The 72,089-nt window shown below is 34.0% G+C and overlaps 5 protein-coding genes across 8 annotated transcripts; 1 reads left to right on the forward strand and 4 right to left on the reverse strand.

Annotated features, from left to right (window-relative positions):
• Positions 1–5,409: 5,409 nt before the first annotated feature.
• LOC114321959 (auxin-responsive protein IAA14) lies at positions 5,410–9,214 on the reverse strand. The gene is made up of 5 exons (XM_028269217.2): positions 8,741–9,214; positions 8,124–8,350; positions 7,114–7,249; positions 6,114–6,175; positions 5,410–5,791 (listed from the first exon to the last, which is right to left on the reverse strand). The coding sequence occupies exons 1-5, from the start codon at positions 9,166–9,168 to the stop codon at positions 5,754–5,756; spliced, it is 891 nt and encodes a 296-aa protein (XP_028125018.2). The 5' UTR covers positions 9,169–9,214; the 3' UTR covers positions 5,410–5,753.
• A 19,181-nt stretch (positions 9,215–28,395) lies between these two features.
• LOC114287902 (auxin-induced protein 22B) lies at positions 28,396–30,310 on the forward strand. The gene is made up of 4 exons (XM_028231355.2): positions 28,396–29,256; positions 29,369–29,568; positions 29,676–29,775; positions 29,867–30,310. Exons 1-4 carry the CDS (start codon positions 29,045–29,047, stop codon positions 29,940–29,942), a joined length of 588 nt encoding a protein of 195 aa, XP_028087156.2. The 5' UTR covers positions 28,396–29,044; the 3' UTR covers positions 29,943–30,310.
• A 2,059-nt stretch (positions 30,311–32,369) lies between these two features.
• On the reverse strand, positions 32,370–36,746 carry LOC114287903 (pentatricopeptide repeat-containing protein At2g20540). 2 transcript variants are annotated; one of them, XM_028231357.2, is made up of 3 exons: positions 34,584–36,746; positions 34,354–34,413; positions 32,370–32,645 (listed from the first exon to the last, which is right to left on the reverse strand). In XM_028231357.2, exon 1 carries the CDS (start codon positions 36,597–36,599, stop codon positions 34,587–34,589), a length of 2,013 nt encoding a protein of 670 aa, XP_028087158.2. In that variant the 5' UTR covers positions 36,600–36,746; the 3' UTR covers positions 32,370–32,645; positions 34,354–34,413; positions 34,584–34,586. The 2 variants fall into 2 exon arrangements, with proteins under 2 accessions (XP_028087158.2, XP_028087157.2); XM_028231356.2 differs by having other exon boundaries at positions 34,354–36,746.
• A 1,035-nt stretch (positions 36,747–37,781) lies between these two features.
• LOC114287904 (Glycosyl hydrolase family 47 protein) lies at positions 37,782–59,919 on the reverse strand. The gene is made up of 17 exons (XM_028231359.2): positions 59,680–59,919; positions 58,852–58,971; positions 58,668–58,760; positions 57,003–57,089; positions 56,545–56,635; positions 54,619–54,674; positions 53,792–53,864; positions 53,117–53,226; positions 52,147–52,197; positions 46,976–47,064; positions 46,744–46,825; positions 46,533–46,646; positions 45,446–45,525; positions 44,652–44,787; positions 39,950–40,020; positions 39,557–39,800; positions 37,782–38,657 (listed from the first exon to the last, which is right to left on the reverse strand). Exons 1-17 carry the CDS (start codon positions 59,791–59,793, stop codon positions 38,427–38,429), a joined length of 1,842 nt encoding a protein of 613 aa, XP_028087160.2. The 5' UTR covers positions 59,794–59,919; the 3' UTR covers positions 37,782–38,426.
• A 5,128-nt stretch (positions 59,920–65,047) lies between these two features.
• LOC114287905 (rRNA-processing EFG1-like protein (DUF2361)) lies at positions 65,048–70,195 on the reverse strand. Of its 3 annotated transcripts, none has more exons than XM_028231361.2 (8): positions 69,778–70,195; positions 69,253–69,382; positions 69,026–69,153; positions 68,642–68,780; positions 68,269–68,383; positions 67,490–67,553; positions 67,104–67,391; positions 65,048–65,478 (listed from the first exon to the last, which is right to left on the reverse strand). In XM_028231361.2, the coding sequence occupies exons 1-8, from the start codon at positions 69,949–69,951 to the stop codon at positions 65,458–65,460; spliced, it is 1,059 nt and encodes a 352-aa protein (XP_028087162.2). In that variant the 5' UTR covers positions 69,952–70,195; the 3' UTR covers positions 65,048–65,457. The 3 variants fall into 3 exon arrangements, with proteins under 3 accessions (XP_028087162.2, XP_082731761.1, XP_028087163.2); XM_082875635.1 differs by having other exon boundaries at positions 65,048–65,418; positions 69,778–70,156; XM_028231362.2 differs by lacking the exon at positions 65,048–65,478 and adding an exon at positions 65,537–65,834 and having other exon boundaries at positions 69,778–70,180.
• Positions 70,196–72,089: the final 1,894 nt, after the last annotated feature.

A 72,089-nucleotide genomic window follows, 5' to 3' on the forward strand; every position in this document is an offset into this window, starting at 1 on the left:
CACCATGAAACAAATTGCCGAGTTGACTTTGCTCACCAACTTTGATGTTCCTTGCCGACCTGAAGTTGAGTAATCTCAATCATGTTATAATAGAAAGGATTTAAAGCGAACCACCAAGCAAAGAGTCTAGCACGGCCTAGTAATGTAATTTCGGTCATGCGAATACAGACAAAATTAAGGGGTAATTGAAAGGGGAGTTTAAGCCAAGCAAACGAGCCGAGCTAGTTGTGGCTGGAGCCTTGTCGTTGGGTTACACGACCAAGTTGGCATAACTGAGGTGAGTTTGGCTGAGGTTCTGAATCACATGGTTAAGTTAGACCAAGGTCCGGAACTTGGATTGGGCTAGTTGTTTGATATGGATCCTTTGCTGAGCTAGGTGAAGTGATGGTGCTTCTGACCAGACTAGACGCACCTGTTGCACACCGAGGCCAAGCAAGGTCAGCGGGGATGAATGGGTACAGCTAAAGAAGTCGGCTATACGCCTCATATTTTGGCCGGTCAAGAGTAACGCAGTTCCAAAGGGCAGACTGTAGCGCCCTGCAGGAAGTAACTCGGTAGGATTTGCTACATAGCCCAATCGAAAATGCAAGGAGAGGAATCCACTAAAGTTGCGTGTCCATACCATTTGGTGGTTTGGCCAAATATTGTTTGGCAATATTAACGCGTACACGTATAAGAAGTAGAGAAGGCAGTACAGTCACCTGTCCAGAAAAGAACGAGCAAAGTGGTGCGCACAGAAGCTATTTAAACTGTGCGGCACCTTCATACACAGGTCTGGAACCCTTACACACTGAGACTTCCTGGTTATCAGAGCTCTCTCTTTTGTTTTCTCTCTTTAAAACTGTGCTAACTTGACCGTCGGAGGAGTATTCTAGCCAACACCCACATGGTAGCTCACCGTCATTATGTTCTTAAGTTATCTGGAGTGAAACGAAGCTTGGACAGAAGGGTACGGAGAGCGACAAATATTTCCTCCCCGTACAGCACAGATTTACACATACACACACGCACACACACACATATATATATGTGAGAGAGAGAGAGAGAGAGTCACCAACCGGCGCCGCTATTACCGCCATCATCGTCTCCCTCTTCTCTCTCCCCATTCTTTCCTTCTTCTCTCTCTCTCTCTCTTTCTCGGCTCTTCTCTTTTTCTTCTCTGTTTTAGAAAGGGAAGGGAGAGCAAAGAAAAGAAGGAAAAAAAAAAGAAAAAAAAAAAGAGGAATATCCAAAACGACGTCATTTTCAGTATTTGAGCCACTTCGGGCCAATGATTTTCGAATTACCAAGTATTATTCTATATTTTTTGGTATGTAATTAGGTTGGTGCTTGTGTTTTTAAACTTATTAAAGAGTAAAATAAGATCTATCATTGTTAAACTTATTAAAGAGTAAAATAAGATCTATCATTGTTAACCTAATTTATGTCACTTTATATAATTTTGTATTAAAGTTTTGGAAATATAGCAAAATTTTTTTGGTCTTTTGTAAAATATTGTTTGTTGATGTGTTTCTTATACTAACTTATGTTGATTTATGTATTTCTAATCTTTTAAAGATTAAAATAAGAAACAAGAATAATAATTTGGTTAGGTTAGAATAATCCCTTCTGTTAAATTAAAACTTAACTTGTATTAGATCCTACACTCAAAACAAAAACAAAAAATGAAAATTTTAATTTATTTTTTGTTTTTTCGAGAGAATAAAAGAGGAGAAGGAGACACCAACTCGAATTTGAAATTCAGGTGTTGAGCTTTGATTGATTAATCTTGAGTCTCTTGTTATTCGTACACAAATTATCCTTGCTCAATTCTTTTATGAGCTCATAACGGTCCATTTTCTATCCAAAACTTCCAGCCCAACCCAACCCTATTATTATTTATTGGGGTATTCTATTTTTTTTGGGCCTGGGTATTGTTCAAGTAAAGTTTTGGGTTTGTAGTTCATTACATTTCAGATCCAATTTGGTGGAAAAAAAGCTTGGGCATTTTAACTCATTAGTTTAGGAGCTTCTAAATACACTCTAAATCCTTTTAAACAGCTTATTCTGATGGGTAAATTAGCCCATTAAGTGGGCTTTTACACAGGAATTATGAGCTGTTTTATTAATCCTTTTGTGATCAGATAGTTTCATATCAAGGCCTCTTTATAAGGAGGCTCTTTGGGATGTTTTACTACACCTTTTACAAAAACATCTTCTTCTAATTCTCTCTATACTGCTTTCAAGGATGAACGAGGCACATGAGTTCTTTTTCTTGATCTGTCAAGAAAAATTCTTATTAACTCAAGAAATAAAAAATACATTGAGATAGTAAGAATTCGGGAAAACATCGTCGTAGAATTAACAAAATGAGGACTTAGTGGTTACTAAGGATTGTCCTGACCAATTGAGAAATTTGCTTATTATAAATATGTTTGGAATTGTTTATGAGAGGGAATCGCCTTATATGCTTTTTTTCTTTATTTTTTTTTTAATTTTGATTTTTTATTTGCTTCTTTCTTTCGGTGAAACCCACTAGTATTGTTATAATTATGTCAATTAACATGTCTATAAAATCCTAAATAAAATTATTCCTCCTCATCCAAAATCAATAGGTTGAGCCCAATGCTCATGTCGTAACGAAGCAATCTTACAGCTTTGCCAAGGCATTCTTCTTAAATTCTATCCATTACCATTTTTGGATAATTTGTTATATTTGTGGAAATTCATGTTGATGTCATTTTTAATATTGGGTTTACAAAGTGACAGCACAAGAATAATAGTGTAAATTATGGAGGTCTATCTGCAATGATACACATATGTGTGGTTCCAATTTGAAGTTTCAACTGGGTGTTTATGCGACTATTGGATTGCTAGTATAGTAGTAGTAGAATTTCTTATCATGAGTGTTTATTGATAAAACTATAATTCAAAAAATAAAAAAACTTTGTATATGGAAATGAATGGCTGTGCTTGAATAAGTGGTTCCATGAACCATCTTGTCAAAAGGTGGAAATGAATGTCCCTTAGTAATAATGTCAAGCTTTTTGTACTACATTAAATATATGTCGGGTTGGGGGAACAAGGAAGCATCGACCATTGACTAATTACATCCACACTATAAACATTGTGGGAGCAAGATTAATTGGTGAAAAAAGATAATCCATTGATTGAGAGCTCACTCCTCCTCCTATGAGAAGATTCCCCCTATTTATTTTTTTTACAGTAAGTAGGGTGATTTGAGAAGAAAAATTATATACAAATTAACAAATTTTATAGAAAAAATTCCTAATTGATGTCGCACCTATGGGTATCATTGAACCAAGTTATATTTTAATTTTTAGAATTTCACTTTTCAAAATTTTTATTGCATCACACATTACATTAAGAAAATTTTGTGAAATCTATTAATTTATATAGCATTATTCATATAACAAAAGAAATTATAATACATAATAGTGATAAAGTTGAGCCTATAATGACATCATGCCTATTAAAAAAGTGATTCATGCACCAAGCGAGAGGGACTCTTTGTGGTATATTTAGCCTTTTTGGCCTTAAAAAATTGATCATTGTTGATATTGACTTTATTTTTTCTTCTTCACATCAAAAGGTAAACTTAATTGAAGACAACTTTCCATGTTAAATGTGTTTCTCTCTCTTCATCTTCAATAAGTTATATTTAATCTTCTAGATGGAACAGTTTAATTTTTTATTTTTTTATAAGTAGACGGATGACTAATTTTCTTATGCAATTATTACTCTATTTGCGCATCAAGTAGACACTTGAAAATTACTCATCTTAGACCATCTTTAATGTTTATGTTTTTATTATTATTATTATTATTGGATTTGAGTAAAGATTTAGGTTAAAAATTATATTTGATATCAAACATTTCAACGCTAAATTCTTAATTTTCATCAAATATCGATTGACTGAGAGGACAACCGGGAGGATGTCCGGATTTTCGTCTAGGTTAGTGTAAATTTTCTTCAAATTTTTTCCAATTCGGTCGTCCACCCGATTGTTCGGCCTACCTGGTTGATTGGCCGATCATCCATCTAGTCGTCCATCAACCGTCACCTGCGAGATTTGATGAATAGTTAAACACTCCCTTAATTTGATGAAAAAAAAAACTCCCTTCATTTGATACCAATTTAATGAAACGGTAATTTTTATCAAATTTAAATTTGATAATAAAAGATTTAAATTTGGATTGGAGATCATTTTATTGACCGATCATATAATAATTTTATGATAATAATCTATTAAATCTATAACAACATATGTACCTCATGTAGACACTATAATGATTAAAAATAAATTTGTTCTTATGCCTTTCTATTGTTGTTGTTAAGAGTTAATTTTTGATATTACGAATTTGAGTCATAAAAATATCTTCATAGAAAATGGGAGTAAGACTATGTACATGTATTTTCAAATTCCATTATACCAGAAACTTTACTAAGGATCTTTTTTTTCTCTTTTTTTTTTTTTTTTTTGTTCACAAAAGAGACCTTTTATTGCCTTCCCCAGATCTCTGATTATTTATGCATTAACATACCCAACTTGTCAAAAAAAATAAAAATAAAAATTAATAAACGTGATAATTTCCAATAAAGAAAGAACATGAGCCTCCCACCATGTCTGATCCAAGAACACTTGCTTGGGAAAATCTAGAGAAGGGAGGAGGGTAAATTATGAATGAGTTGATTTGTCATTTCTTGATGTGGAAATTTCATAACATTCACCCCAATTAACCAAATGTAAATGAGAGAGCAGTAAAATGTCTATGGAATTGATTTGTCATTCTTAAAATGGAAAGTTTCAAAAAATTAAAATGTGAGTGATCCCATAAAAACTATTTAGAAAGATAAAATTTATATACAATAATGCGGTTGAGTCATGGGCTTTAAAAAAAAAAAAAAAAAAAAAGTGACATTATGTAGTTGTTATAATGAATGATTCTATTAAATTTTTTTTGAAGAATAAACTTTCTTTTAGAAATAAGTACGAATATACAAATATAATTTATATACAGAATGATATTTCATTTTCAATCAAAACACTAACTGTTATATTTATAATTTATAAAAAATGTCATTAATCATTATTCTGAATGAGAGTTTTGTATTATCAATAATTTTCCTTTAAAAATTAATAGAAAGGCAACATGCATGTGCTCCTATGCCACATTGTAGAACTCCAACCTCATTTATGGCCATTCAATAATGAATCCTATGTTCACTAGCCAGATAGATAATTATAACATATATACATAAACTAATGGCCATGAATGAATGCCCCATCAACATGCACATGGCCTTGTTCCCTCCCTCACTAGGGTTCATGGATTTTACTAAAAACAATGATAAATATACAATGATTTAACGAATAAACAAAAAGAATACATGATATCAAGAATCTGATAGAGGAAAAAAATTAAATAAGTAGCATTAAAATTGAAGGAATAAAAAAACACACACACAACAACTTTGACAGCAATGACAACAACAAACAACATCAACAAAAAGAAGATTATTAAGCAAGACATTAACAATAAACTAAGCAGACAATACGTCTACAAGTTTATTGCTAGCTTCTTGTCCATTACAAATGTTCCAGATCTTTGATATATATATCTATATACTATCTAATTAAAATACAGACACATCCAAACAAGACCTTGCTCAATCGATCTGTCTCGTGCAAGTGTTTTGTTTCATTCTTCACACGAATGACAGACTGAAAGAGCAGGCAATTGTGGTACTGCTCAGATCCTGCTCTTGCATTTCTCCATGGCTCTTGGTGCTGAAAATTGGAAGGAAAAAAAAATTATTTACATAATTATAATTAAAATTTTTGTACTTGACCCTAGACAATATTTTGACATGGTTCATGACCTTTATGGCTAGAATAATACAAAAAAATGCTATATACTCAGTAAAATGTCAAGTGGCAAAATTTGAATGTGTGATGTAGATTAGGATAAATTTGATTCATACTTTTCAAATTATGAAAAACATTCTGAATTATTTTTTTGCTTGATATGTAGTATTACTGAGAATAATAATTAAAGATTGCAAAAAATATATAAATTATAACGGACAATTGCACAATTGAAGGCACTAACCAAGTCCAATTGCTTCTGATCCTTTCATTATGCGCAGGCGCTTGCATGAATCGACAAACATCCTGTATGAAGTTAATAATACACGAATCAACAATTTTTATAATTTTTCTAGATAAATTTACCGATATAAATTCTAGATCCGTAACTTTATTACTTTTCTTTGGCTGAAATAATTCTATTTTGAATTTTTTTTTTTTGGGGGGGGGGGGGCGGCAGGGGCGGGGAACATGAAAAGGACTAATGTAGACCATTGCCATTAGGATTATGCAAAATCGTCCAATCCGCTAAAATCGCACCAATCTGTATTAATCTATCCGCTAACTACAGATTAAACTTTAAAATTTATAATCAGCTTTTTAAACCACTCTATTCCGTTATAGTTAATACATATATATTTTTTTAACCCTTAATGAAATATCAAAGTAAAAATGAGTGTGAGAAAGATATAAGATGTGAAATTTGTTATAAATTAGTAGCTATTTATATAAAAAATATTATGTAAAATTAGTTTGTGTTATATATATGAAAAATATTATGTAAATTAATGTTATATATTATACAAATACTTGATAATTGTTTAAGAATATTTTTCAATCAATTAACAAATTGAAACCGCCTTAAATCATCTAAACTACAATTTGATTATTTGCCAATCTATCAAACCGTGTGTTTGATTTATAATTTTATTCTTAAATTATCACAACCACACTGTGCACACATGTAGCCATTGTATCTTATGGCAACCATAAAACTTTGCCTTTCTGCTACAAGTACGAAAGTTAGTATTAATGCAAACACTGTACACAAAGATGTTTTTTTTTCTGATTTATCAGGGAAAAAATCTGACATTCATGGCTCGTGTTTGGTTTTGTACTTGGTACTTTCAATTTCCTATTTTCCCGATCATGGTTACTTTCTATATTAATATGGTTTTTTTGTTTTGTTTTTGTTTCTTGGGTTGACATTTTAGAACTTTAAAGGAACGAAAAGAAATACTTACTCCCATGGGACATCTCCCACGAGCATCCAGTCTCCATCCTTATCTTCATAGGTTGGAACATACTCAGAACTGTTCAACAAATCCATCAACTTACTCTCATTCATAAAGTCTATCATTCCTTGGGTCCCATAGTTACCTTCATTATTAAAAAAACTATAATTATAATTGGAATTAGTACTTCTGAATATTGCAATAAACACAAGCTAGCCACAGCATCACACTATATAATCATTTTCAAGATCTACTTTTTGTAAATTCAACAATTTTTTTTTTTTTTTTTTTGAAACAGGGAAGAACATTTTATTGAAGATAACCAGGTAATACAATTACAAGAGTTACCTCCATCTTTGTTCTGTTTTTTTTTTTTTTTTTTTTTTCTGCTGGTTGGTGTCTCTCCAACTGTGAGTGGTGTTATTAAGACCTACTTTTTGTAATTCAACAATGTTATGCACTTAGAAAAATATTTAAAATATATTAAAATTTTAAAATGTATAGATTAAATTCATTTTATGTGTGATTTATTTAAATCTACCCCGCAGTTACAAGATGTGAATATTTTTTTGGGATTTTTTTTTTTTTTTCCTGCTGGTTGGTGTCTCTCCAACTGTGAGTGGTGTTAAGATCTACTTTTTGTAATTCAACAATGTTATGCACTTAGAAAAATATTTAAAATATATTAAAAATTTTAAATGTATAGATTAAATTCATTTTATGTGTGATTTATTTAAATCTACCCCGCAGTTACAAGATGTGAATATTTTTTTGGGTTTTTTTTTTTTTTTTTTTTTGTATATAGAAATTTGTGTAGTAATTGTTCTTCTAATATCATATTGAAGAAAACAGAAGGCTGTTCTAGTTTCATGTTGACTCAAAATGATATTATTTTCATGGTACATAATGAAAAAGTATCATAGAAATGGCTTTAGATCTGTAAATGGAAAACAAAAACACATGGTCGTTTGTACTTTTGTAGTTATTGTTGTTGACAATTTGAGAAAGATATACTATACCCATGGTGAAGGAACTGAACATCTTGGCCAAGGCATCAGAGAGTTGTTGGTAGCTCTTGTACATCTTCAGGTCCACCTTACGAAGGTAAGGAGCCCCATCCATACACACCTTCACAAACGCCACACCGCCGCTGCTGCTAGCCTTCTCAGCCTCCTCGGTGGTAGTCTTCTGAGTCATTATGTTCTTTCGGTATGACCTAACTGGTGGCCAACCCACAACCTGTGCCCTAAAACCCACCAAAAAGGAAAAGGAAAAGGAAAAAAAAGTTAGTAGTCACTTCCATTCTTTGCATCTATCCATAGTAGTACCCCTAAAACATTTTGGGAATGAAGAAGAGAGAAATTGTATCACATAATAATAAGACTTGAACTCAAATATTGTGTTACAGGTATGCACACAGGCACACGAATCGATCTTGCATTTGTCAAATTTTCTTTAAGCCAATTAACCATAGTGATAATATGAAAGTTATTGTGAAACAGACATCAAGATTCATCGGATATAAGAAGAAGCAAAAGGGTATTAATACATGTGATTTATATTTTATGTATAGGGGATATATTTACATAAATCTGATATGTGGGATCATAAAATAAAGCAAAAAAGAAAGGCTTACTTGGCAGGTGGCTTTGCAGGGTCTTTCTTCTCATTGGATGGGGTGTTCATCTTCTCCTTCAGATCCACAGCTGATTCATTGCGTTGGAGGTTGAGTTTCAGATCAACAGTCTCAGAAAACCCTCTCTTTCCGGTGATCTTCACCGTCTCACCACCACCACCACCACCACCTGGCAAACCAAGGCAGAGCTCAGTCTCTTTCAGATTCAGGCTATAACAGCAATTTCGCTCTTCACCAAGCAAGTTGGACATTTTCCGGCCAACTTCCATTGAAACCCCAACCTTGGATTGGAATGGTTGTTGATAGCTTGCCTTCCTTCTTCTTCTTCTGTCCTCTAATTCTGAGTTAACAACTATAGAGAGCGAGAGAGAGAGAGAGAGAGAACAATAAAGTAACAGAGGGAGCAATGTGTATGGCATCATGTGCATATATACCACCAATGGCAGCAATTGTGTCCTATCTGGTTCCAAGGAATAGCATGCTGACACGTGGAAGAACGTTGTATCTTGATCTTCTTGGATCAAGGGATTTGCCAATAATTGTAATTTAGTGATTGATCATCACTTACTAAAGGGACAACATACCCAAAAAAGTGTAAACAGTATGAAAAATATGAAAATTGTTAATTAACTAACAACAATTTACTAATTTTCTTATAAAACTGATATGATAAGATTTTGATCTTCTCTATCTTATAAATAGAATGGAAATTTTTATTTTATTTCATAAGACTGTAAACTGTCATTAAAAGAAAAAAAAAAAAAACATATATGATTGTTGAGGCGGTCTCATTTTAATTTCATTACCACTCCAAATCATAACCAACATTATTTTGATTCAGACTAATGCCATATAAATTAACAAAGTTTGCAAATTTTTGTTTAACTGATGTGTTATGGAATCAAGAAACTTTAGAATTTGAAAACAATCCATTTCAATAATGTGACAGTAAAAATATTTTTAAAATTTATGAATTTGTATAATATTTTTATTTACATTAAGACATATGATACAACTTTAAGAGTAGTGTGTTTATGTATCACACAAATTGTTTTGAATCAGGAGGGTAATTAATTAAGAACAAAAATGGAGATGAAATGATTAAAGGAACCAAATGGCATTGTGGTCCAAAAAGAATAACAATCAATCGGCCCGCCATGGTGGTTAAGCTTTCCTTTGATCCCTCTATTGAACAATAAATATAGAATTGCCCCACCATTTTGCTTCTTCTTCTTCTTCTTCTTCTTTTTTTTGTTTTCTTTTTTGTTTTTTTTTTCCCTTTTTTGTACTGCATTTTCGTGTAATCTATTCAATTGTTTTCACAACTAATTAGCAATGGCTAGCCACGGTTGTGAGACGGTGAAAGGGTCTGAATGGACCTATCATCTAGATGTAAAATAAATATTAAATATAACGGTGATATTGTCTACCAATGAGAAGTCACAAATGAGAACAGATGAAAATCAGTTAGTCCTTAAATGAGAAACAAGATTGGTTTAATCCCATCTCATTTGGACAAATTTTCACTAGTTTTAGAGACCATTGCTTACATGGTATTCCGAACCAATTGATGAGACATTCCAACTAATCTTAATGTATGTTGGGGTTTCTCATTGGATAAGAGTTCTTAATAGTTTTCCTTTATTTGGAATTGTTGAACAATCTTTACTGTAATTAAATTAATTAATTTTATTTGGGTACTAAGCGACAAACAGAATATAAAAGAAAAATAGGAAAGGAGAGAAAAAGTTTGATTACAAAAATAAAACTAGAAATAGAATTAAATAAATAAAAACAGATTTTATTTTGTTACAAAAATAAAATTAAAATCTGATTTAAATAAATAATAAAACATAAAATAAATAAATAACTTACTTGATTAATATCTTGAATATTATTCTGATTAAGTCCAGTGTTCGACACTGTCTCCTTAAGACAGATTTGTCCTCTCCACGGTGCTTTCAGAATATGGACGTCTATCTCCCAGGATGAAATGATCAACTACAAATAAATGCAGCACTACAATTTATTTGTTCAACGAACACACTAAGTGTTTATACTCTTTCTCACAAAATTAAATGCAGCAAAATGAAGAATAAATTTGTAGAGGAGAAGTACGAAATTTCTGAATGTAAAACATCAAATGAGGATTGCTTATTTATAGATGTAGTGGTGGCTATTAATTTTGAATTAAACAGGTGCTAACCTATTTTGAACAGGTATGAAACCTGTTTGGTTTTGAATTAAACAGATTTAAATCTGTTGGGTTTAAAATTGAAACGGATAAAAACGGAAGGGACCTATTTGGGTGTAGAGAAAAACCGGAACAGATTAATTCCGGAATTAATTTTAATTTTGGATTTTATTTTACTAAAAAATAAAATTATATTCAAATGTTTTTAACCCAAAAAGATAGGTATTGAGCCAACAAGCCCAACCCAACCACACCCCACGCACTCGCGTCCAAGCCCAGCCTACCCGACTAGACGCGAGTGCGTGGGGTGTGGTGATTTTTGGGTCCAATAGGTCAAGCCCATTTTGCCCATAACCTCATTCTCTACAAAACTTGGGTATCCCTTGAGGCACACCCTAAGTTCTAATCCCATACCTTATAAACCCATTCAAAACTTCCCACCAAATCAATGTGGGACAAGCCATTTTCCAACCTTATGGAATTTCCACCAAAACTCAATTTCCATGGAGTTCACTTTGGCTTCAATTTCCCATTCACTCGATAATGGTTTTGAGCAACCAAATATACCACGTGAATCACAACGCGATATAGAACGCGTTACCACTTTGACCTGCCAAATTTGACGCTCTGGCCCCACTTAAATAATAGACCAAAGTTAGGAAAAAATTCTGATTTTACCTAGAATTTTCCAACCATTTCCAACAGGGATTTCCTATTGGTCGGGATGTAAATTTGGCCCGGTCCATGTCAGGTCTCGCGGGCTCTTGCCAAATTCAGGCCAGGCCACGAGGCATAGGCCTAGGCCCAGTGGATATTTGGGCCTTGGGCAAGCCGGTGGGCCTGGGCTTGGGATCGGGTTTGGGCAGGCTTGAACAAATTTTTTTGATTTTTTGATTTTTTTTTTACCAAAATTTTATTATTTTCCACTAAAAGACACTAAGTCTCGGCGCGAGCTGGGCCTTGAGTAAGCCTTAAGTAGGCCGATAGACCACGCTTTAAAATGATGGCCCAAGCCTTGGCCCAGGGTCTCGGCCTGGGTTTGGGCCTAGGCCACGGGCAGGCTTCGAGCCGTCTACGGGTCGCGGGCTATTTTTACACTCCTAGGTAATACAACTTATGATGATTTTTGGGTAAATTATGCAAATGGTCTTTGTAATTTACATGATGTGTAAATTTGGTTCTTATTGTTTTAATTTACTCGATTTTGCCCATTTATTTAACGACTTATGTCGTATTGGTCCAATAAATAACAGCTGTTAAGTTTGGTGGACGAAAACTCAAACAATGTGTCAATTTGGTCCCTGTTATTTACACAATGTGTCAATTTGCTCCTTATCAAAATCAAGCAAATTAAAACAATAGGAACCAAATTAACACACCGTGTAAAATATAATGGCCAAATTGACACATCGTTTGAGCACATGATGACTTTTCATCTACCAAACCTAACAGCCGTTATTTATTAGTCTAATATGACACAATTCGTTAAATTAGGAGGACAAAATTGAGTAAATTAAAACAATAAGGTCAAATTAATACATCGTGTAAACTATATACATCATTTGCATAATTTACTCATGATTTTTCTATTGCATTCAATATTTGTTCTTATACATGCAGGTCTTCCTTTCGGGTGACTCTATTTACACACCTCAATTACTCTTAGTTCACACCATTATTCATAACTTTTTTATTACAATTTTATCTTTCAATTAAATATCCAAATTGCCCTCGTCTCTATTCCATCTCCTTCATCCATAACACCCTAACCTAACTTATTGACAACCACTGCAGGCTGCCGCCACTGCAGCCCCTTGTCTCTGGTCGCCATCGCCATCAACCCTCGCCATCATAACTACCACCAACCTTTTTCCCTAGGCCTATTGCTCCTTTCCCAGCTCCATCGTCCACCCCTCTGCCGTTGTACGCCCTTATCTTACCATCGTAAACAACCCCGCTCCCCCTTTTTCCATCGTGAACAACTCTATCACCTACCTCTGCCATCGCGATCCATCTCTCTTACCTTTTCGTCGCGACTCAGCCCTCTTGCATCCTGGTTCCTCCACCACAGGGAGAGAGAGAGCGCCCTAGGGTTTCTAGATCTAGACAATGAATTGAAGATAGAAGATAGGCCAAATAGGGGTGACAGAGGGGGAAGGGTGGAGGTCAACGGCTGATGGCTGGCGATGGGTAAAGGTTTGGATTTGGGTTAGGGTTAGAGTTAATTGGATAAGAAGAGGGTAATTTGGTATTATTTAAAAATTAGTGGTGTGTATTGAGATAAAATTAAAAGTTTTAATTTATGTATAGTATGAACTGAGCAAGTGGTGTGTAAAAGAATTTGTGTTGTGTAAATAGAGGTACCCCTTCCTTCCCACTTTGGAATTTGTATTTTTATTCTAATGGATCAAAAAAATACTAAGAATATATTTATGTGATGATTAAAAAAAAACTGGAAGGTGGGTGGGTTTGGTGTTGTTTTCGATTTTTGTTGTATTGTCATAAAATGAGCTAAAAACCCAGGAACTTGTTTAGCGAATTGTTTTTAAATATTCTTTTTAGAAAAAAAATCATGAAAACACTTTTTTTTAGTAAATAGTGGTAAATTATTTTCATACAAAAATAAAAATGATATGTATGAAGAGCAATCGTTTTTTTTTTATTATTTATTACTTTACAATTATGAAGTGCAAGCTAGACTTGGTTAGTATTAATAATTTAAGTGTACCAACAAAATATTAATCATTAAAAATTTTAGAAAAGTAACATTGAAATCTTACTCCAAAGAAGTGGACTAATGTGCCATTGACATGGAACACATGGGGAAAAAAAAATACAGTTCTTTAACTTTTTCGACACTGAAAATCAAAATCTTGAAAGAAATCATGATCATTCTTTTATGAACACTTTCTTTTGGTCAAAAAATATTATAAAAACAAGTTTAAAATTAATAAAAAAAATCAGAGTAATCAGTAAATCAATCAATTTCGGTTTAAATTGTTTGTTTGACATCAATTTTATTAGCTTCGGTTTTTAATGAAAATGGTTGAACTATTCAAATTGATCAATTTTAAGGCCTCAATTACAGTTTCCACCATAACTAAATTGTAATATATTTATTTATTATTTTTTAATAATTTTAAAAGTGTGAAAGCAACATTTGCTCTAAAATCAGATTAATCTGATAGTTGAACACTCGTAATAAAAATTACATCAAATTCAACATTTAACTATTAAAAAAATTAACCCAATCATAAAAATAGAAAAAAAATCTAACAAATACAAGAACGTCTTCAAATAATTACAACTATAAAATCGGAAATTTTTTAATCAATTTAGTTTTCAAAATAATATAAGAGAGGGAAAACAAATCCAACTCACAATTTTATAAGATAAATTGTTAATTGTATTTATCCCCGTTTCTTTTCTTCTTTATTTCAAAATTTTCACTTATTTATGTCTAAAATTTATCAATTAAAAAAACTTATTTTAGAACTCATTACATAAATTAAAAAACAAATGCTGTGAATGCATGGTTTCACATGCAGCTCCCCTTTCTATCCTTTCTCTCTATTCACCCTCAATTAATGGCTGGGTCGGTTAGGTGTTGGAGGGGACATATCACTACAGGTGTGACCTTCCCATTTTTACTATTTAATTTTTGTATGTTTCAATTAAAATTGTATAATGTAGTTTATTAATTATTTAAGATAAGATTCTTCTACGAAGCTCCCAATTATGATCATGTACACATGAACCAATCATTCCTCCATTTGTACCTATTGTTTTACATGTATCTTTGTCATCCCATGCCATTGTTGCAAAAAATATTAATGAATGAAAAGTTAAAAAAAAGAAAGATATTCAGCGATAAAAATTTAAAAATATCAGTAATAAATGTATTTTTAGGAACAAAATATTTTTTATGTCAAAATGTATACTTTTTTAGGTAAAAATTTTGATTCTAAAATTTTAAAATTTATTATTGAATGTCTAATTTTGTTAAAAATATGACGATAAGACTTTTGGATTTGCCAATTTCTTAGATTTTCTAGTCAATTTGCTTTCTGCATTGAAGACAGGGCAACATGGGCATCTTGACCTAAACTACAACAAAACATTGTGTGCCATGCAATGCAATCCCATACTAAAAAGAAGAAAATTTATTTTTAAAAAATTTGCCAACAAAGGAATTAATTGATTTGAATTAGAGCATTAATGCAAAACTAAGAAAATTGCATCATCATTAAATAAATAAATAAATAGATAACGGGGCGAACATCACTATTGTTTTAGCAATAAAAAAAGGTGCTCTATTTGCACTTTCTTTTTTACCAAAGACATTGTATTTTGTCCTTATTATATAATTTTTGCACAAATGATCAAATTTCCCCTTTTATGAAATGAAAAAATAGAATTGTAAAAGTTTGGAAGAAAGGCATTTACTTGGGCTATAATTTTTTGTTTTTTTTGTTTTTTGAGTACAAGATAAGATATTAGCACGTTAATAGTAAGATTATTTATACAGACTAATACCATTTCATAAACTTAAACAAACCTCACACTAACTTGATATTACTTAGGTTATAGTCCAAGTCAGAAAATTTAGATAATTGACAAAAGTATAAAGAGCTTTATAGTAATTTTATCTAATAAATAAATAAATATATACATATATGTATTTAGGGGGCTAGAATAATACCCATCTAAAAAGTATGTACAAAATATGCAAACCAAAGAGGGTGAACAACAATGACCAGTAGCATTTATCCATATCACTCACTTTAGGTCATGGTGGTGACTTAGAGACAGGTCACATCCCTAAGAGAAGGAAACAACTCTAACCCTAGCTGTGCCTTTGCCCAGTCCACATCCCCCCCTAACCCCATTCTGTGTAAAGGGGTGATTCATGGAATCCAACCTCTCATCCTAGGTAAACTTGTTATTCATGAAATCATTACCTAATATATATCCCCCTATTATTCTCTTAATACTATAGAAGATATGTTCAATACCATTCCACCCTATAAATAGAGGTGAATCATTGTAAATAAATTTTAAAAAATAATAGATCAATAAAAACAGATGTAGAGCTTTAAAATTAAGTAATTAAATTATTCAAGTTCATCTTTTAATCAACTGATTAAAAGTTTATTTGGAATCAATTACTTTATATGAATTTTTTATTCAATATATAATTTGAAAGAATTATATTTTTTATTATACATACTTTTATACATAATGTAAAATTTAAAAGGGTGAATTACACTAATAGTCTCTATAGTTTGGGACTTGTGTCACTTTGGTTCTTGACTTTTCAATTGTGACACATTTAATCCTAAATTTTGAATCTTATTTCAAATAATGACAATTGAAGATATCATTAGATTTTTCAAGGGTAAAATCATCAATTTGATAACATATAAACTAATTTGACAAAAATAAATGTCAAACAAATATTTTTGAATTTTTAAAAATTATTTTTATCCACTAAAAATAAAATTATGTAAAATTGATAAATCTTTTAGACATTTATTTTTTTTTACCAAATTAATTTTTATTATGTGTTTGAATGATGATCATGTAAAATTAATTTTTAAAAATTAATCATGTAATTTTTATTAAGTTTTATCAATTTTACATAATTTTATCATTGGTGGATAAAAATAATTTTTTTTAAATTAAAAATATTTATTTGACATTTATTTTTATTAAATTAGTTTATATTTTATTAAATTGACGATTTTGCTCTTGAAATTAAACAATGGTATATTCAATTGTCCTTATTTAAAATAAGATTCAAAATTCATGATCAAATATGTCTCATTTAAAAAGTCAGAGATCAAAGTGACACGAATCCCAAACTATAAGGACTGTTAGTATAATATGCCCAATTTAAAACTAGGACAACATGGCTATCATCGGAAACCTTCCAAGCCACATTTTCCAATGAGACTTATCTGAAGGCATCCCAAAAGATCAAAAAAACATGCTCTTTTCAACCTTATAGACTCGTTGAAGTCATGATCATTCAAAAATACAAGAATCCATTTTTGTTGTTTTGCAAGTCCAAACACCTCTTTTTTCTTGAAATGTGACTCCCACTATAGACACTTTTGGGGGATTCATTTCATTTTACAATAATTTTAGTTTGAGAGGATTTGAAGTGGTCCTGTCATTAGTGACATATGTAAGAAAAAATAAATAAAAATATAGTAGTGGTCCATTGGTTTAAATGCTTCATTTTGTTTAAAAAAAGAAAAAAAAAAACCTTTTTCGATAGTGCCAAGGGCAAGCGGTTCTTGTAACATGGTATTTGTCCATTTTATCCAAACTTTGTTAAAGTGGCTAAAATTCTATCTCTAAAATGTCTATAGCTATGGAATTTGATTTTATATTTAAATAAAATCTTGCGATTAAAAGTATATAAGACAAAAAAATTTGAAGACAGAAGATTAAGTCTCATCCAAAGATATATTTTGGAGTTCAATTCTTTGTTACTACCCAAAGCAAATGATTGAGAAATAAGACAAAAATAACAAAAATACACGGTTAAATAGGATTTTTCTATCTTTTAGATTAGGTGCAGTCATGATCATATAAAAATACAAGAATTCATTTTTATTTTTATTTTTTTCATTTTGCAAGTCCAAAACACCTCTTTATCTAGAAAAAGAAAGTGACTCCCACTGCAGATTACTTTTGGTGGTATTCTTTTTCATTTTACAATGATTTTGAGAGTATTTGAAAAGTGGTATACATGACCATGGTGCCCAAATGTTTCATGTTGTAAATTACAAAAAAATAAAAATAAAAAAACTCTTGCAATAGTGCTATGGGCAAGCAACTATTGTGTCATTGTATTTATTCATTTTATTTTATTTTTTATTTTAGCAAAATGTTGTATACTATATAGTATTGACACATTTTATTCTAACAAAACGTGAAAATATTTCAATTCCTTACACTTAGCCACATAATTTTATATTTATATGAAATTATGTAGTGTGGGTGGACCTTTTGAGGATAGATGATCCCATCCTTTACTAAAGGCAATTATTAGTAGTTTTGCATGCTAAAACAAATGGTTGAGAAACAAGACAAAAATAATCTTTTTTGAAATTGAGTGTAGTTCAAGTGATCGTATTTCTAGGTTTGTAGAGGAAGATTTAAAGTTCAATCTTTCAAAAACAATATCAATCGTCTAATAATGTGATCTATTTATTTTGTATGTCTTTGTGTAGGGGTGTACATGATTCGAATTGGTTCAATTCTGAGAAAATCTAAGAATTAAACCGATTTTAACAGTTCTGTGATTTTGAGAATCAAACCAAGCCGTTACACTTGTAAAATTGGATCAGAACCAAACCGAAATAACAGTTCAGTTACGGTTTGGTTCACGATTTCAAAATTTTCTATTTATCATAATAAATTATTAATATTAGCAAAATAATTACTCAAACTGATTATATTTAACTCATGATAAAAATTAATAATATTAAAGCATTTCTCAACATTACATATTTATATCATCTTAATATCATTAAAATTATAAAAAACCAATCAATAAAATTAAAACTTGATATGATAATATTAAATATTATATTATATATATATATATATATCTTATTAAATAACACTTATGCATAGTTCAAGGACTACTGTTGTTTATTAAATATTTTATATATATATATATATATATCTATATATCTTTTAAAATTTGGTTCGGTTCGATTCAGTTCGGTTTGAACTGTGATTTTTTTTATAAAATCCATTAACCGAACTGTTTTTACGGTTCTCAATATTTCTTGAACCGAAACCGAACCGGTTCTAAATAGAACCGAACTAAACCGTACGATTCGGTCTGGTTCGGTCTGAATTATCAGTTTGAACGGATTTTTGAATAGTCCTACCTTTGTGTGTAATTTATCAATAAAAAAAATTAAATTATTTTGAATATTATAAAGACTATCGTGTTATATTTATCTTTAAAAAATATATACTTATACCGAAATCCACATAACAATTTTGTAACTAGTATGATGGGTAAATTTACAAAAGTTCAAATGCTTAATTAAAAAAACAGACAACTTGGATCTAGTTAGGGCTAAATTACCAATTTTTTTTATATTTATAAATTGACACTAATTTTGTGGAGGAGACATGTTACATCAATGAATAGATTAGTATCATCTAATTTTTATAATTAATTAATAGGATTATTAGTTTAATAAGTGGGTGCCACAAAAGCAATATATGCGGAATCTTCACCCACAATAATATTATTCGAGATGTTGGTTGAAGTTGGGACAATGGATCCCATGGTGGGGGCTGACTATGGCACTCATTGCTTTCGAATGTCTCTCTCTCTCTCTCTCTCTCTCTCTATATATATATATATATAATTTTTAAAATATATATATTTTGAAAAAAAAAAGCTTATATATATAAATTTATTTTGAAAGGATAGTTAAAAATTATTTTTTAATTTTTAATCTATTTTAAATTATATCATCTTTCACAATTTTTATATATTTTTTTTAAAAAAAATTAAAAAAACAACTTTTAATTATCTACTCAAAACAATCTATCGTCTCACACCTGGCTGCCTAATATGGCTTCGCTCTCTTTCGTTTAATCTACGCGGTTTCACATTGATCTATGGGTCCGGTTAATCACCGTTCATGGGTCTGTGTTAAAAATCAAATTATGTTTCAAATTTTAATATATATTTTTATTTAAAAAAAATTTGCACATACAAACATTTACAGGTGGTGGTTAGTATTATTTGTAATATATTACGATCGGTATGTTTTGACAAAATACTTTTTATATTTTTTTACATATTTTTGAAAAGTCGAATATTTTTTTGAATTAAAGTCCTTCCAATGGCCACCACACTATTAAGCCTCGGTTGAAACAAATTATTTTAGTAATTTTTTAATTTTTTATAAAAAGATGTATAGAAAAGTAGAGAGAGTGATGTAACAACTTATAATAACTTTTTGACTAAAATATATAATTGCCGAACGAGACCTTAGTGTCACTCCCATCCCTTACACCACCACCACCACCACCACCACCACTACTAATAGAACACTAATGCAACCAAACATAAATATTGGAACAATTATAAAAAGAAATTTTAAAACTCCACTCTTATAACAAATTAAGTTCTGAATTTTTAATTTTGTCAATTTAAATCATAATTTTTAAATTTATTTTTAATGTAAATCATTCGTCTCGTCTATTTTCCTTAAGTAAAATCAATGAAAAAGAAAATTTTATTTATTAAACTCAATGTAGGCATATATAAAATGTCTAAAATATCTTTTTTTATGAGTTTAATGACTAAAATTTACATTATTCCATCGATTTTACGCAACCAAAATAGACAAATAGTTTAGATTGAAAAAAAAAATCCACGTATAAGATTTAAGTTGACAAAATTAAAACTCAGAATTTATTTTGTTACATGGTTCAAACCTTAAGGTTTTTTTGTAATTTGTCTAAAAATATTTTTCAATGAAAAAAAATTCTGAAAACAAAAAAATTTCAGTAATAAAAAAAAAATATTTAGCATTGAATGAATATAATGCTGCCACGCCGCATTTTGAAAGCTTTTCTGAAGAAAAAAAATCTGGGTTTTGTAGCATTATATTTAATCTCTTTTTTTTTTGTTGTTGTATAAATTAAAAATTAAAAAAAAGATGATATTGAATTCAACTAATTTTGTTGTCTTTAGTAGGGATGAGTCATGCATTTCGAAATGTTGTAATGTGGGTCTTGTTATGAGGATATGTGTGTGATCTTTGGTTTACACAACAACTTAGAGATTAGTTTAGGGTTGGCAAAAAGATCACCATGCTATTTTAAAAAGTGATGGTGTGAATCAGTTTATGCAATGCATATCTTCCTGAAACTCTGGACTAAACACTTGCTAAGTGGTGTTGTGCCTTAGTCCATCCAACAATCTTATATAATTAATTAATTTTAAAGGTCATGTGTATGCATAAGATTTAATCTTTTTTAAAAATAGTAAAACTTATTATATCACATATAATAAGTCAAAATTTTAAGTGAAATATTTTCACGATATACTGCATGTTCCACAATAATATATAATTAATGCATATACTATATAGGTAAGTGAGCTGGTTGAAGCAAAAATTCAAAGAACCACATATCTCAAGTTGGATTTTCATACTTTCCAGTGTGCATTTGAAGCAATTGTCTTGCTCAAAATGAGTTGGATACATATTACAAAAATCAATTTAATAAGTAATTGCCAAGCATAACAATCTCTTGTAAAGCTGTGTTTGTATTATAAATTTGAGTAAAAATTTAAAAAGAAAAAGGAAAAATGTGACTGAATTGTAAATAAAATATAACTACATTTCATTTATCTTTTCCATTTCTATTTCAAAATTTATAATTCAAATACAACTTAAATGATTTTTTTTTTTCTTTTTTCTTTTTCACACAGTTTCTATCACAATGTGCTTTGCTTGCCTTTGTACTGTTATATATAGATTTGTGGTGCTAGTGGTTGTTTTCACTCTTAAATGTTTTGAGTCCACTTAGATTAATGAATATGCAAATGTAGTTAGGGATTCAAATAATTGTAAACCAATCAATTAATCATGGCTAGAAAACCATATATGACGATGACATTCCTTCTCCTGTCGCATTTAGTCTTTGATCGATAATTAAATATGGAAATATCGATTGGTGTAGCACAGTTGGTGCACCACTTGCTAGCTCATTGATGACATTCTTCTCGGATAATTCATGATCTGTGGTTGCTACCATTGTTGGTCACACTAGTGTCAATGTCTCTCATGTTTGCCTATTATGAGGCCTCATTTCCTGTATCGATCATATTAAATTTTTGAAAATTCCATGCCACCAATAATATTGCAGATCTCTCTTCCTTTATGCTATGTTACGACAAATCCATGTGACCCCCATGCGCACACATGAATGTGTGGCTTCTGAAATTGTTGAAACAATGCGCGTTGAATAGTTTCTCGCGTTTAGAGGTTCAATTTCATTATTGTTCAATCAGGAAAAAAAAAAATTTAAATAAAAATGATGGAGCTGAAAGAACTAGTTCCGTCAATTTCCAGGAACTCCCTTGCAAGGCTATGATAGTCCATCCTACAGTCACTTAGGCCCAGGTCCATACCCTTAGCCCTATCTGCTCCTTTATGTTTTCCTTGGCGCATTTCAGATCTATTTAACACGTGGTAAACAAGCCCAAGCAATAAGATATCAATAAATACAATGGGGTGTTTGGAAAAGAAATTTTTAGCCTTTTTTAATTTACAAAAAAAAAATATTTTACGCCAAAATAAACAGAACTTAAGTTTAAATCTTCACCACATATTTAAATTTTGAATACATAGCCTTTCTGGTAAATAATCACATTTTGGCTTTTACAAGTTAGAACAGCACTTCCAACTTCCAAGCGAGTTTGTGGAAATGTAGAAATTCTCTTTTAATTTGTGTTTGCAAAATTGGATTATTTTTTTAAAAATTAATTTCCTTAATAGATTAAGTTGAAAATGTTTGCCTTTCGAACTTATCTTATTTTGATGAGCCAACCTTATTACCAAAAAGAAAAATATTTAATTTTAAATTTAAAAAATTGAAAAAATAATCTAATGCGGTCATACAATACTCTTGATAGTACTTCTTCATTAATCTCTACCTTGATAATAGACTTAAAAAATAAAAAATAAAATAAAAAACCTAAATTATACCCAGCCAGCTCATAGGAACCATGATGTTGAGTTACCAATTAGAGGTCCTACAAAGGCTACAACACAACTCTACATGTATGGTCTTTGGTACACAGACGTGGCATAACCAAAACCAGTGTTCATTAAAAAAATAAATAAAAATTCATTTTTATTAAAAAAAAATTATTTATTATTACCCCCTTATTTTTTTTTATTTTTTTTTTTTACTTCTAATGATTGATTAAGCGAATAAGATTTCAAATTTCAAATCTTAAATCTTAAATTTAAGATTTCAAAATTAATGGAAATATGGACAATTTGACTTGGATTGATTATAAAAAATAATAATAATAATTTTAAATAAATTCTTTAAATATATAATATGATTCTAGATAGACATGATTTGGTGCGACATTGGGAGTTGACAGCCCAGAGCTCACTGGTAAAAAGTTGATTTTTTACAATATAAAGTGGTGTTTTGAAAAATTAGTAAAAAGTTAATTTTTTAACTTTTTTGATAATTTTTTTGACAAAAAACTGAATTGTTTTGCGTAAAAAAATTAATTTTTTTGACTTAAAAAAGTTAAAAAGTTAAAAAATTGACTTTTTACCACTTTTCCCAAAGTGCCCCCAAAGAGGCTCTTCTCTGTTTCTCTGCTCTGAGATGTATCACATGTAGGTCCACTCCCAAACAAAACCAATCAATCTCCTGTACCTCTCGTGTAACTAAAATTAGGACCCCGCAATTCATCTACGTCATGTAACACCACACGTGTACATGAAAGCCAACTTATTTTTATTTCCTTGTCCCCAATCCTTGTTCATTTTTTTTTTTTTTTAAAAAAAAAAATTCTATTCAACCTAGTCTTTATTTTGCCAGTTATATATGGGATTAATAGAAGTTTTGTAATTTAATGATCTGAAAGATTTTGGCACATGTTTCGATTATAGGGCTTCTCTATAAAAAAAAAAAAAAAATCATACACCACACAAACTAATTAGATGAATTTAAGACTTGTTTTGAGAATTAATTAAAAATTAATCTTTTGATTTTTTTTAAAATATATAAAAAATAAAGAAATGATATGACCTAAATAATTAAAAAGCCAAAACCAACAGACAGAAATTTGAGATAGAGAACCCAAAAATTGAAAAAAAAAACAAATGAATTCTCAAGCATATATCATGTATTACTCAGTTATGTGAGTATAATTAATCGAGGTGCATGTAAATTGATTTAAACATTCGATTATAAAAAAAAGAAAAAAAAGAATACCTATTTATTTTCTTACTAAAATAACATAACACAGAATTCATTTAATGTGATTTTTTTCCTTAATTTTTATAATTTTTTGTGTCATTATTTATTTATCACATATACACCAGTATGACAATAATGAGTGTTTGAGAGAGGGGCTTGGTGGGTGGGGGTGTAATTGTACTGAAAAAACACACGAATTGGTTGGGGCTACACCATGCAGCAAGATTGGTGGATCCTTGATCATTTTTGTCATCAATAATATTATAAATTCATTCTTGTCAATTCAGAATTTATTTTTAAAAAAATTAATGATTCAAATTCATTTTATATGTAAATTACACACTTCATCAATTCAATCTCTACTACACAAACAGATTCAGAATAAATTCTTGATTCATAAGGATGGTTCCTAATATTTTTCTTTTGTGATCCTAGACACACATAATGATAATGATACTTATGCTGCAAATAATAATTATATATACATATATATATATATATGTTAACTGTAAATGTATATTTAAAATTTATTTACAAATTAATAAATAAGTAATACGAGTTAAATTTAAAATTTATTATTAATGATTTATTAGAGGAATTAATAAAGTGAATATTCTTATAAAAAATGTGACAAATTTTTAAAATTATTTTAAATTGTGTATTTTATAGAGTATAATAAATACAATGTACATACAAGGCAATGCCCACGGATTTAATGCAAAAAAGTTAGCAGACCCCTCCCAATTCTGACACACTATTTTTGTCCACTGCCCTTAGTTGTTAGGGGTAAGTCTCATTATTCTGTTCCTTTGTGTATTGATTGTGGTGTAGGGGACCATTGCAACCCAAGCCAACTTTTTGTCATTTTGTCCTTGGGCTTTAAAGGCCAACCCTACTTCCTCCAATTTCAAGGGCTCCACTAATAAGCTAATTTTGCCATGGTTACTAATTAATAACCTCAATATTAACATTAATAATTTTTCATACAGATAAATATAAAGAATGTACATGTCAATACGGTAGAATCATTACGGGTTGAAAATAGTGATAATATTAGCAAATGACGATAATTCTAATGGACATTATCCTATGGACACGCACTTTAATTTGGTTTTATAAAAAAAAACAATTTTTTTAGTAAAAATAAATCCTAAAAAGATATTTTTGACCCAAAAAAATCATACGAAAATAATAATTTTTTTAACAAACTAGTTTTAATTTTAAAAATAAAAATTAAAATTAACATCATAGATTTGGATACAAAACCAAGAGCGTTCTATATTTTAAGTGTTTTTGTTTGATTTAATTTTGTATATGCTAATAAACTTGGAATAATAGTTCCAACTACCGAACAGAACACCACTTGCTAAAAAGGGTACAATCAAAGGAACTGGACCCTTTGATCTCTTCTTTTAAGGGCATACACAGCCTGGACTTATGGTACCAATTAAAAAAGGCAATACCATAAAAATAAAAAAAATAAAAAAACAAATGCATAAGTTTGGATTGGAAACATTAAAAATCATCGTGTGTTTTTTTATTAGGGGGGGCACTGAAATGACCAGGCAAACTTGATTCTTGACCTGTTCAAAAAATATAATCATTTCAATATTTATATCAAATTGTATATTTATAACATTTTGACACTGTAATATTGTTAAAATTTAATTTGTAACATTTCTATTTTGACACCAATAATTAGAAGGGTAAGAGAGAGGCTCAAACAGTCATGTTTCACAGTCAAAGTCCAGCCGACTGTGGCAAGCCAACCTAGTGGTGTGGACTCTCCATTGAAATTTAAGTCCCAAAAATCTATAAATAAACAAATAAATAACCTCGAAATTTAAGTGAGGGGACCCAATTATGATCATTGGTTACACATCACTGTCCTTAGGGCTGGGCCTCGGCTGGGCCTGGTGGGTTTTGAATGAGTGAAAGCCAGCCAGTGCGGCACTGCCAAGCTCTTGGCTCAAAGCACCATCCACAATCCATAATCCATAAATTTTGAAAATTTTATTATTTTAATGTTATTTTTATTTTTGTACAAAAATAATTCTTCAAAAAAACAAAAACAAAATTGGCATTTCCAAAAGGTGGGTTGTTTTCATTAAAAAATTAAATTAAATTAAATTAAAATAGTTTATAATATAGTTCATCAAATATATTTTCTATATATATATATATATATTTATAAAATCAAATACAGAAAAATAAAAAAAATAACAAGGTAACCATTTTCGGGTAAGTAATCATTAGCATTAAAATATCCCCATAAATTCTCAAAATTAATTAAAGTCCCTTTTTTTTTTTCCTTCTCGTAAGGTCAATAAATCTTTATTAGTTTGTGATCACTATAGAGAGAGAGAGAGAGAGAGAGAGAGGAGAGGTTATAATATAGATCCATCATCCATGCTCTACTATGACCAGACACAAAAGGGCATCTCCTTAGAATAAAATTTTTGCTTCTTAATCATTTTAATTATTTCTATACATCTAATAATTCAGAGGAACTAAAAAATTCATTAAATTGAGAGATAGGTAGCCAACTTTATTTCTAACCCTAAAAATAATAATAATAATAATTGCGAATAATTATTTAGTATTTCAAGAGTTACCCAACACAGGAATGATATTTTTGGACCAATAAGAGTAGTAACAATGTGATAAGTAGATCCGAGACTGATCTCGGTTGGGTTGGGTGTGGGAGATAAGATCAACCCATCTATTCTCTTCTGCCCAATCTCATTAGTTGAAGACACGACATGAAGTGATGTTTTGAACTATTGAATAACTTTTCATAATGTTTGGTCAATTATTTATCAAAAATGATTGATCACACGCATGGAATCTATGGACCCTGATGCTGATAAAAATTTGTAGCTTCTGCCACATGTAATGAGCATCTTAGGGGTGAGATAGTTCAGACCAATGGACAAGGTGGGACTCATAGTTTCTGATTTTTGCAAAAGTTATGATTAATTTGATTCGCTTTTGTTAATAGAATACTTTAAACTTTAGTTTAGAGTGCTCTTAAAAGTCATTCAATTGGGTTTTAAGGCAAAGCCATTCTTTGGACTTTTCCAAAAAAATGTGTTGTTAATTTCTATTTGTATAGAGAAAAAGAAAGTTTATTTATATAACATAATTAGTCTATTTTGAGGCTGTTGGTATTAGAAGATAACCTTTAAAAATAATTGTTTATAACCTCCTTTTAACCACAACAAAATAGTCTATTGGCCACGAATCTCTACGGCTCATAAGAAAATCTGATATTCGACCACAAATCTCTGCAGCTTATAAGAAAATCCGATATTCGACTTTTCTAACCCATGTGTAAGTGTTTCTTAATATTTATTTTATGGCTTTCTTATGTTTACAAGTTTTATCGGATTTTTAGTTGCATTCTTTCCCAGTTATTGTCCAGTTTGATATAATTTTTTTATGATATTTGTAATTCACCCCTACCAAAAAAGAAAAAGAAAAACCCTCCAATAATTGTGGGAATCAATTTCAATGCTAAGCATATTAATGGCTAGTCCAGCATAAGAACAATAAAAGGCACAAGTAATTCAAACTACAAAAAATTACAAATAAGTAAAAAGATTTCAAAATAATTGCAAAAATAAAGAAACTACAAGTGGTCATGTGCCAACGTACATACGCCACTGGTACTTACATATTTCTACAACTATTTTGAGTTCTTTCTACAAATTTGCAATTCTCCACAAAAAAATATATAATTGGTTTTTATATATACATTTAGCATTTGTTGTTGAATCTATACGTGTAAAAAATAGGTAAAATTTATTTATGTGAGAAACAATAACACTACGTACAAGAGGAGTTGAGACCCTCTCCTTGCCTCCCTATTTGCAACCGTAAAGATGCATTTTGAGTCGATTCAACGGTCCAAATTTAGACCAAAAAAAACAAATTTGAATTTGTTTTATTATTTTTATATTTTTAAATAGCTAAATCTAAACTATTGAATCAACTCAAAGTGCATTTCCACCGTTGTAAGTACAGAGGTAAGAAAAGAGCTAAGGCGAGGATCCCAACTCGTACAAGAGAGGGAGGTTTGAGGTTCAATTCACCTTTGCCGCTCACTATCTTTTAGCAGCTCCCCTTCCTCATAATCTTAGGCATAGACTAGATATAAAAACTATATTTCAAATAGCAATACTAGATATCATAAAAAAAGTTTCATGAAAATAATCATGAAAGTTTTGTGACCCTTAAATTACACTTAGAATAAAACACCACACATTAATCAAGATAATCGAAGGATCATAAATCATTCATGATCATTTTCATGAAAAAAATTTCTTGATCCCTAACTTTTCTCTAATTCAAATAAGTAAATAAAAATTATTTATTGAGATGGGTCAGGGGCTGACCATGTACACATGACAAACCACATGTCATGTACCTTATTATCATCAATTAACCAAATTTCAAACACTGCAAAATCCCAGTTTCTCACATGGCCATACTCTGCCCATACCCAACACCATGTGGACCCCTTTTCATTCACATGGGTATGAATAAGTCCTCTTTCTTTCTCCTTCCCTCTCTCTCTCCTCTCTTCCAAGCCAACGTTCCTGATTTCCCTCCCACACCCTCCCAAAACAAACTTGACCGTCCCTCTGAGTCCTCAAGTCTTCCATATGGGCGGCTGAGCTTGTCCCTCTCTTGTCCCCCAAATGTAGGGTCACTTGCCTCAAACCTGCTGCTATTGCTACCGACAGCCTAGCTTTCCTTTGTCCTAAATTCATGCATTTCATATCAATCACCCCACCCCCACCCTCCCTCTCTTTATATCATATCATATCTTATATATTCATATTCATAGACATCTCTATAAAATTACCCTTCTTTGTTACACAACTACCCCATTAACACAACCAACAATTCTCTTGACTTTCTACGAATCTTGCGCAGCCTCACCAGAAAAACAAAGAACAACTCGCACGAATCTTACCCACCTCTTTCTTCTACACATAACAACACTACACAACACAATTCTTGAAGAAAGGTTATATTGATTGATCAGTTTGTTTGGAAAGTTTTGTTAGATTTGTGAAAGTCTATATTGGTTTTGAGAGATGGAAAGCTCAGTGACGTTTGAGAGCGATCTTCATTTCAAGGCAACCGAGCTCAGGTTGGGCTTGCCAGGGACTGATGAGTCTGAGAAACAAAGTTTGACTAGTGTGAGAAACAACAAGCGAGCAACGCCTGACACAGCGGAGGATGGAGGATCAGAGGGTGGTGGATCCGATGACAAAAAAAGTGACTGTGAAAGTGCACCCGCTGCCAAGTAAGTTATCTTCAATGGTTTTAGTTGATTTAAGAACATAATATACATTATAAAAGTTGTGTTTGAGATTGAATAATGAGCAACTCATTTGATGATTTGTGTGATATGGCAGAGCTCAAGTGGTGGGGTGGCCGCCAATCCGATCCTACCGGAAGAACAGCTTCTTACCAAAGAAGACTGAGGCAGAGACCGGAATGTATGTGAAAGTAAGCATGGATGGAGCTCCATATCTCAGAAAGATTGATTTGAAGGTTTACAAGGGCTACCCAGAACTCTTAAAGGCTTTGGAGAACATGTTCAAACTCACCATAGGTAAGAAACTAAGAATATTGATTGTAATCTTTGTTTATTCTTACATACACAAGTGATGTTGGGATGATAATGATTATCAATGATTCTAACCGTGATTAATTATTCAGGTGACTACTCAGAGAGGGAAGGCTACAAAGGATCAGAATATGAACCAACTTATGAAGACAAAGATGGTGACTGGATGCTGGTTGGAGATGTTCCATGGGAGTAAGTTCTCCCTCTCTCTCTCTCTCTATATATATGCACACATATGGTACATACCTTTATACTCGTGCTGATTTTTGAATTCTTCTTGCAGTATGTTCACAACAACCTGCAAGAGATTGAGAATCATGAAAGGATCAGAAGCGAAAGGCTTAGGTTGTAGGGTATAATAAACCCACAACCTGCAGAAAACCCATAACAGTAATGGAAGATCAGAAGTTGTCTCTCATGAAGACCTAATTTTCAGCTTGGGTTCTCGAAGAATTTTGATTTTGAATACCCTCTTTGTGTCAACAGTTATCTCTAGACTTCGAGTGGGAAGTGCAAGCAGAAAACAGAAAGAAGTACATTAAAATTACAGTACTTTATAAAGTTGTAGCAGAAAATCTATGGTGGTTTGAGGTCGGTCTGTGTGTGATATTGTCTTGTTTGTAGTAGTTCCATAGAACCAAAACTGCATACAAAGAAATACTTGCTTTCCAGAGCAATTGTATAGAGATATATATATATAACAATATGGTTCTCTAAGTTTTGGTTATGTATGGTGTGCACAACTTCGTTCTGCTGTCGTGCTTACTTCTATGGATTCCATCTCTTCATGTATTTCTGTAATTATTCTGCATTATATTTCCCAAAGGACTCATCTTCTACTCTCGTGACGTGCAAAAATACTTGATAGAATTTATTCCTATAGACTTTTACTGGATGACATGATGGAAAGATTAGAGTTATTCGGTTTAAAAAAAGAAGAAATAATTATTCGCTATGTTATATTGTGATTTTTGTATTTTAAGTCCTACTACTTGCATGTTCTAATCTAAGGGAAAGATCAAAGGCAAAGTTGATATACCATAGCTTATCTATCTTTCCCCGAATTCAGATATTAAGAGAGAATAGATCATAAGAAATAATTGTTCCATCAAACTACCCTTGCATTACACATTCCCTAAACACATCAATTCATCCTTTCATCATCAGAATCTTGCTGAAATTTTCTCCTTCATAAGAAGGTTGGTATTATTATTTTTTGATTTTTTTGGATCAAATCACGATAATCCCAAGTAAGAAAATGGGCCCTCGCATGCAAGGTTTTATGAACAATTATATGAAAATTTAATTAGTTCCTTCTCAAGGATCATGTAGAAATTGAAAACTAATAACAAGGCACAAGACCAAGGTTTTAAATTACGAATTAGTATAGCGGTATTGGGAGTATTAAGCGATATCAAGAATTGGGGACATTGTTGTCAATTTTTTAAATTATCATCTGCGGAAAAGAGTTTTATAGTAGTTGAACTAACCACATCAATTATGAATTGGGTCATGAATCGGCTACAAATTGATACGTATCGTAAAGCAGCAGATGCGCAAGCAATTTGAAAGAGCTGATGCTTAAGCAATTTTCATTCCCACCAGTATGCGTGGGTGTATCGGTATGGGGACCAAAAAAATTGATACATATCAGCTGATACATTGTGTATGGGATTATAAATGATAAACTACAAATCGGCCGATTTGTGTGCATGGTCATATGCATTACTACAAGGGGTTACATCGCTTACAGTCTAACCACAGAAGCCTTTAAATTCTTAAAATTCTGGAGATGTGGTTGCTATGAGAGTAGGTAATTAGGCAATGCTCTTGTCTTCCACATTGAGAAATTGGTTTTATATTAAACAATATAGAATTAGCTAATAAAGATCCTAAGTTTTCCACCCTCAATCATGTTCTTCAGCATTGGTTATATGCTGGTGAAAGCTAAAACTCATGTTGCGATTTGTAAACCACAAAACTGCACATGCTGTTGCCTCTTTTCTTTTGGTGGGTTTGGGGGGAGAGAAAGAGAAAGATCATGGTCAACAGTCGGACTAAGCGAGTAATCACAGTGGGGTAGTCAAATTAATTGAGTACTTATGGTGGGATTGGATGTTAGGATGCAGTCACTATTAAACTTAGATAAAGACCCACAGAGCTACAATTCACTGAAATTTTATGGGGAATGAACATGTTGGTTAGGTAGGTTTCTCTCTCCTATGAGAGAGAGATGGAGAGAGAGAGAGAGTCTAATTGTGTAGCTCAATGTGTTAGGAAAATGATTTTCTGCAAGGAATATTGATTTGGCTGTGATATTGCCTTGAAAATTGCCTCAGGATTAGGCTACCCAAAATCTTCAACAAGGATAGTGTTAGCTAGCTGGTGGGCATGCGATGATGTCAAAGACCATTTTATTAAGAAAATCTTATCGAGCAACGTAATGATTTTTTGTGCTTTGTGAAGATTTTATTTTAACAAATATCATATTGCAAAGGCTCATCAGTTGGAAGCCCTGTGCTACAAAGCAAATCTATCTTATTAACTTTTCACTGTAAAGATGGAATCTATCAATGAATTAATGTTTATTGATGAGTAGTATTATAATATTTGTGTTTCCAACTTTCCTTTTTCCTGCATTTATCTTTTCTCAATAAAATTTTAATAATACATTTTTAGTTTAATTAGAAAAGGAAAAGGTTCAGTGAACTTTAATTTTTTAACTTAAGTCAGGATGTGAAGTTCACGAGGTAAAAAGACATCTGTTCTACAGTATGTCAAATAAATGGTTTGAAAATTCTAGCCCGTTCTACTTTGCTTTACCTTTAATGATCGAACTTTGCTTTTAATTTTGTCTGCCTTCTCAGTAACAAAATGGAGCATACAGGTACTTGAGAAATAAGATGGGAGACAAACAACAGGTTTATGAAAGATGACTCATTAAAACCGAGTGTGAACGCATTTTTCTCTTACCTGTTGTAATTGCAAGTCCTAATATACTAGTCTGGTTGTCAGCCTCCTCTCTTTTCTTTTGCTAGCTGGGCTCCTGCATACTTGATCAGCTGTGAAAAAAAAAAACAAACACCCAGTTCAGTACCCCATTTGATGGGGGTCTATAAGGGATAAATTGTATATACACATGGTTATCAAATCTTGAATCAATTTGTGAATCGTTTTGTTAAAATGTATATCTATATAACTAATTGATCTCTTTTTTATTTATTGATAGAGGCTAAAAACGATGTCATTTCATGCATTATGTAAACAAAAACAAAAATAAAAACAAAATTAAATCACAGTGAATCATCGTGAATCGCAAATTACATCACACAATTCACTCAATTTTCTATGAATCGTTTTGGTTAAAACTTGTATCGAATCATGAATTATACGATTCTAACAACCGTGCACAACATTTGGCATAATTTACACGAAGTGGCTGCCCTTCGAACCCACAACATCAAGGTTAGTAAGCTGAGTTTTAGCCACTGAACCTACAGTTACAGGTACTAAATTATTAGGCTAGCGTAATCAGTGCAGTTTAAAGGATAAGGAAATATGACTGACATAATGCAACTAATAACAAAATCCAGAAAACAAGTCCAGTAACTAGCTGATGTAGCTTTAGCAAATCAGAAAATTGTGTTTCCTTAAAGCACTCCTAAAGCAAAGAGGTGTTCTTTAACCCTTCCTAACCAAATGTGATTAGCATTGAGTACTCTGTATTGGTAAGGAACTGTCGAATAAGCAATGTTGAAATTCAGCCAATGAAGCACTTGGCACCCAGATAACTATTTGTATGTTTTGTTTGGTGACTATAGTCCTTAGTTGGAAGTTTTGTTTGGACAGAAGCTCCAGATAGCTATTGAAAAAATACATGCTCAATACCAAAGACACTGTGCAAGTCAACAGAATGATTTTTCAATCAAAAGATCCAAAGTTGTCATTTTAACTAGAACAAATTATCAAATGGTTAAAATGTCATCAATATTTTATGCCATGAAGTGTTGGAGAAATTGAGAAACTTGTACAAGGAAGGAGGGTAGGCAAAACAAGGATGCTAAGGTAAATAAGGGACAACAAAAGGAAAGATAAATTAAAAAACCGATTAATTAGGAAATCATCTTGGTCTGGCACAGCCAACCCCAAATAATTGAGAGTTTAGGTTTTCTTGAGTTAAATTAAATAAACACTAAATAATAACAGAGTGCTAATTCAAACATACAATGCTTGAAAGAAACACATAATCTAAGCAGTATGATTACATCATTCTATCTGTTTCCTAGTTTTTCTGAAACATATCAACAATTTTCACGTGTTTCATACCAGTTTCTAAGACTTTCTTTCTTTTTAATTATGTTTTATTATTATCTATTCTAATTTCACAATCTATGTCAAACACTAGTGATGAATATGATAATCCTAAAAAGTTTGACAATAATGCCATGTAACGATGAGAAAACACATTATTTTAAGGCAGCCACCGGAACATTCAACATGTGATTTTCTTGACATATGAGGGCTCAACATTTTCAAATGCTATATACATCAGAGAGCAATCAAGCTAACTTTTCACATTCATTCTCCTTAATTAATGGCTAAGGCAATGACTACAATTAGGAATTTATGACACTCATATCATATGGTGCTTTTGTGCTATTTTTCAACATTACAATAATTTACTACAAAGTCAAAGTTTCAACAGTTAAAAGGAAAAATAATGTTTGAAGAAATATTATTAAATTTGTAAAAATTAATTATAGACCTTACGTTTGTTTTTTGAAGTGCTTTTGCTCAAATTCTTGAAACTTGAAGAATGCCCATGAACACCTATAACAAAGAACAAGATTTTTACAAACTATGATGTTTGTGAACCTGATTATATAGTTCAAATCAGACTAAACAATGCCTCGTTATCCAAATTGACTTATCAGCATTGGAGATAATCTGGTTGACAAATTCTGCTACCATAAATGGGTATTGCATAGGTTGTCTCATACATTTCAAGCTTCTGATACATCTTCAACATCATTGCAAGAGGATGAGAAATGATGGCATGCAGTAGAGAGTCGCAAAAAATAATTCTTTTTGGCATCAATTACATATCCTGAAAGCTTCATATCTTCCCCGAGTAAATTTAATATCAAATATATGTTATCTGACTCAGAATGTGACACATCTCCCATGACAAATTCATGGACAACAGAGCCCAGCTCAAACCAACTAGAACCTCTATTCTTCCTCACCTGTTTCTCCCTGATCATTGCTCGCACTTTCGCAACATCATGCCATCGCCCAGAGGCAGCATAGATATTGGATAATAGAATATAATTACCAGAATTATCCGGCTCGGACTTGAATAGCTCAGCTGCTGCAGTTTCAGCCAGCTGAATATTGCAATTGACTGCACAAGCTGCAAGTAAAGCACCCCACACAACTGAAGTGGGTCCCATAGGCATACTGCCTATAAGGTCGTGTGCCTCCTCAAGGCAACCAGCACGGCCAAGAAGGCCAACCATGCAAGCGTAGTGTTTTTCTGATGGTCGAATACCAAATGCTTCAATCATTTGTTTAAAATACCACTTTCCTTCATGGACAAGGCCCCCATGATTACAAGCAGACAAGACACCAAGAAAAGCTACTCCATCGGGTCTAACCTTTGCCCTATGCATTTCATCGAACAAAGAAATTGCATCTTGACCCAATCCATGATTTGCGAATGCTGCTATCATGGTGCTGTAACAGAGCAAGTCTTTACGATTAGCTGTTTTGAACACTTGAAATGCCTTCTTAATGCTTCCACACTTTGCATACATATCTATCAAACTAGTGACAACCCGCAAATTAGAAAAAAGTGAGGGTCCTACATAGTTTTGAATAATAGATTCAGCTGCATCTAAAATCCCTAATTGTGAGCAAGCCGAGATGATTCCTAATATAAAAGTTTCATCTGGTTCTATGCCTTGCTTCTTGAAATGTTCAAACAATTCCAACGCAGAACGAGGCTGCCCATTTTTAGCATAGCCGCCAATCATTGTAGACCAAGTGACCAAATTCTTCTCGGGCATTTGATCAAATAAACTCCTAGCACTATCAATTTCTCTAGCTTTGATATAACCGTCAATCATTATGGCCCACGACGCAACATTTTTACTTGGCATTCTATTGAAGTATTCTTTTGCAGATTCTACTTCTCCAGCTTTGCAAAAGCCTGAAATCATCAGATTCCAAGTCCCAACATCACGGATTTTCATTGCTTCAAAAGCAAAGCGAGCTACATTGAGATCACCCACCTCCATATACCCAGAAATCATCACATTCCAAGAGGCCAAGTCTTTGAGAGGCATTGCCTCAAAAAGAGCATGTGCCTCGACCATATCACCAGCCTTAGCATATCCACAAATCATGCTCGTCCACGAAATCACATTCCTCTCAACCATGATGTCAAACAACTCACGAGCAGTATCAACTCTACCGTTATTCCCATATCCAGATATCATTGAATTCCAAGAAACAACATCTCTTTCATGCATCTCATTGAACACCCGTCTGGCAAAATCAACTTTCCCACACCTCATAAACAAATCAAGCAACGCATTTGGCACTATCAAATCATACCCAAATCCATATTTCAAAACAAACCCGAAAACTGCCTCCCCATCTTTTAATCTAGTTTGTCGAGCTAAAGCCTTGAGCACCGAACAAATAGTGAAATTCAACGGTTCCACAGATTCACTTTGCATCCTGGAAAACAGCGTGAGAGCTTCTGTGTATTGAAAATTTTCAACATACCCATGAATCACTGATGTCCAAAGAAAGGAATTTGGTTGGGGAATTTTATCGAACAGCTTGCGACCATACTCAGTGGCACCAAAACGCGAGTAGAGTCGGAGGATTTTGTTGAGAATAAAGTCGGAGGAGGCGATTGAGCCGTCGATTGTAAGACGGGCATGAATGGATTTTAAGAATCTGAGGGTTTGGCAGCTCTGTAGAAGATGAGAGAGAGTGTGATTCATTTCATGGCGCGAAGAAAGAGACGAACGATAGAGAACGAAAATAACCGAAAAAACTTGATTTCAAAATGTTGGACTGATTTGATTTGAAAAAAATTTGAAATTGAACTTTGGGCTCTCAAGTTTCAACAATGGGCTCAGTAGTGTGAAAGGATGGGGCTGATCACTTGAAATAAGAGCGAAGACCAAACAGCCCAATTCCAATAAAGCCACGTCACTGTCAATATAAGTCATTATATGTATTCCAAATTCGATCACAAAATCTAATATAACACTCTTACATGGAATGTGAGTCCCATGTAAGCAAGCCGAGCCCAATTGAGTTTTCTGGTGTTCAAGCTCAAATACACCTTATGCAAGAGAGTTATAGTTGTTTCTATAATCAAATTATATACACTTATAACTTTTTTTTAATGACCTCAAAATTAATTTTATAAAAGTGCAACCAGACAATTATACATTTATTATCAAGTGTATTTAATGAAAAGGGCACTGCGAAAATAGGGGAGTGGGGGCAATGTGTGAAGCAAGAGTGGGGGAAGGGGTCATGGTAGTAGAGGACTGATGATGGTGGAAAAAGTGGCATTTGGTGGTGGAAGAGATTTTCTTTAGGCCATATTTGGTTGGGGATTTGGAATTTGGAGAGGGATTTAGAAATGAAAACGAAAAAATAGTATAAAATTAGATAAAATGTAAATATATTTTATTCATATTTCACCTAATTTTTTCCTTTTCTTTTCCAAATTTCTACTTAAATCCTCCAACCAAACACAACATTAATGATAATTTATATAAAAAATTTCAAAAATAAAAATATAAAAATGTCAAATGGTTAAAATGTGATTAGCATCAAGCTTAATATAAAAATAAAAAAATTAAATTTGGATCAACCTAATTTGAATAGGATTTGTGAAAAGAAATAATATTAAAACCAAATGAATCAATGGAATGCACCAATGAACCCTTGGCAACAAATATCGGTAAAATGGTTCTATGCTCTTCCCAACAAGAATAGGAAGGCCATAAATTTTTTTTCATGGACATGCAGCCTGGCATCAAATGAGTGTAAATTATCACCGGGATATCACAACATTATTCGAATAGGATATTAACCAACAAAGAAGTCGATTATCTCAAATAAACGGGCTAAAATATAATGGCAATGTCTACACAAAGAGAAACCTATATCAAAGCCTACACAAACTGTAATTATACATTGTTTCATATTTATGTTCACTGGAAAGTATACATTTCTAGATCACAGCAGTAAATTGGACACATGGAAAGATTTTAAATTCCTTCCCAGATGAAATTCTACACAACTGCCCATCCCCGAGTGTTCGAAGAGAAGGTACAGGGTGGATAGTTACAACTCTATTCATTCTAGTAACTATTGAGCTGTGGTCCAATGAAGTATTTTGATAAAAAACCAACCAATGTTTCAGCCGAGGAGCACTCCCTAATGTACATCTATAGAGCCCCCACTATACTTAATTTAAATCACAGTCCTAAAGGAAAATAAACGCTAAAATGCGTACCTCCACCTTGGAGGTAGCATGACAAAGAATCAAATTATTGGGCAGACCTATTTATTCTGTGTCTTTATCTGTCATGGAGTTCAGTGCTCAAAGATGATGGATTGCTTGAACCTCTGATCACAAATCCCAAATGGCTCGAGCTTGAGAACCTGATTGGTTCAGGGCTTATTGTTAAAGCCCAAAACCTTCTCAACACTACAGACCCTGCCATCATCATTTGATATGGACTGACTTCGTTTAATGCCAGCCATTTATCTTCTTTCAATAGTCCGATCAACAGTCCAAGCATGCTTCAATTTAGAGGTGGGTGAGTCTCCAGACCTTCCTTACTTGATTCCTCAGCATTGTCATGATCATTTTGGACATCTGCAGGTGAATACTCGGGTGGGGGGCTAGCAACAACCACCACGGGATGATTTTGAACTGTAGTCTCTCCTTCATTTGAAGATTCGTCCTTAAAAGTTGGTGAAGCCACATATGATATGCCAAACTTTTGTCCATGACTTAATCCAGGGCACACTCCCTGTGGCACAAAATGCTCAGCAACAAAGAAAATAAAAAATGTAAAATAAAATAAATATATATATTTTTTAGAGATGCTAAACAAGATAGGATTGTCTACTCGTTCATGTCCCTGAATTTCGTTGTAAGTGGTGAAGAGAAAAAAATCAAATGTTCTTGAGAAAGCTTAATTCATGTTTTGTTTCATGTTGTGTTGTTTTCCAAAATTTTGAAAACATGAACCAAAAACATGTTTGGTGCATTTTTTTTTATTTTTTTATTTTTGAATACTATTTTCAAAACAACCCCTAAATATTTGTATTTGAGATAAATAGAATGCACAATGAAAATCTCACTCAACAATCTTAAGAGGAATTTACAGTGGCTGCAATTTTTTTGGTAAATATTGCTTGCCAAACTTCTAGTATAGAATACATTCAAGAGGAAAAGCATCCAATGGAAGTTAAAATGGATCGATCAGAATTCCTTAATTTTCATTTTCAAAGTTCTGTTCTTTATTCTTTGTTGTTGATCCAAAAAAAAAGTTTTCTTCTTTATTTTAGAAAGCACATGGATCTTACACACTTGAAGAATCAGTAATACTTGTATTTAACAAATTTGAGTTATTTGACAACACTAACAATCTTTGGTTCACAACAACACTGATTTTTTTTATTTTTTTATTTTACACTCATCGTTTTATATGAATGACTATATAAATCAAAATATGTTTAATTCATCAATTATTAGGCTTTGATACCCCATTAGATAGATTTGAATTTATGTTTCCAAACATTTCTATATATTTTCAAATTCTTTTTTGCTTCAGAAACATTTCTGTTTCCATACTAACTGAAACAACACACCGAAATGAAATTTTGATACTTGATTGATTCCAAACTCAAGATACTCTATTCCCACCTTAATCAAACCTGAGGCAAAAGTGGACTTCTGAGAAGTTGAGTCTGATGCAAAACTGGTGAAAACTGAACTACACAATCTACTACCATTATTTTCCTGAGAATTCATTGAGATGTCGGAGGCATAGGATTCTTGTCTTAAGTGGCTGCCTCTACAGTATGCTCCAAAATAAGTACAATGCTCACGTACTAAAGATATTTGTGGTGTTGCAGGCAACAAGTGCCCTTCAGTACTGAAGATGTACCTGTAAATGGAAAATTTTCGAAGTCGACAGTAGAATGAGGAAAAGTAACTGAATTCTTTTTGAGTAGATATATCAACTTGAATTTTAATTGCTATGACAATTCTACTAGTTTTGGAAATGCGAAAGATCAGAGGATACACATCACTTACTTGTATGGCCCATTCTCAAGAAGGTTATCTGAACCAGCAGCCAAATCAAAAAGAAGCCACAAATATTTGACCTAAACACATCCATACATTATTAATTAAGTGTTATATATATATAGAAAGAAAAACTGAAAATAAAAGGGGAAGAAAAAGAATGACTGTAAAATTTGATGTATGGAAAAAATAGAGAGAATGAAATATGTATTGATGATTGATATTATTCTGTTACAATTGATTGATTATATAGATGTAGGTTAGGTGGTGGTAGGTGAGGAGTAGGTGAGTGTAGTAGGTGAGTGTGTGGTAGGTGATGGTAAGTGTGTGGTAGGTGATGGTAAATTCTAACAGCCCCCCGCAAACTCAAGGAGGATAGAAACTAACCAACTTGAGTTTGGAGAGTGGAACAAAACAAGAAAATACATAAAAATAAAAGAGGATAGGAGACACTGTATGGTCATGTCAGACCATTGGTGAAGACACTGGATGGTGGTGTCATAACGTTGTAGAGGACACTGTATGGCGGTGTCATAACGTTGTAGAGGACACTGGATGGCGGTGTCAGACCGATGTAGAAGACAGTTTATGGGGTCATGTCGGACCGTTGTAGCAGACAATGTTGTGACAGTTTACGGAGTCTTGCTGGACCCTTGTAGAAACTAACCGGAATCAATGTCGGGACAGTTTACAGAGTCTTGTCGGACCCTTGTAGAAACTAACCGGAATCTATGTCGGGACAGTTTACAGAGTCTTGTCGGACCCATAAAGGAGCTAACCGGAATCAATGTCGGGACAGTTTACAGAGTCTTGTCGGACCCATAAAGGAGCTAACCGGAATCAATGTCGGGACAGTTTACAGAGTCTTGTCGGACCCATAAAGGAGCTAACCGGAATCAATGTCGGGACAGTTTATAGGGTCATGTCGGACCGTTGAAAAAGTTGCACCCTCAAAAGGTGTGCCCAATGTTGTCAAAAGGCGTGCCATCAAAAGGCGTGCCCAATTCATCAAAAGGTGTGCCGGACATGATAGCGAGGCACGTGGGCGCCTTGGCTTGCGCGCCCGTTTGTCGGCTGGTGGCAAGAGGCGCGCGATGCGCGTGACTGCCTTGGCTATTTAACCAAGGTTGATGCTGAGGCTGAGGCAGAGAAAATTCGTTTTGCGGAGAGAGATAGTCCGTAACACTCTGTTGTCTGAGAGAGATTTCTGAGAGAGATACTCTGTAATACTCTGTGGCCCAGAAAATGGCTTCATCTTCCCGGAGTCTGCTCACTCTCTTTCCCGACCTCAACGAGTCAACAAGAGAGACAACTGGTGCGGTGGCACTGGAACCTCAACCAAGCGCCCCGGAGTTTACTCCGTTGAACTTTCCGATGCGGTCTGTGGAGCAAAGAATGGCAGTACAGTCGGATGTGGAGGCCAATCAGTATACTTTGAAGGCATGTGTGGAAAGCATGACGGCAGTCACAAACTTGTCGAACCGGCTGCAGAGTAGGACAAATGAGGTGCAGCATTTAAACTCCCAGCTGGCTCTGCTCCAACGCATGTATAAGGATGCGCGAGCAGAGATAAGCGTGCTAAGGGCAGAAAACAAGGAGCTGAAGCGGAAGGCCACCGTGATGTTCCGATTTGGAGGGCTGCCATATGCTGCAGTGGAGGAGCAGGGAGTAGTGATCATGCCCAGTGGAGTAGGAAACACGGAGGCAACACCGGCAAGGGCCGCCCAGGACGGAGGCAAAAAGAAGAGACCTGCGGCAGAGTAGAGAAGAAAAATCCCACTGTGCCGATTTGTGTTGGTTTGATTTTGTTTTTTTTTTTTTTTTTTTTTTTTTTTGGTGTAAAATGATGATCGGGGTGAGTCCCGACATGAATAAAATAAGTTGGTGTGCAGTTCGTCTTCTTCCTCTGTTTTTTTTTTTTTTTTTTTTTTTTGCGCAAAGAAATAACAATGAAAAAAAAAGATGAAAAATAAAGTGAAAGAGAAATAAAAAAAGAAAAAAAGAATTAGAAGAGATGTGAAATCAAAAACGAGAGAGTGAGGGAAAAAAAGAGAGGGGTTCACGTGGGTGCTTGGCCCACAGTGTGTGAAAATTTGCAATGTTTTTTTTTTTTTTTTTTTTTTTTTTTTTTTTTATGAAAACAAAAATAATAATAATAATAATAATAAAATAAATAAATAAATAAATAAAATAAAAGAAAGAAAGTGGAGTGGTGTCTGCCATGTGCATGCGTGTGATGAGTGTTTGGGAATATAGTATAATAAAGAGATATAGATATATATATATAAAAGATAAAGAGGGTTTTGAAAGTGGCAGAGAGAGAGAAAAGAGATATACATGGGCAAATCAATGTGTGTGTCGGTGAGTGGTCTGGAAAGTAAAAGAAAAAAAAAATAAAGAAATGGAGTGGGCTTTGCATTCAGCAGCACCCCAGATGGGTTTCTATCAAAGACTCCACTGCAATAACATGGGCAAGACTTGATATTTCAGGAAACAGTCTTAGACAAAGCTGCTTCGAGAGGCTATTTTCAATCACAAACCGGCGCCAAGAACTTGAAACTGAACAGACACGGACGAGATCTGACGGGTCCTCTAAACACAAGAGAATATTCATAGACGTGTCAGGTCCAAGCCACTGTAGGAAATCTCCACAACCCTCCATTTCAAGCTAAACTATTGTAATTATACCAAATAAATTGTTGATGATCCAAGACTTCTACCTACGTCCTGAAGACAGCAGAGATGATAACGAGGAGAAAGACAGTGAAGCAATTCCAAATTCTGAGTAGAAATTAGATCTGAAAGTTGTTTGATTTTTTGTTTTTGGGTTTTGCAGAGTCCTTGGTCCTCGCTTCGAGCCTTCTTCTGGATTTGGATCTTCTTCTCTATCTTCAGATCTTTCTCTCCTTCGTCCTCATGGCAGCGCTCCTTCTTCCTTCTATCTCAAGACTGGAGATTCCCGGTTCGAGGGCCATGTTACAGCCGGGACCAGTTGTTGCAACTTAGGGAGGTTGGTAACATCCCTGAGGCTATACTCATATTGTCAAATCCAGAAGACGGCATAAGAACAGAGGGAGGAACAATGACAAAGGAAGAATATTTTTCGGGTATGTGTTTGAAAATTCTAGCGGACTAGGTTGAGGTCCGGCGGGCGGCCAAGGCGAGGTTGCCGCCCGCCGGTGAAGCGGGAAATAGTAAGGTCTTAACCTTGCTCTGATACCATGTAAAATTTGATGTATGGAAAAAATAGAGAGAATGAAATATGTATTGATGATTGATATTATTCTGTTACAATTGATTGATTATATAGATGTAGGTTAGGTGGTGGTAGGTGAGGAGTAGGTGAGTGTAGTAGGTGAGTGTGTGGTAGGTGATGGTAAGTGTGTGGTAGGTGATGGTAAATTCTAACAATGACATAAGAATGTAATACATTAGAAATCAAGCAAAAAGAATTCAACACACGTAAGATACCATCACACTATCATTTAGTTATTGTTGGCAAAACCTTAGTTGCCCAGGATCCATTTGATTACCTTGTAGCCCTTGGGTAACTGAGTAGGATTCAGAGAAATGTTCCCCATCCATTGCTATACCATAGGGTAGATGAAAGTATATTATGAATTACCAAGAAAGAAAATTTTCTGACAGAAGACAGTTAAGCCTCAACTATGCAGTCCTGTTTGGCCTCCCTCATCACTTCTAAGGCAACAACCTTTCTAAAGCTTCTTCAATAGACTAGTTTCACATGCAGAAATCAATTCAAACTAATTATTACAACCTTGTCATATATATCTACTCGTAAATAGTTACAGGAATCATATCTTCCAGTAATTATCATGTGGAATATAATAATTTGATGGTCTAGAGCATCTAATAAGCCAAGGAGGCAACCCAAGTAAGACGCTGCGAGTAGCAGTCTTAAGTTTCAACTTCCCATCCTCCAGCTGCTAAACCACCCATATAGAGAGAATGAATCTTGATGTCTGTGTGCAATGGTCTAGGTTGATGTTGACAGGCGCATTCTGGGAATCATGGTAGGCACTAAGACAGACCGAGACCACCAGATGTGAAGAGGCGAGAGCGAACATAGCCTAAGAGAGACAGAGGAGAGGGTGCCAGTGAAGGATGAGCCTCTGAGAGGGGGTGAGCTAGGAAGCTTCGATGATCCCTCAACTCCAACCAATCCACAAGTCCTTGGTGATCCCACGTGGGGCCATAGGTCGCTTGAGTGTCCCAAGACCAAGGCACTGACCCGGGGAGGGCCCTAGGCCCGACCTAGGCAGGCAATGTAGCCCAGGGTGCCATTACTCAGGAAAGGTGAGGTGAGGTGAGGCAAGGCTAGGTGAGGTTCCTGAGGGAGGAGAGGCCATGAGGCTAGGAGAGGCACCTGAGGGAGGAGAGGCCATGAGGCTAGGAGAGGCACCTGAGGGAGGAGAGGCCATGAGGCCAAGTGAGGAGCCTGAGGAGAAGCAAGGCCCTGAGGGCCCCCCGGGGGGGGGGGGGGGTTTGGGTGGGTGGTTCATGCCTTGTAAATGTCAAGTTAACCCCCCTTGTGGGTGATGGCATTGCAAGTCACGTGAGACCCAAATACCTACAATGTCCAACTTTTGACAATTGGAATTGTCTTATGTCATTTTTTGGATAAGGGATTAAAAAAGTCAAATTGATGGAGCACATATAATTTTATCTAAAATTTAAAATTGATCCTTACTGTCTCCGCTAGGAAAAAGCTCTCCATATGATCTTCCTGTTTGTGAAACTCTACATCTGAAATATGACAATATCCACATGCGCATCGCGCTCCATATTGCAAGCTGGCAACCATTTCCCTTCCAGCATCCAGATATCTGTACAGAAAGTGTTAGACAACTAGACAAGAATAGATTTCAAAGTTTGAATCAATAAATTGAAAGTTGAACAAAGAGTTAAAGAAGAAAGTCTAATTGACTAGGGGGGACAACTTCTGCATACCAAAACCAAACAACAAATGTCTTTCAGATAATACTTTACTGCCAGAATTTTTATTTCCCTGACATCCCCAATTTGTTTTTTAGCAATTTGAAGAAGATGAGGTCAATGGAGAAACAAGGCATCAGGCATCTAGCACTCTACACGTGTCTTTGCAGTATTAACAGTAACTTCAAGAGCGACTTCATGGAATAGCTTAATGATAGTCAAAAAGATATTATTAACCTCATCTTTGTGACACTATATCCAATGTCTCGCATGAGGAGAACATACCTTTTTCTTCTTTTTCCTTTTTTCGTTTCCTCTTGGACAATGGAGATTGAATGATACAATAAAAAATCATGGCCAAAAAAGCGGGAGAGGGGGGAAAAGAAACAACTTAAATGATATGTTAAACTTCTAAAAGGAGTCGGTGCCTTACTATCCAAGAAATTTTTTGAATGAAATTGACCTTGCCAAAACTGTTGTTGCTAATTTAAATACAAGTATTTTAAAATAAAAGTTGCACAATTGGAGGAGAAGAAGCACATAACCAACCTGGGATCCCTGGTAGCTTTGTAGAGCCAATATGTGCTCTCTATTAGTTCTGGACGCAAGGGGTAGCTCTTTTGACCATGCTGAACATAAATGTCGCTTTACAAGTTAAAATACTCCTTGGCATATAATGTTGTAACAAAATTATATAAAATATTATATTGTGAAATAATACCATTGACCACCATTTTCAAACACAAAAAGAACCAGAAAGTAAAACAACAAAAAGAAAAGAAACTGGGGAAGATACAAACAGTAATGGACTTTGGGACACTGTATAGAACCAAATATAGATAACATAATTTACAAATCAAGAATCCTATCATGTCAATTTTTTGTAATCCCCCTCTCAAGGTGAGTCATGTCAAATACAATGAACTCTTTAGAAGTGATTTTCAAGATGACGGTGTTGCCTTCGAGTTTATAAAATAGTGTTTCCCTTTAGAAGTTAATACTTTTATAAGCATATTCTTGCTTGGCCATGAGGAGTGGGTTCTGTTCATCATCAACGGTGCCGCGTTATTACACATGTATATAGATTGTATATTAATTTGAAGTCACTTGTGTCTAACCACTTAGTTTGATGCATTAATCAAGCCACTAGCACCCGGTAATGTGTATTTAGCTCAACTCACTTGTGTCTACCACTTAGTTGCATTTATCAAGCCACTAGCACCTTTAGACAAACCCAAATCATATAATAGTTTCCTTCCCAAAAGAGGATTTCGATCACCCTAACTTGATTGATCATAGGTGCCAACTAAAGAAAGAAATAAGCTTCTCTCCTTGCACCTTCAAGTGGTAAGGCTCAAATATTAGTTTCTCCCTTAACATAAAGGGCCCCTAACAATCTTGAATCTGATAAGCAGATTTCCCTTACTGCAAATCCAAAGACACTACGGTTATCTAAAATGGCACAAGCCCATTCAAAAGAGGTTCATTTGCCTTCATATAAATGACATTTTTTTTAATTTTTTGGTCCAATTGTTGATGGGCCACACATTTGTGGGTTCGATCCCAGAAACCTGATACCGAGACTTTACAAGATAAGCTAAATATGCAGGAATTCAGACAACAGTAATTAAGATACCTGAACACTGAATGTGGCAAGATTAAAACCCTCTGGAGTGAAACCATATTTTTTCCAAACACTAAAGAAAGCAGCATGTGTTCGAATTGCAGGATCGATGTCCCCAGCTAAAACCTTCCAAAATTGATGATCAGTTCTGCTAATTCCCTAATCAATAAAATTCTGATTCCAAGCAATCAACTAAAGATATGTACATATATATATGGATTACCTGAAGGCCGGGCCAGAATGCCTGCAAACTGTTAAATAATGGCCAGACAAGGGCAGCAGAGTTCATATTTACCTCCACATACCTATTAAAATTTGAGAAGTTAGCATTTCTTCTGTGATATGGTTCAAATTTCAAAATTAAAGTCCTGAACAAGAAACTGAAAGGAAATAAAACTAAAACACGGGAAAGGAATGCATAACTAGAATGGTACATAATGGCCAAATTTTTTTACCAAGGATCAGTATAAAGATAGCGCATAGCTGCCTCATAAGCTTCTTGAAAAATGAACAGATACTCTTCATCTCCAAATAATAAGTAAGCCTGAAGTGAAATCATAAATAATCAAAACACAAAAACAAAAGGAAGAGGAAAGAGGGTGGTTCGAGTTTTATTGATCGAAAATGGTTGGAGTTCCTCGAGGACCACTTGATACATGTGTACTTATTATATTGCTGATACAATGAGAACACAACACAATGAAAATTTAGGGTTTTAATTGTGAGAATATTATGTTAATTATGGAAATATATCAATTAGGTTGATTGTGTATTTTAGATTGATTGTGAATATTAGATTGATTGTATTTCCTATTTCAGATTAGGGTTAGGATTGCTATATATATTGGTTGTAATCTTTGTATTACCACAATTGAATATACAGTTTAATTCAGAAAATTTACATAGTATCAGAGCCGTCTCTGAGCCGAAACCCTAGAAATTGTCTCCACATCGTATTCCTCATCAGAATCCCTCTGAGTCGCAAGTCGTCCTTCGTCTGGTCATCTGGTTCGTATCTCTGGTTTGTAACCCAGAGAAACCCTCATCAAAGACCCTCTTCGCAGCTCAGCTGAGTCGAGAGGACTCTGGTCGTCTGTCTCTGCCTCTCTCGTGCCTCGCGCGAAGGTCTGCTCCCTCTCTCTCTCATCTCGCTAATGATAGCTGGTCTCCTCTTCTCGAACGAGGTTCGTCTCTGGTGGCCTTGGGTAACCCATCTGGTCGACCTATCTGTTCGACGTGATCACTGTGCTTCGATCGCTGATCTTCTCTCTCTCTGGTTCTTCTTCAGTTTCTCTTAGTTCGTGACTTGAATCTCTGGTTCACTGAGTTCACTCTATTTTGGTTATATTTTGGATTTATTACACTTAAACCCCTCAATTGTCTATTTATCACCCTTTGACCCTTGGTTTGACTATTTTGCTCTATTTTGGATTTATTACACATGAACCCCTAATCTCTTCAATTATTACGATGTCTCCAGCTTTTGATGAGTGTGCCTTCTGCCATCAGAGAGGCCATTAGAAGTACCACTGTCCCAAGAAGGGACGTCTGCTTGCCTCATCTTTTTAGCAATCTCATAACCGATTACAGGCTCCTCCTGCTGCGTATACTGCATTTGCTCCGGCTCCTAATCCTGACTTGGCTTCTTTGAGTGCTCAGATTAGTCAGTTTCAACATATATTGTCTACCTCCTAGCCATCCCCGTCTGCCTTCATTGTTTCCTCTTTTCATTCAGGTTTGCTTGGGTCTTCTTCAGGTATTTCTTCGTCTATCTAGATTTTTGACTCTGGTGTCTCTTATCATATGACTCTCCATCTCTCTTTACTTCAATATTGTACTCCTCCTCCCTTTCCTATTGCTGTCAATGCTGCTAATGGGTCTAGTATGTCTATTGCTTTTGTTGGATCTGTCCTACCATCTTTATGTTCCTTAATTATCTGTCAGTTTATTATCTATCAGTCAGCTTGATATCTTTGGTTTTGATGTTATCTTTTCTTCTTCTATTTATTCTATACAGGATCGGATGTCTAAGCAACAGATCGGGACCGGTCGTAGAGTTGGAGACCTCTATGTGGTGGAGAGCTTGCATCTGCCTATGGCAACCTCTCTGACTGCCCTTTCCTCTTTTCAGTTAGATTCTCTGTCTAGTCTTTTCTGCTTGTAGCATTTTAGATTAGGGCATTTGTCTGCCGATCGCTTATGGTCTTTAGCTCAGTCTAGTATATTGGGTAAAGTTTCTCCTAGTGAACTTACTGAATGTCGGGGGTGTAAACATGCCAAAATGACAGTCTTACCTTTTCATAAAAGTACTTCTATATCTGATACATCATGTTCTTTAGTTCATACTGATATTTATGGCCCTTCTCTTATTCTCACCAAAGGGGGTTCTGCCTATTATGTGTCATTTGTTGATGACTGCACTCGTTACACTTGGGTTTATCTTATAACTCATAAGTTTGACTTCTACCAGATATATCGTACTTTCCAGTCTATGGCCACTACACAGTTTGGTTCTACTATTAAATTTTTGTGGTCTGACTTGGGCGGGAAATACTTTAAAACTGAATTCTATAAATATTTGGCCAAATTGGGTACCATTTACCAAACTTCTTGTACTGATACACCTGCCCAAAATGGTCGAGCTGTGCGTAAACACCGTCATCTCCTTGAGACAGCTAGGTCTCTCCTTTCTGTCTCTGTTCTGGCTCCATTTTGGAGTGAGGCAGTTCTTACTGCTACTTTTCTTCTCAACCATATGCCTGCCCCCCTTATTTCTGGTCGGTCTCCTTATGAGGCTCTGTTTTCTCAACTGCCCAATTACCCCATCCTTCGTGTGTTTGAGTCTGCTTGTTTTGTCCTTTTACCCCGTAAAGATAGGACCAAACTTAGTGCCCAGTCAGTCTTATGTGTCTTTTTGAGTTATAGTCTCACTCAGAAAGGTTTTCGCTGTTATGACCCTGTTTCCCATCGCCTTTATGTCTCCCGTCATGCTGTTTTTCTCGAACGTCTACCTTACTTTCAGCTTCCTCCTCTCACCGCCCCAGTTTCCAAAGAGGATTTGGTTCATATTGACCCGTTTCCTTCTAAGGTCCTGTCTGATGAGTACATCTCCACGATTCTCCCTGAGCTTGTTTCATCTTCTCCTCTGCCTCTCCTTCGGTTTCTTCTCCTTCGGTTTCTTCTCCTCTTCCGTTGTTAGTACATTCTCGTCACAAGGCTCTCTCTCCACCGGTTGTCTCTACCCCTACTGCTGCTCCTCCTGCTTCAAACGACTCTGATCCTGTTGCACACTGATATTTTACTTGAATGTGTCATCTTCCAAACAGGTAAGGTTGGTTTAATACATGTTTTTCTGTTTCCTATCGTACTTTTTTGTTTACTATTCACTCTTTTTCAAAACCTCAGCTTACAAAGAGGCCTGTTAGGATCCTCATTGGGTTCAAACTATGGAGGATGAGATATCTGCTTTACAGAAAACTAGTTTTTGAAAGTTGGTTCCTTTGCCTGCTGGTAAGAATTTGGTTGGTTGCAAATAGGTCTACAAAGTCAAGACTCATTCTGATGGTTCTTTTGAGCACTACAAAGCTCGTCTAGTTGCCAAAGGTTTCTCATAGGAGTATGGTATTGATTATGAGGAGACCTTTGCTCTTGTTGCCAAGATAACTACTGTATGTACTTTGATCTCTGTCGCTGCTGTTCTTTCTTGGCTTCTTTATCAGATGGATGTTAAGAATGCTTTTCTTAATGGCCATCTCACTGAGGAGGTTTACATGCGTCCTCCCCTTGGCATTCACCATTCCTCTGGACAGATTTGTCGCCTTTGGCGTGCTCTGTATGGTCTGAAGCAGTCTCCTCGTGCTTGGTATGATCGCTTTCAGACTGCTGTTATTGAGCTTGGGTTTCATCCTTGTCCACACCTCAGCTGGATTTGTTGCATTATTACTGTATGTGGATGATATGATCATCACTGGTACTGGTTCTGACTCTTCTATTATATCTGAAGTCAAGCAGCATCTTTTCCGCACCTTTGAAATGAACGATCTGGGCCCATTGCGATATTTTCTTGATATTGAGGTAGCTTCTTCTCCCAAGGGCTACTTTCTATCTCAAGCCAAGTATGTCAATGAGGTTATTCATCATGTCGGCCTTACTACCACTAAGATTTTTGATACCTCCATTGAGCTTAATGTAAAGCTCAACACTACTGATGGTGTTCTTCTGGATAGTCCTACTTTATATCGCGAGCTCGTAGGTTACTCATCCTGATCTTGCCTATGTTATTCATGTGATTAGCCAGTTTGTCTCTGCTCCTCATTCTCCTCATTGGGCTGCTTTGGTTCGAATTCTTCGCTATCTCCGGGGTACTATACTATTGTCTTCTACTTCAGGCTTATGCTGATTTTGATTGGGCTGGTAATGTTACTGATCGCAAGTTTACTTCCGGCTTATGCATGTTTCTTGGTGATTCCTTGATCTCTTGGAAGGCAAAGAAACAGACTGTTGTTGCGCGTTCTATTGCCAAGACTGAGTACCGTGCTATGGCTCATGCCACTGCTGAGCTTGTTTGGCTTCATTGTCTCTTGACTGAGTTAGGTGTCCCTCAATCTTCTCCGACCTCCCTTTACTGTGACAACCGTAATGCTATTCAGATTGCACATAAGACTGTCTTTCATGAGCAAACGAAACATATTGAGATTGATTGTAATTTTGTACATCAGCATCTGCAATCTGACTCTATCTCGCTTTATCTCTTCGGCATTGCAACTTGCTGATTTCTTTACAAAGACTCACACCACTGCTCGCTTTCAATTTCTTCTTGGCAAACTCTCATTGTTTTCTGCTCAAACACCTTCAGTTTGAGCGGGGGTATGAAAATATTATGTTAATTATGAAAATATATCAATTAGGTTGATTATGTATTTTACATTGATTGTGAATATTAGATTGATTGTATTTCCTATTTCAGATTAGGGTTAGGATTGCTATATATATTGATTGTAATCTTTGTATTAGCACAATTAAATATACAGTTTCATTCAGAAAACTTACATTAATATCATGAGATTTGATAGGTCAGAATGCAGTAATACCCATCCACAGCAAGCAATAAAGCTATCAAATATATAAACCACTTCGGAGCAGCTGTTGGTGTCTGTGTGAGTGTGACCCCTATAGCTAGGGCATGCTTGTTTGTTTATTTGTTGCCCAGTATCTATATGGTCTTTGGGTGTGTTTGTCAACTTGTTTAGTCTCTCAAGTTGTGAGAGGATTTTTTAGGCCAGAGAGAGAGAGAGAAGGGTAGAAAAAGAAGTGGATGTGAATTTATATTTTAGAAAAAAAGGGCTGTTATATATCATTGAAACTCTTCACCTTTTGAGGCATACAATTTTAAAAATGATGGGTCCTACACATACACATGATAAATAGCATTTCTCAAAAAATAATTTTGCATATGCTGGTGAAATTAAAATTTTGTAACTACTATGCCAAAAGGTGTCAATATGAAAGTTATTGATCTTGTAACTGTCCTAGAAAGCATATACTTTGTTTTCTATATGGTAACAATAGATTATATATTAATGTGACATCTCAAATAACTCTAGTATTTCAACTTATAACAACTAACCTTCAGGAGATATTCGTAGAAAGAGTCGATACTGGTACCTATCCCAGCATCCTGCAAAGCAACATAGAAATATAACTTGAAATAACCACATATAAACAAAACTACAGCTTCAATACCATTAACATGATTGATGAATAGATCACTGGAGAAACAAAGATCAACAGAGAAACATCAGGATTCAGTAAATTAAAAAAAAAATAAGCATGTAAAAGTTCCATGGCTATAATCAGCACCCAGGCAAGGATGTGGCATGTGGGGCACAAAAAATTGTGAAGTTATTTCATTTATAAAAATAAAAAATAATAATAATAACATACAAAAGACAGGACTAGGTAAATGGCAGTATGGTGTTATCTTTGAAAAAATGACTATAACAGCCAATGGGTAAAATAACAGAATTTCAGAGAAATATCGGGCATGTGACAATTCCCTAAAGTTTTAAATGTAAACTTAAATCATCATTCTAGAGGGAATTTTACATTACAATTCACAAGCCAAAATCACAGCAGGTCAAATGTGGAACCACTAAAACTTGAAAAATAACTAGAAAGGAAAGAGGTACTTTTACAACTCCAAATTCATGAATACACGTGCAACAGTGCTTTTTTTTTTAAATCCCATAATCTCATAATCGCTAAAGAAACAAAATGACAAAAACATTATTGAGGTAAAAAGTTTAATGCCACTTTAATGAACAAATTTAGACTCATTTTTTACATAGAATTTTAAAATGAGATCATTTAATGTTAATGTTGTAATTTTCATTACTCATCTATTAACAATTCTTCAACATGGGATTATAAACCAAGCATACTTGAATCTTAGGTCTACAAGCAAGGTAAATAGGTCCATTACCGGCTGGCTCTAGACCGAAAAGACCTAATGGAGTAATCCCTTATTATCTCAGATTGAAAATGCTAATATAAATATGCACATTGCATCCCCCTTGATGGGGTAAAAGAAATGTTACCTTTTGCGTCCATTCACCTGTAAAAACATCAATATGAGCACCAACTAGATTAATCTTTGAACGGCGTGCCCATAATCCACGCACCGCATTCTTTGTAACTTGCTCATAAACTGTATTTCAAAGAAGATGCAATATATTCACAGACGAGAGTCAACAATGCATACAAAGATTACAACACCTCAACCCCCACCCCTGCAGTCCAGAGGACATGCATACAAACAAAAAGAGAGTGAAAAATAACATATTTTTAAATAAGTATTGTATTATTGAATCAACAAGGGGGTTGCAACTTGTACACAAAATATGGACAATTGACCTATATCAACTCTAGAATATTTTTATTTTTATTTAAAAAACTTACTCAAAAGTCTCAACAAATTCAAATTGATTCAAGTGACCAATGGTGCTTGGGAACCAACTATGCAATAGAGAGAAAATTCTACTTTTTTCACTCTAAAAATAGGCTCTTCCTTCCCATAAATAATCCTCCTATTGCATTCTCCCACCAAATGATTAATATCAAAGACAAAGGCACCAATACAAGTAAATTCATATAATGAAAGGAGCACATAAGGCCACCACATCATACTGTATAAAATTTTTGTACAAAAGATATGTTTGTATAGCATTACCCAAAAAATGTCATTGCTCAGTGGAGTAAGTAGTAATTATTACCCGAATCATTTGTTAAGCGGCTGAGCACCCCAAATTCTAATGTCAAGGTCCCACCACCAGCTGTTGACGTAATCTAAAGACAGCAAAAATTGTGACTTCAGAATTTACATGTCATGATGTACATAAAAATGGAAACAAAAGTAAATATCATTTTTGAAACAAATTAAAGATAAGAATTATCAGGGCCGAAGCTCTCATCTCCACTTCTGGATTCTTCACAAACTATTCAACTTATATAGACTTGGGAACATGTGTGGGTGTTGGATATATGTACCCCTCAAATTTAAGAACCACTAATAAGATTGAATTGTAAAAAATTCCAATACATCTTATTCTCCTATACTCAATGTAAGAAGATGTGTTTATGTAACGTGAAATCTGCAATAAAAATACTTGACTATTTCTCAAATATCATTGTATAATGTGTATACATATGTATCTAAAAACTGAGATCCTACCTTGTCTAGCATCTAGAAAACTAGGATATGTTACTCCTTTCAACCGGAAGGCACATCATTTAAATGTTGAATAACTAGGACCCTGTTGAGTTGAGAATCAGAGGGACACTTCACTTATTTTTAGAAGTGTCCAATAAGTATGCAGTGACTAACTAGGGAAGTTTTTTAGAAATCTAGGGTCAACAAGGAGCAATGCACAACAAAGTAGATTATAGTTTATCTTACAAGGTGAGGCAGAGGATCAAAGGATGAATTGGAAACCATAGTATGAATTACACAAAAGGTTGATTACATGTGTTTATGAATTGTAACATTTTAAAATAAACCAACTTGAACTTAAATAGGCAAGAAAGTACAAAGAGGCTTTGCCTTGCTTTCATTTTCATCAACTCCATGCAATAGATTGACAGATCCAAATGGAATTCCTGCACCAAATGTACCACATATAACTTAGGTTATAATAATGACAGATCGAATTTAATGGACAACATTTAAGCTAAGGGTGAATGAAATATGTAATTGATAAAAGAAACAATAATCAGCTGTCCAAATTATGCCTTAGCAATCAAAACATGAGACTACGTTCCTTTTCTTTTCTTTTCTTTTCTTTTTTTAACAAGTAAAACCTGAGACAATAACTTGGAAGCAAGAACACAGAAAATTGAAGCTTTGCGTAGCAAGAAAACGCTTTCATGAAGATCAAGCTTCACAAGCAACTTACAAATCGTCTTCACCACCCAGAACTATAAACCTCTTGAACAACTTAGTTTGCAAGAATACCAAACCATAAAAATTGCAATCCATAGCCAACTCCCCTCATAAATTTAGGTCTTCCTACAATACAGTCTATAGAGACACATTGGTTCAACGAAAGACACTATCTAAAATCTCAAATACATACATACATGTAGTTATGTATGTATCATTGCAAAGAATAGCAAACTATAAAGCACCGACACTTCAAAACAAGTGTCGTATCCATGTCGGACATACGGACACTTATGGGACACACCACTTGTTTAATTAATTTTATTTCAGGGGACACGCCGAGGACACACTAAGGACATGCCAAATTGTCATTTCCCCCATTTTATTTAGTACTTTTGATGAATGTTGAATGTTTATTATTTTTTTCTTAGAGATAAATACTTAATAGATCATCCATAAAATAAAAAACCAAAAAAAAAAAAAGATATAAACTGCAAGTATTAATTTAAAATTTTTTTTTTTTAAATTAAATAAAATTAGAGTTAGTTTTTGTTAATATTGATTGTTTGTGGATGTAATATTAACCTAGATAGTAAATAAAAATATATTTTATTGTCGTGTCCCCCCCCCCCAATGTCCGTATCCCTATTTTTTTGAAATCGCCGTGTCCTATGTCTGCATCCATGTCCATGTCCGCATCCATGTCCATGTCCGCATAGGGGTGCAACTTGGACGGGCTCAGACCTAGCAACCCAAGCCCAGCTCAAATTTTTTTAGGGTTTGGACAAAATATTTTCAAATTTGGTATGAGCTTGGGCAAAAATTCAGAAGCCCAAATTAAATCTGGGCGGGCTTGAACAAAGACGTCAAACAATCCTAACAACCCGAAGCCCGAATTATACATATATGGATATATAAAAATATTAAATATACATATAAATTATTAGTCATTACATAATATTAAAGTAATTTAGATTATTAAATCCTATTGAATATATATTATACATACAAATAACATAAAATCTTTTTTTTTTTATTTTCACTCATAAATTGTGAGAACTACTATAGCAACATCTCTCTTACATTATATAAATTATTTTTTTTTTATGGTTTTAATGATTTTCTATATAAAAAAAAATGTAAATAGAGTGAAATTTTAATAATTTAATAATGTAGCTGCCTAAAAATAAAAATAAAAACTAAAATTCATTTACAATTCGGGCAATTTGGGTTTAACTCCGGTTAGGCTTGGGCAGACAATCTCGGGTTACAATTCGGACTTGAGCGGGCTTGGACAAGTCCCAGCACAACTTGGACTGGGCTTGGACAACCTCCCAACCAGACCGAACCCGCCAGAGTTGCACCCCTATGTCCGCATCCGCATCCGCATCCGCATCCGTGTCCATGCTTCTTAGATAGCAAATAATTGATACAATTAATCAATAGAAAGTCGTGAGTTAAAAACATATAGATAACATTCCCAAGAAAAATCAACTTTTTAGACTAAAACTCAATTGAAAAATACAAGATATGCAAAACTGCAATATAAAGCAATGTTTTTCAAGTCTTGTTTATGAGTAGTGATACCAGTAGGAGTATCAAAAGCAGGTAGTAATCTATGGGCCAAATCCTCAGCTAATCGGAGTAATTCATCATCATAGGATGGAAACTTCATGCCCTGAAATTAAAGAAATAAATAATTAAAATAAAACATCCTAAGAAGACCTCCTTAAGGATTTATCCAACACAAACATAATTGAGCCATTTTAAAGAGTATAAGGAAGGTTCCTTCTGCCTCGAGCATCAGACAAATTGAGTAAAATTTGAAAGGAAGTGAAAAGGAACAATCTTTTGAACATTTGCCAATAACATAATTGCAATTGCAACTAGTAGCTCAAACATTGCACTGTTCCTTTGGCTCTCCTTACAAGTCCTTTTTTTTCTCTAAAATTTTGGTTGCCTCCAGAGAAATCATCTCATGCATTGTAGAGATATGAGAATATTGTAATAAAAAGATTAATACGTTACAACAATGTTAGTAATACCGTTGCATGATCACTTGCAATAAGATGGGCAGAAAGTAAACCTCCAAGGATCCGGATCGTAGTCTCAAACACTGATACTGTCTTGTTCTACAAATTTGATCACAAAAAACAAAAAACAAAAAACAAAAAACAAAAAACAAAAAAGAAGCTACAATATCAGTTTGCCTAATTCAATCTGCAGCAACCAAACAGTATGCCTAGCTGCTCATAACCAAAGACTCAAATTATATCAAAGCAAAATGCTTGAATCTTATTCAAAATAGGACTTGCATAATTTAGAAAAATCCAACCAAAAATAGCAACTTGAGAATACATAAACTTTCGACGGTAATAAGCAAATATGACTTTTTCGATTAGAGTTTATCTTTTTTATGGCTTTCCCGTAACATGGTGGGTTTATAGATGACTAATTATCAAGTGCCACATAAGGGACAACAAAAAAAGAACACACTGTAATCTTTTGTATCATGTTTCTCTCTTTTCACCTCTCATTTCAATTTGAAATCCTCCACCGACCTTGGCACCTCTCCACCCAACACCAAACCATTCTCCATTTTTTCCACCACAACATTCCCTCCCTGTATGTTTCCTCTCCTCCACCTCTCACAGAAAAACCCCTCAACAACACTGTTATCAATCAACGAATCAGAGAGTGATTCACAAAATCAAACCTATAAAAATCAAGTTATTGAAATAGCAATTAAATCAAAGTAATATACACAAGAAGTTGTTCAGATCAGATCAACTATTATTGATTCATCCATAAGGTGGGTTGAGATTGTTGGTCGCGATGGGGTTTGATGTTGGGTTTGTTGTTGACGGTGGTTGGGGGTTGTAGTGGTGGTGTTGTGGGAGAACAAATAGCTGTGGTCTGTTGTAGACAGAGAAAGGGGAGGAAGCTTGAGTTGGTCAGTTGTGGGTCTGTGGAAGGGAGGATGGTGTGGCGGCTCTGGTTGGTAGTGGAGGTTGGGTTAGAGAGAGAAGGAAGGAGAGGAGAAATAGGGGGAAACGATTAGGTCAGTGATAAAATTTTGGTTTGGTCCACAAATTGACTGATGTGGCATTTAATTATAGGCTTTCCATAAATCAAATGCTTTACAGAGGAGCCGTGAATAAGTTAAACCCTTCCGATTAACAACCGAGATTGAGAAATAAAGGGCCCATACCCAAACAACCAACCGGGAAAAGAAAAGAAAAGAAAAATATAAAGAGTAAAAATATTCAAATATCCCTAATTAAAATATAATGACCCATTAATGCTTGGACTTTCTGTCCTCTCCTTGTTGCTCCTACATCACAACCTCCACGAAAAAATATGATACATCTTAGAATGAACAAAATTTTCAAATGAACCAACGGTACAAGGAGAAAGCCAAACAAGTAAACTCCAGCTCAGTGGCATCATGATAGGGAATCACAAAAATGGAAACTCAACATGGAGGACCAGGTGTTTTACATAAATGGCACTGTTATAGCTGTTCATATCACTATCTATCCACTAAAACCGACAATCGCTCTAATAAACAGATAGCTTCAGACAATCCAAATTAAGCTTAGGAATCTAATCTGTATTACGATATTAGAATCTAATGTTTACAATTTCTCAAGAATGAAAGAACACTTGACGCAGTATGATAATCTTAACACAAGAAGTGCAACACTCACAATATCAAACTGAAGGTTTTTACCAATCCATTCGACAGACTCGGTGAAGCGTTCTCGGTCCCCAAGCAAAGCCAACATGTCTAAGGAGTCAATCTGTGACATTGGCATTACTGCAACATCAAGTACAAGTTTACTTCTAAAAAATTAACATAATAAAATAAAACAAAGAAATGGCTCATTTTACCAGGGTTAAGGCATAGCCACCAAGTGTATCTTCCCCTTCACATGATAGAGGTTTTAATTCATCGAGTGGAAAAGCATGTTCCATGTATCCATTGAAAGCATGATAGAACATTTCACGCACCTAAATTATCAAGAAAACACTTTATTTTACAATAAAAAACCATAAGGGTCAATTGAAAAAATTAATGCAAAAACCATCCAAAACCCAAAAGGCAGTGTGCAATAATGTGCCCAGAACTGCCAAGTTGAGACGCAATGCTAGACAGACCGAGAAATCTAACAGAACCACCAAAAGCAATGTTGTTCCAAAACTATATATATCATCAAGTAACTCTTAAAAAAACACTCACATTTATTCTGTCATTAAGAACCTACATGGCAATGCTAATACATCATCCTCCTATCAAAAATTAAAGTAAGCACTTCAAATTAAGGAGACAACAGTAATCAATGACAACACCATTGAGATATATGTATATAAGGCTGCCTTTAGATAATTTTGAATTAAACTTCCACAATGATTTATATTTTTACCTTGACATACAAAACTCTGTTATCAAATTTACCTCTTTCGCCACCCCCCCCCCCCCCCCCCCCAAAAAAAAAAACACTATTTGAATACACATATAGTACTAGCCCTAGGGCAAAGCCATAGAGTGAGTTGAATAGCAATGGACACTATAGAAGTTTCTCAAAACCTCAGATCAGATGAAGCCTTGTGTCATTGACATAGAAATCAATCACAAGATTTAGCTCATAAATAGTTAAATTGGTTAAATCTAACATATATATGTGTGTGTGTGTGTGTGTGGTTATAAGAAATGGATACCTCATCTCTGAGCTGCTTCGCTTCATCGGTAGTAACACTCTCGGCGAGATTTCTGCAGATAAAAATGTCCGAAAATATCAAGATCAAGAATAATGATGGACTCCATTGTTTCATAGCTTTCTCTTTCTCTCTCTCTCTCTCTCTCTCTAGGTATGTATGTATTTATATGTAGTGTCCCAGAACAGTAAATTTTGCTACATTGAGAACAGAACACACTACTCCGCGTCTGGGCCGGCTGTTTCGGCAGAAAGGTCAGCCACCCAGACGACGCCGTTTACTGCTAAGATGGCTAGTGCTTTGTTTTTGGTTTTTTATTTTTTATTTTTTATTTTTAGTTGCCTTTAGAAGTGGGTTGGCTTTTTGGTTTTTTGGCTTTTTTAGCTATTTTAGCCTGGGCTAAAAAGCTTGGTTTGGGAAGGACTTTTTGGCTTTTTGGTTTTTTTGACTTTTTTTGTGAGAAAATAGTGTAATGATTATGGATTGGATGTGATATTTTGTTTTTTGTGGTTAAAATATCCTATTTTGTCTTTTATGGCTAAAATAGCCAAAAAAACCCCAACCCAACTTGCCAAACGGAGCCTTAAACATAATCTGAGAAAAATATTTTTTATAGGAAACATTAAAATTCAGTGGTAACTTTAAAAAAAAAAATTATAAAATTATAAAAAAGTATAATATTTTAATTATCAAAATTTATAAACTTCATCATTGATTTGTAGTTTTTGTAGGTCTTTTTAGTTGTAGGATATTATTGGAGAAAAAAGATTTTGTGTTTGGAAATATAGTTACGTTTTTTTGTGGTTAGATGTGATGTTTGTGAGAAAAATAAATGAAATGATTATGGAATTTGATGTGATATTTTATTTGGATTGATTTTTTTTTGTTTTGTAAAATATTTGTCTTGTAGTGAAAAAAATCAAAAAAAAAATCACAAAAACCTAGTTGCCAAACATTACTAAACTTTTTTGTTTATATAGGATTGTTACTTATGTTTTTCATTTCTTATTTTAGTTTTACTTTGTCGGTGTTTGGAAAGTGAGTTTTTATGTAAGTTTTTTTAATTGTAGGATATTATTGAATAAAAAAAAATAGTGTTTGGCCAGATGGTTAGATTTTTTTGTGATTGAATGTGATATTTGTAAGAGAAAAAAATGAAATGATTATGGGGTTGGATATGATATTTTGTTTGGATTTTTTTTTTTTTTTTTTCTACAAAACCTTTGTCTTTTAGTGGAAAAAATCAAAAATAAATCTGGGAACCAAGTTCCCAATTAAAAAAAGAAGAAGAAGAAAGGAAACTATAAATTAATTCATTTTATTTGATTTAGAGAATTGAGATTTTCATAAATTCCTTAACATTGAGAAATTATCTTTTTATTTAAGAAAATAATCCTCGAATCAAGCTCACTAGGAATGGCAACGGAACGGGGCGGGGCCGGGGATCACCCTTCCCGTCCCCGATCGCAGAACTTCCCCCGTCCCCAGCCTTGATCCCCGACGGGGAACCCACTATCGCCCTCACCCCCGCCCCCTAACGGGGATCGGGTTTCCCCGATCCCGAAAATCCCCAGTTATAGCGATCTCGGTTGTCCCTTTATTGTTCTGTTGTATTCCGGACTCGGTTCCGTGGAGTTGGTAGTTGTATCTATCTGGTTGTCGTCCTTTAATTCCATTTGTTTGAGTTTTAGGATGTGTTGGGCATGTTTCGAACAGGTGGGTTGAACCTTGGTCTGAAATCTTGTTGCCAGGTTTTTGGTCGTTCTGCTCGAGCGGGCCTTATTGCGCTCGAGTGGAGAGTGCACACTCCCAGTATTTCGTGTCCCTGCAAAACTTCTGCAGGTGTGATTTTTACACTCGAGCGGGTAGTACTTTTTGGTGTAAGTTCTGGGAAGGGAAATCCACGTTCGAGCGGACTGGTTTTCGCGCTCGAGCGGATGTACTTTATTCTTGTGTCTTGGCCCTCGAGCGGGCCTTCTTGTGCTCGAGCGTACCTAGTTTTTATTCTTGATGCTCAAGCATTGTGTTCTCCGCTCGAGCGGGAATGTCGTATATCAGTTGGCAACAGGGCATTTTAAAATCACTTTTTACATTCTCTCTCTCTCTCTTACTTTCTAAAAGCCTATTTTGAGAGTTCATCTCTCTAGAAACTCCCTTCTCTTTAAGGTTTGATTTAGTTAGAGTGTTTCACTATCCTCCGCCCTTTGTAAAAAGTGTGTTGATCGTCAAGGGCTTCGTTTTGATCCGAGAATCGTGGTGTTTAGAGCATTTTCACTTTTTTCTCCTTCTCCGTTTGAGCTCTAACTTCGAGATAGGGATATCCTACTCCTTCTCATGAGTTTTGTCTTTAAATTTTAGTATTTTGATGAGTTGGGGGTTGTTGGGTAATTTTGAGAAAGTTTGGGCCTTTGTGTAATTTTACAAAAGTTGGGGTTTTGTTTATATGAACTTATATGCATGTTTGGCATAGAGAAATGAGATCAATATTGAATTATTGGTGAAAATGGAACCTTAGGGTTGTGATGTTGATTATGGGAAATGTTCTAATTACATTGATAAATTAATTGGTATAATTAATTTGAAGAAAAGAAGAGTTAAATTGAGAATGTTGGAATTGAATGTGTATAGGATAAAAGGGTGTAGTTTGATTCGTTCATCGCTCACCTAGTTGAAATGTTAATTATATATCCATTTGATGCATTTATTTTCAGTATAGAAATAACTGCTTTGGGCTATTGGTGGAGGATAGTCTTGAATGTTGTAGACACTGCATGATGATTAGGCAAACTAAAACTAATTGATTGAGTATGCTATTGAATATAGCAACAGGAATAATACATTAATTCGATGTATTGATTGATTGTATATGATCTATGTTTATATGCATGTGCTGTGTGGGAGGAGATGGTGGATGTACTCCACGGTTTAGGGGAAGATAGGGGATGGACCTCTAAACTGGATTTTGTGTGATATTGATACAGCACTACAATGTGTATCGAGTGTTGATTATGGAAGTGTTTGAATTGATTCGATATAGCACTAAAATGTATATCGTTATCAATTGTAAAGTATAGAAGTGATTCTATGTTATGTTGATATAGCACCGAAATGTGTATCTTTCGCAAAGTGTGGAAATGGTTTACGTGTTATTGATACAGCATTAAAATGTGTATCCCTCATGAATTTTGAAAGTGTTTTAAAGATGAGTCTAAATCTCATTAAGTTATTTGGCTAGGTGTTGAGCCTTGTTTTCAAACTCAAAATTGGAAAAGACATGGGAAATGCAATGTAACATGAACTTAATGTCATGAAATCGAAATGTGATATATGTGGAGGTATCTGTGTTGACCATCTATCAACTGCTAATCTTTTAGTCATTGTTCATGGCTGGTTTAGTGTATTTCTATTGGGCTGTGGCTCACCCTTTATGGGACATTATTTTCAGGTACAGGTAGCATGCCACCTTCAAGGACATAGCTTGGGAGGCTAGAGATAGACAGACTGCTTTGTTATTTGCTTTCTTTTGATGTATTACATGTAAATTCAAGCTAAGGGCTTAATATGTATTGAGTTAGCACTCTTCTTTTTGTAACCAAGTGTTAACTTGGAAAGCTGTAAGCCCGTAGGGCACTTGCTTTTGTTGTTAACATGTAATACTTTTGTAAGAACTATTCAGATTAATGAAAAGATGATTGGTTTCTTTGTATCAATGCATGTCTAAGTTGATGGGTTTAATATTATTATTTTGAGGGCGTTACACCGGCCATCAACAACCCACTTAAGCTCAAATACAACATCACCAACACATCTTCAAAAGAAATTAGCTCTAAAAAAAAAAATAAAGAAACAAAAAAAAGATCACAACATCAAAAGATCACAACATCAACAGATCATAACACCAACATAACACCAAGAGATCTTCAAAAGAAATTAGCTCCAGAAAATTTTTTTAAAAAATAATAATAAAATAATAAAAAAAAAAGATCACAACATCAACACCAACAAATCTTCAAAATCGGCGATTCAGAGCCAATCTCTCTCATCCAAGTCGAGAAAATCCCAAAAGACTCATTCCATTTAGCCTACATTATCTACTTCACCCTCGGCATCGGCTACCTCCTCCCCTGGAATGCTTTCATCACCGTCGTCGATTACTTCTCCTACTTCTACCCTGACACCTCCGTCGACCGCGTCTTCTCCATCGCCTACATGGTCGTCTGCGTCATCTCCTTCATCGGCGCTGTCGTTGTGTGCGCGTGCGTGTGTGTGTGTGTGAGAGAGAGAGAGAGAGAGAGGAAGGTGAAACCCTAGAGATTGAGAGACAGAGCAGAGAGAGAGGGAGAGGGACAGCTTTGGGTTCGTGTTTGTGTTGTGTGTGTGTTATGTTAAGCCAAAGCCCTAAAACACACACACACATGTTATATATAGCCAGGGACAAAATAGGCATTTCACATCGAGGGGCAAGCGGGGCGGGGATCGAGGCCGGGGCCGGGGTTGAAATAGATATTCCCGTCCTCGGCCCGAATGTCATCGGGGATTCAATTTTTAATACCATCCCCGCCCCGTCAGGGGTATTTTTCGGGGAATAACCGCTCAATTCGGGGACGGGGGATCGGGTCCCTGTCAGTTCGGTTTCTGATTGCCATCTCTAAAGCTCACTCCTAAACCGAACAAGGATAGGCTACGAGAGTGATGCCCACAAACTTGGAAACTTGGAGTCAATCACAATCGACAAACATATTAATCATCTTTTATCCAAACGCGAGCCTCAATTAATAATTTGTGTCTACTTGTATAAGAATTATTAAGAAATTTACATTTACACTCTTAAGAGGTGAAAATTGCATTAATACAAAGATCAAAGTTTGTCCACAGCTTGAGTGTATCATACATATAAATTTCAAATTTCTTGTTCATATAAGTTGATGATTATGTTGTTTTAACATTTTAGATATTTTTTTGTTATTATTATTATTATTATTATTCATCCTGAGAATTGTGGAATCCAGTGTAGATATTTGGCCCAACGCATGACCATACCATAGTTGGAAAAATACCAAATGTTGGAATTAGGTGAGTGAATTCAAATTAGCTGAAACAGACACCATTTAAAACTTAAAACTTTAAATAAATAAATTTTAAAATAAATCTGGAGTTTCAAAAACAAAAAACAAACAGAATTTCACCTGAAAAAATAAACTGAAAACTTTCCTCCCATGTGGCGGGTGAGGAATAGCTTCCCAACTACTCGGCGAAGTGAGTGACCAAAAAATAGCTTTTTGAGCCAAAAATTGTCAAAATTCTACAAAAAAAATAAACATTTTCAAAAGTTTTAACTAAAAGAAACAAATGTGAAATCTCAGAAAACATATTATCAAAAGGCATTGGACTAAATTTGTGGGGGGAATCAAATTCACAATTCAGGGAATAAAAAAGTTATAAACACTGACATTGTTTACTAATTTTGATAGGCTTCATGATATAAAGAAAAGCAATGCTACGTATCTCGAATTTAAACTTGCCTCGAATGGCTCGAATTTCACCGGCAAAAAAGTTGACAGCCGTAGTTGACAAGGTGGCAACCGTGGTAGACAAGTGTTTCATCCGATCGTCCAGGTGGTTGTCCAGCCGGTCAACCGGTGAACACAAATTCAAGTAATTCGAGACAGTTCAATTCGAGTCACCAAGGATTTCTATATACAGAAACTGTAGAAATTTGAATAGGGATTGCTTCCTTTGTCCCTGAGATGCCAATGAAAAAGCTTAAGCGGTCTCAGTCAGTCAGATTGCAATCATAGTCCTCTGTCAAATCAAATAACAACAATATAATAAGAGTAATCAGCAGCATGCACAAACTGGAGAAGTTAAAAAGTGTAATCTTGACATTGGTGACATTGAAATTTTACACAAACCATCCATCAAAGGAAGACCCATAAAATAACCGAATTTTTTTCAGATAAACCTAGCTTCAATGGAGAGGCATGGACACCAACTGGCCATTACAAAAAGTATAAAGACATATTCCTGACTGTTTGTTTAAGAGAAAGACAACAAAGAAAATGATGGTTAACTCAAAGCTGTAAAATCTTTCCACAAACATCCTACAAGTGGCTTCAATTGGTTACAGATTTATATCATTAGGGTTCATCAATTCATGCCTGTGGACAAGAAACACAAATGATGAATGAGTTGTAATATATAAAGAAACCTCAAATCATTTTGATGGAAAATTTCATCTATCAGACAAACTCATCAAACATTGAATAACATATACAACAAAAGCATATCATAAAAGTAAATCAATAAAATAATCACAAAAAAATTTTCCCACAATTTTCATCACATGGCCAAACCAAAGGGAGCCAACTTTTTCTCTTTAATTTTGCCACAGGTCCAAACTACCTCTAGCTCCATAATAGTTTATTAATTCCTTAAATTCCTTTTATGACTTCCTCATCATCCATCAAAACATGCTGCTTTCATCCATTCACAATTTATTAATATTATTATGTTCTTACTTTGCCTACTGAAGTAGAGCATGTAAAGAAAAAAGAAAGGGCAACTATGGAATTTCACATGGAGCATTCCTGAGGCTTGTATAATTATGGTTAGGGTCAATTTGAGTCTCCTTTTTATGTATAGAATGCTGTTTGACAGATTTTTGGTCTTTTATTAGGTTTTGTGTGACAAAGGTTTTTTGGTAATTAGGAGAACCAGGAACCCATAAATGCAATGTAATCTTAATATTCATTACTGTGAAGATTTGCAAGTAAGCTTTTGTAGAAGCCTTCCACATTATAGAACCCTAACTCTACAAGTTTTCCATAACCAAACTCAAACCCACCACAATACCGATTTCTATCCTACATAACATGTAATAAAATAAACTTGTTGTAAGTTCTTTATTTTCTCGCTCAGATTTGAATAAAGGTCATCATGGCCAACTTGAATCATCCAAACAATAATGTCACTCTTTACGACTGTCATGTGGGATGTCCTTGGGAAACAGTATCCTTCATTTATTTTTTTTGTTTTAAATTATTTTGTGTTTCAATTGGCATCATACACCATCTGGAAGTGAGAGCCTAGTCTGGAGTAGAATTTCAAAGTGAACTTAGTTCCACTGTCCTCAAGGTGCCATTAGATTACCCTACACTGGAAAACAAAACAAATGTAATGGAACGGGAATTACTTATTCTTACTCATGTTATGTCAAAGAACCATTAAACTAACGCTAGCACAAGTTGTGCAAGCTAGGACCAACACAAGTCACCGAGGCATAAAATATCAGTATTAATATTATAAGAGAATCAGCAGATGCAATTAATACGTGGAGGTGGGTATCTTACCAAATCCTCATGCAAACAGAAGATGGAACTGTAATAATGACAAGTTACAAAACATGTGTTCCACAGTTAGAACTTTACCTGCTGCTTTTTCTTTTTAGGCCTCCTTTTCCTTCGGGGTTTGCGAGCATCGGAGTTGGAGCTCAAGTTACTACTGTGCCCAACCTGTGAATCTGAGGATCCTCTGTTTCTGAAAGAAGATTCACTCGTGCTATTTGAGGTGTTGCTGGATGTGCACACTGCATCCCTCCGTAAGGATTGTTTCTTGCTAGATGAGCCTCCAAACCTTGATTTAGCATGAGCCAAATTTGAAAACGAATTTGTTGAAGGTCGAGGAGGAGGCATTAGAGCTCGCGCAGAGATCTGCCTCTATATAAATCCAAGGAAACAATGGAAAGTAAGCCAACACGGTCAATAGATTCACAGACCCCCTTATAACAACCAAATATACAAATTCAGTACAAAACCTGATTCCTTTCATCACTGGACATGCCAGATGCTGCTTTACCAGAAGCACTGGAAGCTTGCTCCCTACAAAGCAAATGATAGAAAGCAAAGATGCAATTTCAGTCAACACTAAAGCCTACAGATGAAAATGCAAAATCAAAGGGGTCGTAGAGGCATTTTAACTTCAAAGCAGACAAAACTACATTCAAAAGCAATAACTGGGATCAGCACCAGGATTTGCTAATTCTAGTAGTTAAGCATAATCTATCACCACTAAATATATTGGTGCAATCACAGTATTACACAATTTTCAAAGTTCGAAAAATACTAGTACTAAACAATTTATCCTCAATCACAGTTACGCATTAATGCACTAATTTATCAAGAGACATCAAAATTAGTACATTGACTCCAACCCCTTCCAGCAACTCTCCAACAACTGATATCAAAATAAGAAACAATGGGTGCAAATGCACAACCAAGAACAACGAGAAGAAGAAGAAGAAGAATTAATGCACCATTTGGCATTGTTTTTGAAAAGCTGTTTTTTATTCTCAAACACCAAAACAAATAAAAAACTGTTTCCTAAGTTCTAAAAAAATCAAATCTATAGAAAAATGAAAATGGCATAAAAACAAAGATGTTTTCAAACTTCCCATTGTTTTTTTCCTCTGAAAAAATAAAACTTGAAAACCATAAACAATATTGAGAACATTAGGAATGATGTCAAACGGGCCAGTGTTCTCAATCAAGATAAAAAAAATTAAGTTACATTTCCCATCACAAATATAATTTATACCTGGCACTTTTATCTGTCCATTCATCATCCGCATCAGCTTCATCACTAGAGCTTCCAGTTAAGAAGAAATCATCCTCGCTCAGATCCAAAAGCCCATCATCCTCACTTCCTGTCTCTGTTAGGGGATATCAAAAGGAAAAAATCAATAATAATAGAATAGCAGGATAAGCTCTTTTTTAAATTTAAATAAATAAATACACTAGCAAGTGAAGCAAGTGTATATCTATCTACATATGGAAGCTTGAACCTGTAGATACCGCTTTAGCTAACAGGCAGAGGTGACAATTGCAAGTTATATAGAATTTAAAACAAAAGTAAAAAAAAAACCGGGATTCTATGATAGTTACTGGAATAAGTCACACAGTGAAAATACCTTCCAGATCCTTCCCACTTGCTGCAGCAGCAATTATGTTTGCTTTTATCTGCTTGCGTAATCTATTTCTTCTATCAACTATGTCTGTGTCATCACCTCCCATGAACAAAGATACATATTTCTCTGTCTTGGGAAAGAACTGCAGTTCAAATAAAAGATCAATTTTATCCACAAATAAATAACATCTAGTACCGTGCATACATTTTCCGACAAAGTACGACAGAACTATAAAATTTAATTATCGAATTAATCACCAAGGCCAAGTATCTCTCGTTTCCCTTATGTGAAAGAAATGGTTGTGAATATGTCACATGGCATATCGTTCACACACACACACACACACAAACAAAAAAAAGGTTGCAGAGTTTCTAATGTATAGCTTACCCTAACATATTCAAGATCTTCTTTCAATTTAGAAAGCTGCTCAGCAATCTCTGCCTCTTGGGACTGACCAGACGAAGCCCGTTGCATTTTCTCCAAACGTCTAATTCTTCGTTCAATCTTTCTTCTCTCTAACCATGGAAAAATATTAGTTCCACCACGAAATGGGTATAAATTTGGCAGGAAAATATAAACTTCTATAAACAAATATGATTTTTCTTTTTTTTTACCAAAAAATTTTATCTTTCTGTCACGCAAGAATACTTTACGTTCCACAGCAAGCCGATTGTGAATCTCCTGTTGGTTCTTGATCCCTTCTAATTTATTTTCTTGAGCCTCTCTAACTTCAGGTGGAAGATCCTAAAATAACCCATTTGAGTCAGACAGTAATAAAAACCCATGAACCAGAAGGAAAAAAAAAATACACCTAATTCACAACACTCATGTCCCTCCTATGATGCTAAAGATTCCCATATCAATGAAATGTTTTCCTCAGGCAGTACTCATAGTTACTGGAAACTGAACAACATGCAAAATAGGCCTATCATGCTAATAGAGAAGTTCTAAAGTCAATTAAATCAGAAGATGAAAATAAATTTATACATGATCAGGATTCAGGGTCTGGAACAATTTGTCTAAAACAATTCATCTTTTAGGGAAACAATCAATTTTTTATTTTTTATTTTTTATACAGGTAAATGGTCTTCCATTACAATGGCGATTGAAACTAGTAGAGAGTGAAAAAACATAGATACCTTTCGGAGCATACGTTCGAGAGATCGAATCTGATTCTTGAGAGAGACAGACTTGGGCTTAGCCTTAGGCTTAGGTTTCGCTTTCTTATCGATACCTAGTGATTTGGAGCGCCGATTACTGCTCACCGGTTTGCGACCGGCGACCCTGCGCTTTCCGTAGCCACCGTGCGCCATTTTTGCTACGTCAATGTGCAAAGCGAGAGAGAGAGAGAGTTGTTGATGACTAGGGCATATATACGTGTGTGTGTATATAGAGCTTTGTGTTAATGAGAAGTTGATGATATGGTATGGGTCAGACCTCTGCAACTCCGACGACTATGGTTCACACATGATGATGGTGATGGTGATGGTGATGGTGGGCGATTTTCTTATATTAAGCCTTTTTGCATCTTTATTTCTAAACCACCCTTATTTTGGATGGAATTTTTAAATTAAGTTAAAGCGCTTTATAAACCGTGTTTTCATTATTTGAAATTTAAAATTTAATAAATAGTGAAAAGGCTATTTCAAAACGTACCTTTGATTAAGAAAGTGCTGTTTCAAATCATGCTTTTAGTATAAAATTTTTTTTTGAAAAAAACGTTATTTGAAATAGCGCTTTCAGTGTGTATGTGAATAAAACGCTTTCACTTTTCTTAAGAAAATATTTATAATATATTAAAATGTGATAAAAAAAAATATTTAAGTACTTTGTAGCACAAATGGTAGTGCACTTGTTTTGTAACCATAGTGGCGTAGGTTCAATCCGCGGGAGTTTCTAACTTTCAATTAAGTTCAACTTTTTATTTTTTTTTGTTTTTTTTCCTTCCACTCACTCTATACTTTATATATTTATTATGTAATTTTTTTATCAAAAAAAAGTAAAATGTTTGTTTGGTTAACTAAAATTTTTTTCTATAAAATACAATTTTTTCCAAAATGTCAACATGATTATTTAAAAAGTATTCAGTGTATTTGGTTTTAATTTTTTGAATTTAGTTATTTGAAAAGTGAGTTTTTTTATTTTCGTATTTTTTTTAGTAAATATTTTTAAAATTTTAAACATTTTTTTTTTACTTTTTAGATGCACCTTAGTTAGATGTATCTAAAAAATAAAAAATTTGCGAAAAAATATTTTAAAAAATTAATAAATATATAAAAATATAAAAAATGTACTGAAAAAATATTTTTGTATTTTTAGTATATTTTCAGCAAATTATCATTTTTTTCAGCAAAATGTACTCAAAAAAATATGCACAGTGAAAGTGTACTCAAAAAATATTTTTTCAACAAAATGTATGCTTTTAAAATGTACTAAAATATTTTAAAAGCATACATTTTTTTATTTTTTCATAAATATATAAAGTATAGAGTGAGTGAAAAAATACAAAAAATAAAAAAATGTACGCTTTTAAAATATTTTGGTACATTTTAAAAGCGTATGTTTTGCTGAAAAAATATTTTTTGAGTACGCTTTCATTGTGCATATTTTTTTTAGTACATTTTACTGAAAAAAATGATAATTTGCTGAAAAATATTAAAAATACAAAAAAAAAATTCAGTCCATTTTTTGTATTTTTATGTATTTATTAATTTTTTAAAATATTTTTTCATAATTTTTTTACTTTTTAGATACATCTAATTAAGGTGCATCTGAAAAAGTTAAAAAAAATGTTTAAAAATTTAAAAATATTCACTAAAAATAAAAAAATACGAAAATAAAAAAACTCAGTTTTCAAATAACTAAATCCAAAAAATTCGAACCAAATACACTGAATACTTTTTAAACAATCATGTTGACATTTTTGAAAAAATAGTATTTTATAGAAAAAAAATTTAGTTAACCAAACAAACATTTTAATTTTTTTTTGATAAAAAAATTACATAATAAATATATAAAGTATAGAGTGAGTGGAGGGGGAAAAAAAAAAAAGAGTAGTAACTCCTGCGAATTGAACCCATGCCACTGTGGTGCAAAACAAGTGCACTACCATTTGTGCTACAAAACACTTGAGTTTTTTTTTTATTACATTTTAATATATTATAAACATTTTCTTAAGAATAAGCACAGTGAAAGCGTGGTTTGGAACCGTGTTTGCTTCGTATGCACAGTGAAAGTGCTATTTCAAATAGCGTTTTCTTCAGAAAATTTTTTTATGTTAAAAGCGTGATTTGGAACAGCACTTTCTTAATCAAAAGCGCGTTTTGGAATAACGTTTTCACTATTCATCAAATTTTGGGCTTCAAACAGTGAAAATGCGATTAGTAATAGCGCTTTAACCTAGTTTGAAAAATTTGTCCAAACTAGACCTAATTTAAGAATTAAGATGCAA

This window comes from Camellia sinensis, chromosome 6, assembly GCF_055761805.1.
Source record: "Camellia sinensis isolate YWXY chromosome 6, ASM5576180v1, whole genome shotgun sequence".
Taxonomy (NCBI): domain Eukaryota; kingdom Viridiplantae; phylum Streptophyta; class Magnoliopsida; order Ericales; family Theaceae; genus Camellia; species Camellia sinensis.

Bases quoted from the DNA above. Each gene is read 5' to 3' on its own strand.
- LOC114287903 (XM_028231357.2), bottom strand. From the start codon at position 36,599: ATGAATCACACTCTCTCTCATCTTCTACAGAGCTGCCAAACCCTCAGA.
- LOC114321959 (XM_028269217.2), bottom strand. From the start codon at position 9,168: ATGCACATGATGCCATACACATTGCTCCCTCTGTTACTTTATTGTTCT. The intron at 8,351-8,740 runs GTAAGCCTTTCT...GGTGGGTTTTAG, and splicing joins CCTGCAAAGCCACCTGCCAA to GGCACAGGTTGTGGGTTGGC. The intron at 5,792-6,113 runs GTTAGTGCCTTC...TCCAATTTTCAG, and splicing joins ATCAGAAGCAATTGGACTTG to CACCAAGAGCCATGGAGAAA.
- LOC114287905 (XM_082875635.1), bottom strand. From the start codon at position 69,951: ATGGCGCACGGTGGCTACGGAAAGCGCAGGGTCGCCGGTCGCAAACCG. The intron at 69,383-69,777 runs GTATCTATGTTT...GGGTTATTTTAG, and splicing joins TCGAACGTATGCTCCGAAAG to GATCTTCCACCTGAAGTTAG. The intron at 65,419-67,103 runs GTAAAGTTCTAA...TTGGCATCTCAG, and splicing joins CTAAAAAGAAAAAGCAGCAG to GGACAAAGGAAGCAATCCCT.
- LOC114287902 (XM_028231355.2), top strand. From the start codon at position 29,045: ATGGAAAGCTCAGTGACGTTTGAGAGCGATCTTCATTTCAAGGCAACC. The intron at 29,257-29,368 runs GTAAGTTATCTT...GTGATATGGCAG, and splicing joins GAAAGTGCACCCGCTGCCAA to AGCTCAAGTGGTGGGGTGGC. The intron at 29,569-29,675 runs GTAAGAAACTAA...TTAATTATTCAG, and splicing joins CATGTTCAAACTCACCATAG to GTGACTACTCAGAGAGGGAA.
- LOC114287904 (XM_028231359.2), bottom strand. From the start codon at position 59,793: ATGAAACAATGGAGTCCATCATTATTCTTGATCTTGATATTTTCGGAC. The intron at 53,865-54,618 runs GCAAAGCCTCTT...TGCTGTCTTTAG, and splicing joins TTGATGAAAATGAAAGCAAG to ATTACGTCAACAGCTGGTGG. The intron at 46,826-46,975 runs GTAAAAAAATTT...AAATTTTAATAG, and splicing joins TATCTTTATACTGATCCTTG to GTATGTGGAGGTAAATATGA.